This window comes from Paramisgurnus dabryanus, chromosome 17 (assembly GCF_030506205.2).
Source record: "Paramisgurnus dabryanus chromosome 17, PD_genome_1.1, whole genome shotgun sequence".
Lineage (NCBI taxonomy): Eukaryota > Metazoa > Chordata > Actinopteri > Cypriniformes > Cobitidae > Paramisgurnus > Paramisgurnus dabryanus.
Window position 1 is genome coordinate 17140599 of NC_133353.1, and position 67586 is coordinate 17208184.

General features: G+C 40.7%; 3 protein-coding genes, 1 long non-coding RNA gene and 1 pseudogene across 4 annotated transcripts; 3 read left to right on the plus strand and 2 right to left on the minus strand.

Annotated features, from left to right (window-relative positions):
* Window positions 1-15722: 15722 nt before the first annotated feature.
* On the minus strand, window positions 15723-19022 carry LOC141280959 (uncharacterized). Its single transcript, XM_073812451.1, has one exon. The coding sequence runs from the start codon at window positions 18723-18725 to the stop codon at window positions 15723-15725; it is 3003 nt and encodes a 1000-aa protein (XP_073668552.1). The 5' UTR covers window positions 18726-19022.
* A 3508-nt stretch (window positions 19023-22530) lies between these two features.
* On the plus strand, window positions 22531-22647 carry LOC135778416 (5S ribosomal RNA; annotated as a pseudogene).
* Window positions 22648-39262: 16615 nt separating this feature from the next.
* Window positions 39263-40849, plus strand: LOC135778391 (uncharacterized). Its single transcript, XR_010544570.2, has 3 exons — window positions 39263-39829; window positions 40371-40525; window positions 40728-40849. It is a non-coding gene; the product is annotated as an uncharacterized lncRNA (long non-coding RNA).
* Window positions 40850-42037: 1188 nt separating this feature from the next.
* Window positions 42038-47204, minus strand: LOC135778280 (uncharacterized). Its single transcript, XM_065288738.2, has 10 exons — window positions 46600-47204; window positions 45870-46038; window positions 45525-45765; window positions 45166-45439; window positions 44913-45090; window positions 44721-44797; window positions 44436-44616; window positions 44106-44354; window positions 43766-43953; window positions 42038-42274 (listed from the first exon to the last, which is right to left on the minus strand). Exons 1-10 carry the CDS (start codon window positions 46873-46875, stop codon window positions 42038-42040), a joined length of 2070 nt encoding a protein of 689 aa, XP_065144810.2. The 5' UTR covers window positions 46876-47204.
* Window positions 47205-55871: 8667 nt separating this feature from the next.
* Window positions 55872-58656, plus strand: LOC135778390 (uncharacterized). Its single transcript, XM_073812484.1, has 6 exons — window positions 55872-55985; window positions 56346-56408; window positions 56980-57071; window positions 57251-57361; window positions 57452-57719; window positions 57827-58656. Exons 1-6 carry the CDS (start codon window positions 55872-55874, stop codon window positions 57842-57844), a joined length of 666 nt encoding a protein of 221 aa, XP_073668585.1. The 3' UTR covers window positions 57845-58656.
* Window positions 58657-67586: the final 8930 nt, after the last annotated feature.

Genomic DNA, 67586 nt, shown 5'->3' on the forward strand with positions numbered 1-67586 from the left:
CTCATCATAAGAATGCTCCTGAAGGCATTTTAGGCCGAATTGGGCACTTTTGCATGAAAATTCACAATCCAACCTGAAATGTTGAAATGTCTTTGAAAAATGCTTTTCTGAGCTGGAATTCCATTAAACGACATTTCTCATCATAAGAATGCTCCTGAAGGCATTTCAGGCCGAATTGGGCACTTTTGCATGAAAAGTCACAATCCAACCTGAAATGTTGAAATCTCTTTGTAAAATGCTTTTCTGAGCTGGAAATGCCTTTAAACGACATTTCTCATCATAAGAATGCTCGTGAAGGCATTTTAGGCCGAATTGGGCACTTTTGCATGAAAAGTCACAATCCAACCTGAAATGTTGAAATCTCTTTGAAAAATGCTTTTCTGAGCTGGAAATGCCTTTAAACGACATTTCTCATCATACGAATGCTCCTGAAGGCATTTTAGGCCGAATTGGGCACTTTTGCATGAAAAGTCACAATCCAACCTGAAATGTTGAAATCTCTTGGAAAAATGCTTTTCTGAGCTGGAAGTGCCTTTAAACGACATTTCTCATCATAAGAATGCTCCTGAAGGCACTTTTGCATGAAAAGTCACAATCCAACCTGAAATGTTGAAATCTCTTTGGAAAATGCTTTTCTGAGCTGGAAATGCATTTAAACGACATTTCTCATCATAAGATTGCTCCTGAAGGCACTTTAGGCCGAATTGCGTACTTTTGCATGAAAAGTCACAATCCAACCTGAAATGTTGAAATCTCTTTGAAAAATGCTTTTCTGAGCTGGAAATGCCTTTAAACGACATTTCTCATCATAAGAATGCTCCTGAAGGCATTTTAGGCCGAATTGGGCACTTTTGCATGAAAAGTCGCAATCCAACCTGAAATGTTGAAATCTCTTTGAAAAATGCTTTTCTGAGCTGGAAATGCCTTTAAACGACATTTCTCATCATAAGAATGCTCCTGAAGGCATTTTAGGCCGAATTGGGCACTTTTGCATGAAAAGTCACAATCCAACCTGAAATGTTGAAATCTCTTTGAAAAATGCTTTTCTGAGCTGGAAATGCCTTTAAACGACATTTCTCATCATAAGAATGCTCCTGAAGGCACTTTAGGCCGAATTGGCCACTTTTGCATGAAAAGTCACAATCCAACCTGAAATGTTGAAATCTCTTTGGAAAATACTTTTCTGAGCTGGAAATGCCTTTAACGACATTTCTCATCATAAGAATGCTCCTGTAGGCATTTTAGGCCGAATTGGGCACTTTTGCATGAAAAGTCACAATCCAACCTGAAATGTTGAAATCTCTTCGTAAAATGCTTTTCTGAGCTGGAAATGCCTTTAAACGACATTTCTCATCATAAGAATGCTCCTAAAGGCATTTTAGGCCGAATTGGGCACTTTTGCATGAAAAGTCACAATCCAACCTGAAATGTTGAAATCTCTTCGTAAAATGCTTTTCTGAGCTGGAAATGCCTTTAAACGATATTTCTCATCATAAGAATGCTCCTAAAGGCATTTTAGGCCGAATTGGGCACATATGCATGAAAAGTCACAATCCAACCTGAAATGTTGAAATCTCTTTGGAAAAGGCTTTTCTGAGCTGGAAATGCCTTTAAACGACATTTCTCATCATAAGAATGCTCCTGAAGGCATTTTAGGCCGAATTGTGCACTTTTGCATGAAAAGTCACAATCCAACCTGAAATGTTGAAATCTCTTTGTAAAATGCTTTTCTGAGCTGGAAATGCCTTTAAACGACATTTCTGATCATAAGAATGCTCCTGAAGGCATTTTAGGCCGAATTGGACACTTTTGCATGAAAAGTCACAATTCAACCTGAAATGTTGAAATCTCTTTGGAAAAGGCTTTTCTGAGCTGGAAATGCCTTTAAACGACATTTCTCATCATAAGAATGCTCCTGAAGGCACTTTAGGCCGAATTGGGCACTTTTGCATGAAAAGTCGCAATCCAACCTGAAATGTTGAAATCTCTTTGAAAAATCCTTTTCTGAGCTGGAAATGCAAAAGTGCAAAAGGGCATTTTAGGCCGAATTGGGCACTTTTGCATGAAAAGTCACAAGCCAACCTGAAATGTTGAAATCTCTTTGTAAAATGCTTTTCTGAGCTGGAAATGCCTTTAAACGACATTTCTGATCATAAGAATGCTCCTGAAGGCATTTTAGGCCGAATTGGACACTTTTGCATGAAAAGTCACAATTCAACCTGAAATGTTGAAATCTCTTTGGAAAAGGCTTTTCTGAGCTGGAAATGCCTTTAAACGACATTTCTCATCATAAGAATGCTCCTGAAGGCACTTTAGGCCGAATTGGGCACTTTTGCATGAAAAGTCGCAATCCAACCTGAAATGTTGAAATCTCTTTGAAAAATGCTTTTCTGAGCTGGAAATGCCTTTTAAAGGACAAGTTCGGTATTTTAGTCTTAAAGCCCTGTTTTCAGATTGTTTATTGTGAAATAGAATTGTTTTGACTGAAATTTCGACATTTGCGGGTGCCCTGAGAATTTTCGCGTGTTTGTGTTTCAGCTCAGACCTCTACAATGGGTTTAATGGTGCACTGGAACAATCCTTCCTAAAATGCATTAAACTTTCGTTTACAAAGACGTGAAACTCACAGAGTGGTCAGGGGTGTTCACTGATATGCTCACACAAAAATCGCTGCAAAAGATGCTTTCCAACAGCTGTTTTAGCATTCGTTGTTAACTTGTGGACCTATTTTTCCAAACACCTCACACCCGTACATTCTTCCGCTTAGAGCTTGAATAATAGACACTCCAGCCCAGGTGGTGGCGCTAATCCGCCTTTGCCAATTGCAAGAAAAGAAACAAAGTTTTTTTCAAAACCATTCTATTTCACCATAAACAATCTGAAAACAGGGCTTTAAGTCTAAAATACCGAACTTGTCCTTTAAACGACATTTCTCATCATAAGAATGCTCCTGAAGGCATTTTAGGCCGAATTGGGCACTTTTGCATGAAAAGTCACAAGCCAACCTGAAATGTTGAAATCTCTTTGGAAAATGCTTTTCTGAGCTGGAAATGCCTTTAAACGACATTTCTCATCATAAGAATGCTCCTGAAGGCATTTTAGGCCGAATTGGGCACTTTTGCATGAAAAGTCACAATCCAACCTGAAATGTTGAAATCTCTTTGGAAAATGCTTTTCTGAGCTGGAAATGCCTTTAAACGACATTTCTCATCATAAGAATGCTCCTGAAGGCATTTTAGGCCGAATTGGGCACTTTTGCATGAAAAATCACAATCCAACCTGAAATGTTGAAATCTCTTTGAAAAATGCTTTTCTGAGCTGGAAATGCCTTTAAACGACATTTCTCATCATAAGAATGCTCCTGAAGGCATTTTAGGCCGAATTGGGCACTTTTGCAAGAAAAGTCACAATTCAACCTGAAATGTTGAAATCTCTTTGAAAAATGCTTTTCTGAGCTGGAAATGCCTTTAAACGACATTTCTCATCATAAGAATGCTCCTGAAGGCATTTTAGGCCGAATTGGGCACTTTTGCATGAAAAGTCACAAGCCAACCTGAAATGTTGAAATCTCATTCTAAAATGCTTTTCTGAGCTGGAAATGCCTTTAAACGACATGTTTCATCATAAGAATCCTCCTGAAGGCATTTTAGGCAGAATTGGGCACTTTTGCATGAAAAGTCACATTCCAACTTGAAAAGTTGAAATCTCATTCAAAAATGCTTTTCTGAGCTGGAAATGCCTTTAAACGACATGTTTCATCTTAAGAATGCTCCTGACTGCATTTTAGGCGGAATAGGGCACTTTCGCATGAAAAGTCACATTCCAACTTGAAATGTTGAAATCTCATTCTAAAATGCTTTTCTGAGCTGGAAATGCCTTTAAAACGACATTTCTCATCATAAGAATGCTCCTGACGGCATTTTAGGCCGAATTGGGCACTTTTGCATGAAAAGTCACATTCCAACTTGAAATGCTGAAATCTCTTTGAAAAATGTTTTCTGAGCTGGAAATGCCTTTAAACGACATTTCTCATCATAAGAATGCTCCTGCAGGCATTTTAGGCCGAATTGGGCACTTTTGCATGAAAAGTCACAATCCAACCTGAAATGTTGAAATCTCTTAAAAAATGCTTTTCTGAGCTGGAAATGCCTTTAAACGACATTTCTCATCATAAGAATGCTCCTGCAGGCATTTTAGGCCGAATTGGGCACTTTTGCATGAAAAGTCACATTCCAACTTGAAATGTTGAAATCTCATTCTAAAATGCTTTTCTGAGGTGGAAATGCCTTTAAAACGACATTTCTCATCATAAGAATGCTCCTGAAGGCATTTTAGGCCGAATTGGGCACTTTTGCATGAAAAGTCACATTCCAACTTGAAATGTTGAAATCTCTTTGAAAAATGTTTTCTGAGCTGGAAATGCCTTTAAACGACATTTCTCATCATAAGAATGCTCCTGCAGGCATTTTAGGCCGAATTGGGCACTTTTGCATGAAAAGTCACAATCCAACCTGAAATGTTGAAATCTCTAAAAAATGCTTTTCTGAGCTGGAAATGCCTTTAAACGACATTTCTCATCATAAGAATGCTCCTGCAGGCATTTTAGGCCGAATTGGGCACTTTTGCATGAAAAGTCACATTCCAACTTGAAATGTTGAAATCTCATTCTAAAATGCTTTTCTGAGCTGGAAATGCCTTTAAACGACATGTTTCATTATAAGAATGCTCCTGACTGCATTTTAGGCGGAATAGGGCACTTTTGCATGAAAAGTCACATTCCAACTTGAAATGTTGAAATCTCATTCTAAAATGCTTTTCTGAGCTGGAAATGCCTTTAAACGACATGTTTCATCATAAGAATGCTCCTGAAGGCATTTTAGGCGGAATAGGGCACTTTTGCATGAAATGTCACATTCCAACTTGAAAAGTTGAAATCTCTTTGAAATGTTGAAATCTCATTCTAAAATGCTTTTCTGAGCTGAAAATGCCTTTAAACGACATTTCTCATCATAAGAATGCTCCTGAAGGCATACAGTGATATGGTTTAACTCAGCTTAGTTCCAGACAGACTAACTATTGCGGCATAATTATATTATCCACAGTTTAGGATTTAGCAAATTGGGGGCCCAATGCGAGGGTATATATGGTAAATAAAGGTCACCTTCCGATCTTTAAGAGAAAATGAAACCTGACGACCCGTTTGACTAAGGCCTAAAGCCCCACTGTCGTCGTTAATGCAGGTTCAGTGGCAATCGGGTCTATATTGTTTACGATTTACAGGACCAGGAGAAAACGCCAAAAACATCGCAACCCTACCATACGTGCTAACCTGTTTGACTAAGGCCGGAAGCCCCACTGTCGTCGTTAATGCAGGTTCAGTGGCAAACGGGTCTGTATGGCATACTATTCACAAGACACACGAAAGCGCGAAAAACGCAACCCGACCATACATACCAACCCGTTTGACTAAGGCTGGAGGCCCCACTGTCGTTGTTAATGCAGGTTCAGTGGCAAACGGGTCTGTATGGCATACTATTCATAAGACTTACGATAGCGCCAAAATCGCAAACCCGACCATACGTGCCAACCCGTTTGACTAAGGCTGGAGGCCCCACTGTCGTCGTTAATGCAGGTTCAGTGGCAAACGGGTATGTATGGCATACTATTCACAAGACACACGAAAGCGCGAAAAACGCAACCCGACCATACATACCAACCCGTTTGACTAAGGCTGGAGGCCCCACTGTCGTCGTTAATGCAGGTTCAGTGGCAAACGGGTCTGTATGGCATACTATTCACAAGACACACGAAAGCACCAAAATCGCAACCCAACCATACGTGCCAAACCGTTTGACTAAGGCCGGAAGCCCCACTGTCGTCGTTAATGCTGGTTCAGTGGCAAACGGTGGCAAACTATTTAATGCAATTCATTTTAAGTGTTCATGCAGAAAAGGTTTTTATTTATTTATTTGGTTGGTCTGTGTTATGACCGTGAGTGCTTTGTTCCGTGAAAATAACTATTGCGAGTTAAGAACCTTTACTAGACAAATTATGCGAATGCTTTGTTGAAGAGAAAAGTTTTAAGTCTAGATTTAAAATGATCGACTGTGTCTGATTCTCGTACATCGGTTGGTAAATCATTCCAGAGCTTAGGGGCTAAGTAGGAAAAGGATCTTCCACTTTTAGACACTTTTGATAGTCTAGGGATAATCAATAGGCCAGAATTTTGCGACCGTAGTGTGCGTGATGGATTGTATTCTGATAGTAATTCTCTAAGATATGAGGGTGCTAAGCCATTTAAAGCTTTGTAGGTGATTAGTGATATTTTAAATTGGATGCGATATTTAACTGGTAGCCAGTGTAAAGATGCCAGAATTGGGCTTATGTGGTCATACTTCTTAGATCGAGTAAGTACCCTTGCAGAAGCATTTTGAACTAGCTGAAGCTTGTTGACCTGATTTGAATGGCATCCCCCGAGTAGTGAGTTACAATAGTCTATTCTAAAGGTCATAAAAGCATGTATAAGCTTCTCTGCGTCAGATGTAGACAGTATATGGCGCATTTTTGTGATATTTCTAAGATGGAAGAATGCTGTGCGGCAGACGTTGGCGATATGACTATCAAAGGATAAGTTGCTGTCGAACATCACACCTAAGTTCCTAACCGTGGAAGATGGCACCACAGTACAGCCATCTATGTGCAATTTGTAATCTGACATATTATGTTTGTAGCGATTTGGTTCAATAATAAGTACCTCTGTCTTATTGGAGTTGAGCTTAAGAAAGTTATGTGCCATCCAGTCACTAACATCGCTAATGCAGTCTTTTAGCTTAGAAAACGTGTGTGTTTCGCTGGGATGCGATGAGATGTAAAGCTGGGTATCATCCGCATAGCAGTAAAAACTTATGTTATGTTTCCTGATAATGTCTCCTAGAGGTAACATATATAACGAGAATAGGATAGGGCCTAGAACTGATCCCTGAGGTACGCCGTATTTAACGGGGGAGTGATGTGACTCTTCCTCATTTACATAAACAAAGTGATATCGATTGGTTAGATATGACCTAAACCAGGCTAGCGCCTGACCACTGATACCAACATAGTTTTCTAGTCTATTTAGTAAGATTCTGTGATCTATTGTGTCAAAGGCTGCACTAAGGTCTAGTAATATAAGAATTGAGATTTCACCACGATCGGATGTTAATAGGAGGTCATTTGTAACTCTAAGCAACGCTGTCTCTGTGCTATGGTGGGGCCTGAATCCTGATTGAAACTTTTCATATGTACTATTATTTGTCAAGAATGTGCGTAACTGGCTTGCCACTACCTTTTCTAATATTTTCGAAAGAAAAGGGAGATTTGAGATTGGTCTAAAGTTATTAAGTTCTCCTTGGTCAAGCTGTGGTTTTTTAATCAGCGGTTTAATAACTGCTAGTTTGAAAGCTGTTGGAACGTATCCTATTTTTAGCGATGAGTTAAAGATATTTAGAACCGGGGTTGACACTACAGGGAATACTTCTTTAAGTAGTTTTGTGGGAACGGGGTCTAATATACAGGACGATGATTTGGATGATGTGACTAGTTTAGAGAGCTCATCTATTGTAGTAGGTTTAAATGAATCAAGATGTTCGTATGGTAGTCTAGTGTTAAGTGAACTAATGGGTAGGGTGGTGGCTGCTTGGGTAGCTACGATGTTTTCCCTAATAGCCGAAATTTTGTTAGAAAAGAAGTTCATGAAGTCGTTACTATTGTGTTGAAGTTTACTATTGGTTTCTGTTTGTTCTTTGTTTCTAGTCAGTTTCGCAACTGTGCTCAAGAGGAAACGAGGGTTATTATGATTCTCATTTATAAGCTTGCTAAGATATGTAGATCTGGCGGTTTTAATAGCCTGTCTGTAGTGTTTAACACTCTGTTTCCATGCTGCGCGCCATACTTCTAACTTTGTGCTTCTATAATTTCTTGCCATTTTTCTAGCTGCCTTTTTAAGGGCTGCGGTGTGATGGTCATACCATGGAGCTGGCGGTTTTTCTTTGAATCTCTTTTTTCGAATGGGAGCAACGGCATCCAATGTGTTAGAACAGACATTGTTTAGGTTTTCTATTTCAATATCTAGATCGTCACAGTTATCTGCTACATGTTTCATTTGGGACAGGTCTGGAAGAGTGCTAATAAAGCTATCTTTAGTGGTGGAAATTATTGTTCTGGCTAGTCGGTAGCATGTTGTGGATTGAGTGATCCTATCTAGAAGTACAGTGTATGACACAAGGTAATGGTCAGAAACTGCATCACTCTGAGGTGATATTTCGACGTCATTAATATTGAGTCCGAGTGACAGAATTAAGTCTAATGTGTGCTTACGAGTATGGGTTGGCCCTGTCACGTTTTGTCTAATATTGAGAGAATTTAGAACATCTAAAAACGCACGTCCTTATGCGTCTTTTGGGTTATCCACATGGACATTAAAATCACCAACAATAAGAGCTTTATCTACAGTGACTACAAGCTCAGATAGGAAATCTGCTATTTCATTAAGGAAATCTGCATGGTGGCCCGGTGGTCTATAGATTGTCGCTAAAGCAAAAGAAAGCTGTTTGTGGTTACGATCAGTTATTTCCATATTTAACAACATTACTTCAAATGATTTAAATTTTAGCTCAGATTTTTGGTTTACTTTAAAAATTGTGTTGTATATTGTAGCTACACCACCCCCTCTCCCCTTTAATCGAGGTTCGTGTTTATAATAATAGTCTTGTGGGGTGGATTCATTTAAACTAATGTAGTCGTCTGCTTTAAGCCAGGTTTCTGTTAAACAGAGTACATCTAAGTTTTGGTCTGTAATTATTTCATTGACAATAGGTTCTTTATTGGTAAGCAATCTAATGTTTAGAAGGCCGAATTTTAACATTCGAGATTCATCTGTTAATGTATTGTTTTCTAATTTTATTTTAATCAGATTTGTACCAGATGTAACAAGCGGTGCCCTGTATTTATTTGTTCGGGGAACAGATACAGTTGAAATGTGCTGATATTTCGGTAAGATTGACTAGAAGTGCTGGGATATAAGTGGTCTTGACATATCACGGCAGCTAACAGACGGACGGTTAAGCCGATCCGTCTGTTTCCTGACCTGGGCCCTGGATAGTCAGACTATATCAGAATTAAGACTATTGATCAGATTTCTAGTGAGTATAGCACTTCCTTCCGATGACGGATGAAGGCCATCTCGGGTTAGGAGGAATGGTCTTCCCCAGAAATGCTTCCAATTGTCTATAAACCCTACATTATGCTGAGGGCACCACTTTGACATCCATCCATTGAGAGACACTAGTCTACTATGTGTTTCATCTCCCCGGTAGGCGGGGAGGGGACCAGAGCATATTACATTGTCTGACATTGTTTTTGCAATTTCACACATCTCCTTAATAGTATCTTTGGTGATTTCCGACTGGCGGAGACTGGTGTCATTCGTGCCGGCGTGAATAACAATCTTAGAAAACTTCCGCTTAGTATTAGCCAGCACTTTGGATCTAATGTCAGACGTTCTGGCTCCCGGTATACAGTCGACTATGGTGTTTGGTGCCTCAATGTTAGTGTTCCTGAGTATAGAATCTCCAATGACCAGGGCACTTTTAAAAGGTGTTTCAGCTGGTATACTCCTTAGGGGATCGAATCTGTTAGAAATTACCGTAACGTTATGGGTCTTAGAAGGACGCCTTATATGACTATGCCGCCTGACAGTCACCCAGTTAGACCGCCGACTTGACTCTGATGACGGAACCGAGCCATGTGTATTTTGATAAACACTATGCGCGCTCGATACAGTATTTGTAATATTTACATTAGCATCTGATGTCGGAACCGAGCCATTAGTCTTTTCGCTCGATAGATTATTTGCGACAGTAACATTAGCGGTTTTGCTATCCTCAACTAGCGTTCGGATGCGCAATTCTAGTTCAGCAACCTTCTCAGTTAACCTTAATACTTCAATACACTTAGTGCATGTAAACCCCTCTATGCTAACAGCAGAAGCTAAACTATACATGTGGCAAGTAGTACATGTTACAATAACAAGCGGAGTCTTACCGCTTTCATGCTGGGCGATGGCGTCTTCGTTTACCCGAACACGGTCCCCGGAGCTGCATCGCGTGGGGTGTTCGGTTGTGACACGCCTCGGTCGCCTGCGAACGTCTGGGGCCAGGGTGATGTTTGGCTTGCTGAATCTGCGAAGGCCGGGCAGCAGTTCCTCCACAGCTTCCCGAACGCTTTCATGTCGTTCACGGTCCGTGAAGCTGCATCGCGTGGAATGCTCGTTTGTTGCGCGCCTCGATCGCTTGTGGACGTCGGAAGGCAGGGTGAAGTGGGCGCTGTACCTCGCCTTGGATCTGCTAAAACCGGGAAACAACTCCTCCACAGCTTCCCGCTCAGGTGAGAACAGGTCAGAAAAGCATATATCAGATGAATCCGCCATTAGATCGGAAAATGCTAGCTTCAGCCTCCACCGTTTGTGGATGCTAGCGGGCTATATGCTAACACTGGGTGTTTATTAGTGATAAATAGTTTCACGTGGTAGTACTGCTCAATAATCGTCACGGTAAAGTATTCCTATGTAAAACTAATAAGTTATATTATATAAATAGGAATAAGATGGTAAAAAAAAGCTTTTAGATGATGAACTCGACGGAGCTACGATGCACGATCTGATTCCAACTTGAAATGTTGAATTCTCATTCTATAATGCTTTTCTGAGCTGGATATGCCCTTAAACGACGTTTCATCATAAGAATGCTCCTGGAAGTAACAACCAGTATGTTTGTGCCCTGCCTACTAGCAAGTCCTCTGTGGCGCAGTGGGTAAAGCCTTTGACTTCCATGTGGAAGACCTTAAGTCCGAATCCTGGTAGGGCCAGTGGGGTTGAGTGACTATGAAAGGGGTCATATCTGCCCTTCCATTCTTCTCCAGTACTTTTATGGTAGGCTTCTTGCATACAATTTCTCTTTTATCTTAACAAAGCAAGTTGCTTCATCCTTCCTTGAGATGTTAAGTTTTCTTTGCTGTTGTTTTGGTCTCCTAGAACTGTGGGGTCAGCTGCTTTGCTTTTTATGCAATATGTGTAACTTAATTCAATTGAAATCATCTACATTTTAAAAACTGTTTTGTCAGCATAGTCTGGATAAACATCCTCCTAACTGAACCAATGACCAGCCTGGTTTTATTGACCATAACCAAGATGCCAGATTCACACAAGGAGCTTTGACAACCTTGTTACTGAACAAAGTAACAACCAGCTACATCCTTTGTCCAATTCTCAGCTAGTGCAATGTTTCAGTAAGTCACAGATTTTAGAATGGCTGTTGAAGCTGTCTGTATGATAAACCAGATTTGGGCAGATTCTACAAGCATCAACTCAATGTTTGTGCTTTTTCCTTGCAGTAAGTCCTCTGTGGCGCAGTGGTTAACGCCATTGTCTTCCATGCGGAAGACCTTAGTTTTGAATCCAGGTAGGGCCAGTGGGGTTGAGTGAACATGAATGAAAGTGGCCATATCTGCCCTTCCATTCTTCTCCAGTACTTTCATGGTAGGCTTCTTGCATGCAATTTTTCTTTTATCTTAACAAAACAAGTAGCTTTATCCTTCCTTGAGATGTTAAAGCTTTCTTTGCTGTTGTTTTGGTCTCCTAGAACTGTGTGGTCAGCTGCTTTGCTTTTTATGCAATATGTGTGACTTAATTCAATTGAAATCATCTACATTTTAACAACTGTTTTGTTTTGTCAGCATAGTCTGGATTAACATCCTCCTAACTGAACCAATGACCAGCCTGGCTGTATTGACCATAACCAAGATGCCAGATTCACACAAGGAGCTTTAACAACCTTGTTACTGAACAAAGTAACAACCAGCTACATCCTTGGTCCAATTCTCAGCTAGTGCAATGTTTCAGTAAATCACAGATTTTAGAATGGCTGTTGGACTCTATGTTTGTGCCTTCCCTGGCAGCAAGTCCTCTGTGGCGCAGTGGGTAACGATTTTGTCTTCCATGCGAAAGACCTTATGTCCGAATCCTGGTTGGGCCAGTGGGGTTGAGTGACTATGAAAGTGGTCATATCTGCCCTTCCATTCTTCTCCAGTACTTTTATGGTAGGCTTCTTGCATGCAATTACTCTTTTATCTTAACAAAACAAGTAACTTCATCCTTCCTTGAGATGTTAAAGTTTTCTTTGCAGTTGTGAAAGACTGTCATTTCATTACAGCAAGTACTAAAACAAACACAGACTGTATCGGAGCTCCATCGAGTTCATCATCTAAAATGCTTTTTTTACCATCTTATTCCTATTTATATAATATAAATTATTAGTTTTACATAGGAATACTTTACCGTGACGATTATTGAGCAGTACTACCACGTGAAACTATTTATCACTAATAAACACCCAGTGTTAGCATATAGCCCGCTAGCATCTTTCCGATCTAATGGCGGATTCATCTGATATATGCTTTTCTGACCTGTCCTCACCTGAGCGGGAAGCTGTGGAGGAGTTGTTACCCGGTTTTAGCAGATCCAACGCGAGGTACAGCGCCCACTTCACCGTGTCTTTTGACGTCCACAAGCGAAAGAGGCGTGCAACAAACGAGCATTCCACGCGATGCAGCTTCACGGACCGTGAACGACTGAACGGAGACGCCATCGCCCAACATGAAAGCAATCGGGAAGCTGTGGAGGAACCGCTGCCTGGCCTTCGCAGATTCAGCATGCCCCACATCACCCTGGCCCCAGACGTTCGCAGGCGACCGAGGCGCGTCACAACCGAACACCCCACGCGATGCAGCTCCGGGGACCGCGTTCGGGTAAACGAAGACGCCATCGCCCAGCATGAAAGCGGTAAGACTCCGCTTGTTATTGTAACATGTACTACTTGCCACATGTATAGTTTAGCTTTTGCTGTTAGCATAGAGGGGTTTACATGCACTAAGTGTATTGAAGTATTAAGGTTAACTGAGAAGGTTGCTGAACTAGAATCGCGCATCCGAACGCTAGTTGAGGATAGCAAAACCGCTAATGTTACTGTTGCAAATAATCTATCGAGCGAAAAGACTAATGGCTCGGTTCCGACATCAGATGCTAAGTTAAATATTACAAATACTGTACCGAGCGCGCAAAGTGTTTATCAAAATACACATGGCTCGGTTCCAACATCAGAGTCAAGTCCGCGGTCTAACTGGGTGACTGTCAGGCGGCATAGTCATAAATGGCGTCCTTCTAAGACCCATAACGTTACGGTAGTTTCTAACAGATTCGATCCCCTAAGGAGTACACCAGCTGAAACACCTTTTAAAAGTGCCCTGGTCATTGGAGATTCTATACTCAGGAACACTAACATTGAGGCACCAAACACCATAGTCGACTGTATACCGGGAGCCAGAACGTCTGACATTAGATCCAAACTTAAAGTGCTGGCTAATGCTAAGCGGAAGTTTTCTAAGATTGTTATTCACGCCGGCACGAATGACACCAGACTCCGACAGTCGGAAATCACCAAAGATACTATTAAGGAGATGTGTGAAATTGCAAAAACAATGTCAGACAATGTAATATGCTCTGGCCCCCTCCCCGCCTACCGGGGAGATGAAACACATAGTAGATTAGTCTCTTTCAATGGCTGGATGTCAAAGTGGTGCCCTCAGCATAATGTAGGGTTTATAGACAACTGGAAGCATTTCTGGGGAAGACCATTCCTCCTAACCCGAGATGGCCTTCATCCGTCATCGGAAGGAAGTGCTATACTCACTAGAAATCTGATCAATAGTCTTAATTCTGATATAGTCTGACTATCCAGGGCCCAGGTCAGGAAACAGACGGATCGGCTTAACCGTCCGTCTGTTAGCTGCAGTGATATGTCAAGACCACTTATATCCCAGCACTTCGAGTCAATCTTACCGAAATATCAGCACATTTCAACTGTATCTGTTCCCCGAACAAATAAATACAGAGCACCGCTTGTTACATCTGGTACAAATCTGATTAATATAAAATTAGAAAACAATACATTAACAGATTCAATTCAATTCAATTTTATTTATATAGCGCTTTTCACAATTGTCAATTGTTGCAAAGCAGCTTTACATGAGTAGATGTAGAGGAGAACACTGAAAATCAATACATAGTAAAAGAAGTAGAATAAAGCGGCTATGGATAAACCGTGTAAGCGAGCGTATTAATAATGTCACGTATACAGTAAAGTGCTAAGTTAAGCCAAAGTTGGCTGACTCTCCCTGGGACTAAAAAACCCCCTTAGGAGAAAACCCGGTGGGAAAAACTCCTAGAAGGACAAAAAACCCTAGGGAGAGATTAATATTTATATATATATATAGACACGGTAGGGATAGGAAGCGGGTAAGCGGATTAAACTGGTTCAGCCGGTGGTCGTTGGTCGCGCATCGGCTGGGCATCACGTTGAAGGACAGATCAGTGGTGCGATGACCTTCACAGCAACAGGAACTGGGTCTGTTTGTCTCAATGTCCTCGGGGTCGAGGACGAGACAGGGAGACAAAAACAGAATTCTATTAGCGTAGGGGCCGTTCGCATGTAATGCAAGTGTCATACATTATAGTGGTTTAATTCAGCTCGGTTCCAGACAGGCTAACTATTGCGGCAAGAGTAAATTACCCATATGAGGTATGTGAGTGCTTTGTTCTAGACAAAATAACTACTGCGGGAAAAAGTACATTTATTGGACATTCTATGTGAATGCTTTGTTAAAGAAGAATGTCTTAAGTTTAGATTTAAATTGCTCGACTGTGTCTGATGCTTGAACATTTTTTGGTAAGTCATTCCAGAGCTTAGGGGCAAAGTAGGAAAAGGATCTACCACCTTTAGACACTTTTGATATTCTAGGGATAATTAAGTAACCAGAATTTTGTGATCGCAGTTTACGTGGTGGATTGTTTCTGATAGTAATTCTTTAATATACGAGGGCGCTCGGCCATTTAATGCTTTGTAGGTGATTATTAATATTTTAAATTTTATGCGATATTTAACTGGTAGCCAGTGTGAAGATGCCAGAATTGGACTAATGTGATCATACTTTTTAGATCGAGTAAGCACTCTTGCGGCGGCGTTTTGAACCAGCTGTAGCTTGTTTACCTGATTTTCATTGCATCCCCCGAGTAACGAGTTACAATAGTCTATTCTAGAGGTCATAAAAGCATGGATAAGCTTTTCTGCATCTGATGCAGACAGCATATGGCGTATTTTTGAGATATTTCTAAGATGGAAGAATGCTGTGCGGCAGACGTTGGAGATATGACTATCGAAAGATAGATTGCTGTCAAACATTACGCCTAAATTCTTAACCGTGGACAAACAGCTTTCTTTTGCCTTAGCGACAATCTATAGACCTCCGGGCCACCATGCAGATTTCCTTAAAGAAATAGCAGATTTCCTGTCTGAGCTTGTAGTCACTGTAGATAAAGCTCTTATCATTGGTGATTATAATATTCATGTGGATAACCAAAAAGATGCATTAGGACGTGCGTTTATGGATGTTCTAAATTCTCTCAATATTAGACAAAACGTGACAGGGCCAACACATACTCGTAAGCACACATTAGACTTAATTCTGTCACTCGGACTCAATATTAATGACGTCGAAATATCACCTCAGAGTGATGCAGTTTCTGACCATTACCTTGTGTCATACACTGTACTTCTAGATCATCATCATCATCATCGCCTGTCGTCTCGTCTGAGACATAGGCCACAAACAAAGTCTCTCCAGGCGTCTCGGTCCTTGGCCAGTCTTTCCAACTGTCCCCAATTGTGACCACTCTTTTTGGTGTCTGCCTCCAGCTCCCTTCTCCAGGTTATTCTGGGACGACCTCTTTTTCTCTTGCCTTGCGGATTCCAGGTAAGGGATTGTCTGGTGATGCTGGAGGCTGGCTTTCTGAGGGTGTGGCCAATCCATTTCCATCTGCGTTGACAGATTAATTCTTCAATGGGTTCCTGTTGAGTGCGTCGCCAGAGCTCTTCATTGGTGATGATATTGGGCCAGCGGATTCTGAGGATCTTTCGGAGACATGAATTGATAAATGTCTGTAGCTTTTTTAAGCCAGCTGCTGTTGTTCGCCATGTTTCTGCTCCATACATTAAGACAGGTTTCACAGTGGTGTTGAATAACCTGACTTTAGTCTTGAGGGTCAGGTTACTACAGGACCAGATCTTTTTCAATTGGTTGAAAGCAACTCTTGCCTTGCCAATTCTTGCTTTTATGTCAGCATCAGTCCCTCCTTGTATGTTGATGATGCTTCCGAGATAAGTGAAGCTTTCCACTTCCTCCAGAATCGCCCCCTCTAATGTTATAGGTGAAGTGCTTGATGTATTAACTTTTAGGACTTTGCTCTTTTCTCTATGTATGTTCAGGCCGATGCATGCAGAGTAATGTGCTACAGAGCTGGTTTTCTCTTGCATTTGTTGCTGTGTATGTGAGAGTAGGGCCAGATCATCTGCGAAATCCAGGTCATCAAGCTGTTTCCATAGTGTCCACTGGATGCCATTTCTCTTTTGCTCTGTAGACATTTTCATGATCCAGTCAATGGCCAACAAGAATAAGAAGGGTGAGAGCAAACAGCCCTGTCTGACACCAGTCTGTACTCCAAAGGCCTCAGTTGTTTGTTGGCCATGAACAATTCTGCAGGATAGTCCTTCATAGGAGGCCTTGATTATATCTGTTAATTTTTGTGGTACCCCGTAGTGTCTTAACAGTTTCCACAAAGTATCTCTGTCGACACTATCAAAGGCCTTCTCGTAATCTATGAAGTTGATGTATAGTGATGAGTTCCACTCAAGAGATTGTTCCACTATAATTCGCAGTGTTGCAATCTGATCGGTGCAAGATCTATCTTTTCTGAAGCCTGCTTGTTGGTCCCTAAGTTGGGTGTCTATTGCCTCCCTCATTCTGTTTAGCAGTACTCTGCTAAATACTTTGCTTGGTATTGACAGCAGAGTTATTCCCCTGTAATTGGAGCAGGAACTAAGATCACCTTTCTTTGGGAGCTTAATGAGATGCCCTTCTTTCCATTCTAGTGGGATCTGTTCTTCCTCCCATATTTTCTTAAATAATTTGTGTAGCATCTCAGTGCTAGTTGTAGTGTCTGCTTTCAAGGCTTCTGATGGTATTCTGTCTGGGCCAGCTGCCTTACCTTTCTTTAATTGTTTAATTGCTCTTTGTATCTCTTGTTTTGTAGGTGTGTTACAGTCTATTTCTAGATCTTGTTCCGCTGGTTCTATGTTAAAAGTGTGTTGTGGGGCAGGTCGATTAAGGAGTTCTTGGAAATGCTCTATCCATCTTTTTTCCTGACCCTCTTTATCCGGTATCGATTTTCCATCTTTAGTTTTGACTGGTCTCTCTGGTTTGATGAATTTTCCAGACAGCTTGTGGATTGTGCTGTATAGTTCTCTTGTGTTTCCATGGTAAGCTGCTTCTTCTGCTTCGCTAGCTAATCCTTCTAGGTAGTTATTTTTGTCTAATTTTATACTACGTTTAACTTCTTTATTTGCTTCTGTGTACTCTGCTACTGCCTTGGCCTTTTCAGTTCTAGTGCGGCTGTTGTTTAAAATTTCTTTCTTCTTTTTCCTATATTGGATTTTCTCCATGGTTTCAGCGGAAATCCATTCTTTGTGTGTTTGTTGCCAGGGGCCCAGCACTTCTTCGCATGTGGTTGTGAAGATCTCTTTGATGTCCTTCCAATTTTGGTCTATAGTTGCCTCTTCACCTAGATCTTGTAGTACCTGGAATTTGTTAGAGATGGTGATTTGGAATTCTTTTAGTTTGGACTCATTTTCCAAGAGGTTGGTGTTGAAACGTTGTCGCTTATTTCCCCCATTAGTCCAGTTCTTTTTCAGCTTAAGTTTTATTTTGGCAGTTAGAAGATGATGGTCTGATGCTACGTCTGCACCTCTTTTAACCCTAACATCTTGGAGAGATCTTCTAAATTTTTTGCATATACATATATGGTCAATTTGGTTGGCCGTTGACATATCTGGTGAGATCCATGTCGCTTTGTGGATATTTTTATGCATGAAGAGGCTTCCTCCAATGACCAGTCCCTCTAAGGCACATAGATCAGCCAACCTTTCACCATTTTCGTTCATTTCTCCCAAGCCTTGTGTTCCCATGCATTCTTCATAGCCTTTGTTTTTGCTGCCTATTTTAGCATTAAGGTCACCCATTAGTAAAATTATATTGCTCCTAGGACACTTTTGGACAATGGATCGCAGTCTGCAATAAAAAACTTCCTTGTCTTCTTCTTTACTGTCATTGGTAGGAGCATACACCTGTAGGATGTCGACCTTTACTTTCTGTTTCTTAGTCTTGAATCTTGCGGTAATTATGCGAGAGCCATGCGCTTCCCACCCTATGAGTGCATTCTGGGCTTTTCTGGAGAGCATTAGTGCTACTCCTTGGCTGTGTGGTGCATCTTCCTCCTCATGCCCTGAATATAATAGCAGCTCCCCTGTGTTGAGTTTTATCTGGCCTGAGCCTGTCCATCGAGACTCACTAATGCCTAAAATGTCCAGCTGGTACTTCTGCATTTCAGCAGCAACTTCGGAAGTTTTTCCAGTTTGGAACATGGTTCTTACGTTCCATGTTCCTATATTTGTGGTGGTCCTGGAGGAGAGGATGGTTGTCCGCCGGTTGGCTTCCAGTTGGTTTTGGCCACCCGACTTCATAAAGTCTCTTTTAGGAGACCCACCCTTTCCAAGATCCGAGGTTTCTTTTGATTTCTTTGTTTGTGATTTTGTAACGAGTTTGTTTTTTAAATGGCTGGGTTGTTGGCCCTGCGCATAACCATCTGGGGGTGTGCCCCTCTCAGCTTTCTGGACCGCTGCCAATTTTTTCGGGTTAGGTTCCCTAGCCTTTGTGGATCCATCCACTTCCTGCAAGGCAGCAGGTTCTGATTTTGGTCCGCCCCGGGTATTTGATTTCCCCGGTACCTACCAATATCTGGTGGGCATTTCCCCTATCCGCCACCTGGGGAGGCGCTCGATGGGAGATCAGAAACTTCAGTACTTCTAGATAGGATCACTGAATCCACAACATGCTACCGACTAGCCAGAACAATAATTTCCACCACTAAAGATAGCTTTATTAGCACTCTTCCAGACCTGTCCCAAATGAAACATGTAGCAGATAACTGTGACGATCTAGATATTGTAATAGAAAACCTAAACAATGTCTGTTCTAACACATTGGATGCCGTTGCTCCCATTCGAAAAAAGAGATTCGAAGAAAAACCGCCAGCTCCATGGTATGACCATCACACCGCAGCCCTTAAAAAGGCAGCTAGAAAAATGGAAAGAAAATATAGAAGCACAAAGTTAGAAGTATGGCGTGCAGCATGGAAAGAGAGTGTTAAACACTACAGACAGGCTATTAAAACCGCCAGATCTACATATCTTAGCAAGCTTATAAATGAGAATCATAATAGCCCTCGTTTCCTCTTTAGCACAGTTGCGAAACTGACTAGAAACAAAGAACAAACAGAAACCAATAGTAAACTTCAACACAATAGTAACGACTTCATGAACATCTTTTCTAACAAAATTTCGGCTATTAGGGAAACATCGTAGCTACCCAGGCAGCCACCACTCTACCCATTAGTTCAATTAACACTAGACTACCATACGAACATCTTGATTCATTTAAACCTACTACAATAGAAGAGCTCTCTAAACTAGTCACATCATCCAAATCATCGTCCTGTATATTAGACCCCGTTCCCACAAAACTACTTAAAGAGGTATTCCCTGTAGTGTCAACCCCGGTTCTAAATATCTTTAACTCATCGCTAGAAATAGGATACGTTCCAACAGCTTTCAAACTAGCAGTTATTAAACCGCTGATTAAAAAACCACAGCTTGATCAAGGAGAGCTTAATAACTTTAGACCAATCTGAAATCTCCCTTTTCTTTCAAAAATATTAGAAAAGGTAGTGGCAAGCCAGTTACGCACATTCTTGACAAATAATAGTACATATGAAAAGTTCCAATCAGGATTCAGGCCCCACCATAGCACAGAGACAGCGTTGCTTAGAGTTACAAATGACCTCCTATTAACATCCGATCGTGGTGAAATCTCAATTCTTATATTACTGGACCTTAGTGTAGCCTTTGACACAATAGATCACACAATCTTACTCAATAGACTAGAAAACTATATTGGTAGGCTAGGACAAGCTGTGAATAACTTTAGCAACACACAACAAACCACAAACAGCCTTTTAATGGTAAATTTTGTTTTCTTAATGCAGATTCATCCATTATTGTAAATATTGTGTAATTAGAGAGGCTATTAAATAAAGTGATGCTGGTATAAAGTGCATATTGATGCATCAAACGTATGGGTGGAGTGTTTTTGACACTGTGGTTTTGCTGGTTAATAAATAAAATAAATTAATTTATTAATAACTTGTCAAATGTATACTTGCATAGTTAAGAGATTAGTAATCATTTAAAGTGATGATGATGTTATTTCCCATCAGATTATTACAACTAATTACAACGATATTAACAACAAAAAGAAAACTACACTAAGCCAGAAATATTATTATAATTTATAATAAATTAAACAAAGTGCTTTGTAAGTCTTTTTTTATGTTGTGCTTTGTATATTAATTAATTAAACCAGTATGAGTTACATACACAGCACATTCACTTTGTATATTATTAACAGGCATAAACTTACATTAGTACACAGTGTGATGCATTTTAAAGCTTTAAAGTTACTAAAGGCAGCGTAAAACATGTTAACAAGGGACATACCAGCAGATGACCATACAAATCTTCCTATATTGGTGAATTTAATTTGTCAAAAAACATTGTTTATATAACTACATAACAATACTCCCTTCACATTTTGATGTGATATATAAATATTGTAAAAAAAATACGTTTCTTGACTATAAATTAAGAAAAATCACAGCTCTTTGCCTCTAACTAAATGTATTTCAATGGCTCACTATGGGCTTCTAGGAACTAACTGAAATCTCCGTGAATCACGTGACGGGCGAGCTTCTGGACTTCCGGTGGCACAACTCTGTTTTTCTATGGCTCTGCCTGGGGCTACATGAAAAAGGTAAATATTTAGTTTACATTTGTATTTATCTTTCAATATGACAAATATTCATTTAGAGTTAGTGTGACAACAAACAACTCTCAATAAAAATACTTTGGTGAAACTCACAGCTATGTGCGCCAGGAGATAGTGCTGGCTGAGTGTGCAGTGAGCTGGAAACAGAAGATGTGACTGGTATTGGAGGGACCACAGACAGTGATGACGTAGAGATGGTGACAGGAGATCTCACTGGTGATGTAGGGGACACAAATGATGACTTGGGTCTGGTTGCCGGAGGGGTTGAAGATGATGCTGCAGACACTGATGCTTGTGAAGCAGCAGAAGGTATCCGCTCTGTGTCAAAGGTGGGGACAGTGATGCCTTGAAACTCCTCAAGTTCATCATAAGCTTCCTCCACCTCTATAGCAACCTCAGTGGTCTCAGACTCTACAATGGCCAATCTGTAGTCCTGCAGAACTTTACCAGTTTGCTGGTAAAGATATTCTACTCCGATAAGTTCACCTTTAAAATATTAAAACAATGACAATTAGATAATATACCAGAATATTATATTATTACTCTTTATTATAACACTGTGTGCGTGCGTGCGCGTGCGTGCGTGTGTGTGCGTGTGTGTGTGTGTGTAATTGTCACCAAAAACAACAAACAGTTATTTACCAGTGTACTTTCTCGGCCCAACATAAGGGCTGATTTTCATGCCCATGACCTCCTCTGCAAGAATATTGGCAGCATGACGGAGAAGACGGTGGCTGCTGCTCATCAGTTGTTGCTGCCACAGCCCTCATTCCACCTTGCAAGTCCATCCAAAAGATATGCCTGAAAAAAGGTGTCACTTGCCAGCGTGCCTGTACATTAAAAAAAATCATATAAATACATAAATAACTGTTCTTGCTATTCTCATAATTATTTCAATATATAATTAAGTAAAATCTTATTAAAAAAATTCTGTGACTAAAATTACTTACCTGGGATGAATCTGTTGAGGTGCAGGTGAAAAGACTTAAGCGAAGTAGAACCTCTGGCACAGCGGTAAGTTGGCAGACGGTGCCCTCCCTTCATAAAAGTGCCCGTCTGCATGTAGAGCTGCACACCTTGAGGATCCTGGATATAGGCCACATGCTTTCGCTGGGACTTTATGATCTCACTCATCCGGGCTGAGTTTATTAGTGGGACTCCTAGAGTGTCACGATCAGCATCTCCTTCAAAGGCCTGAATGAGGCTCTCAATCATCGTCAGGGTCTCCTTGGTCTCACGAGTGGTTCTCCTGCAATGTAGGGCTAGCTCGCTACGGCTGATACGGCGCAGTACATCAGCTTCAGATGATGGTCTCCAGTCAGCTTCTAGCTCTGCACGCTTTGCCATCTTCAGGGCCGTCAGGTCGTCCTGGTCCCACATGATTAAAGCAGCAGCCATATCACCCTGTAGCCCAAGACAGCTTGCCCACTGAAGCTAAGCAGGGTTGAGCCTGGTTAGTACTTGGATGGGAGACCACCTGGGAAAACCAGGTTGCTGCTGGTAGAGGTGTTAGTGAGACCAGCAGGGGGTGCTCACCCTGTGGTCTGTGTGGGTCCTAATGCCCCAGTATAGTGATGGGGACACTATACTGTCAAAAAAAGCACCGTCCTTCGGATGAGACGTTAAACCGAGGTCCTGACTCTCTGTGGTCATTAAAAATCCCAGGATGTCCTTCGAAAAAGAGTAGGGGTGTGCCCCGGCATCCTGGCCAAACTTGCCCATTGGCCTACTAATCATCCCTCATACTAATTGGCTATATCACTCGGTCTCCTCTCCACTAATAAGCTGGTGTGTGGTGGGCGTTCTGGCGCAATATGGCTGCCGTCGCATCATCCAGGTGGATGCTGCACATTGGTGGTGGTTGAGGAGATTCCCCCATTCATATGTAAAGCGCTATATAAATGTAACTAATTATTATTAATAATTATTATATGAAAATACAGTGGCTGAGGTGACTCATAAATGTGGCATATAACGGGTGAGAGTCGGTGGTGCAACCCACAGAAAATCTCTGCATAAAGTGCCATATATCCAACCGGATTTTCATTTGCTCCCACTCTTCAAACATCCTCCTCAGAAGAGTGTTGCCACAGCAGTCTCGGTCGACATACAGTACCTCGGGAGGAGCTACCCCAGCCACTCTGTATCTCCTAATAAGGCCTTCAATCATTGGCCCAAGACCAAAACCCTCACTTGCTGTAAGCACAGACATGATCACCTGTCCATGCTCATTTCCAACATTGGTTGCCGAGGCAGCGGTGCCATAGCTGGGTCCTGCTAGTTTTCTGGCCACTTTTTTTGTAGAATCCATTTTTAAGATCCGACCATATTGTGATGTTAAAGCGGCCTTGATCTCATCCAGCCGTTGCAGGACATCCTGGGCATAGACCTGCATCAGCCACCGGTGCTTAGGGACAGAAGGCATTGTAGGAAGCGGTTCAAATGACACAGGCAGTATCAGGCTTGATGTGACAGCACTGGCAATCCCCTTGCAATCTGTAAGATATTGGACTGTTTTTTGCAACCAGACCTCAGCATGACGCTCCTGCAGCTTGCGCTGGATCTGGCTGCTGCTGTTTCCCAGACCTTGTTGACGCATGAAACTACCTGAAAGTCACATGCAAGTTTTGATGTTAGAATGTCATCCATCTGAACAGGGCCTTGGAAATCCACCTTTGGTCCACTTCAAGCAGGGTGTGTATCCAGCCAGCTGGAAGACCAACCCAGTCTCACCCCATTTCGTCAATATTTGACGACACTTGACCATTCGTCATATGTTGACGTGAAGGGTATACCTTTCGCGTCATTTTTTGACGAACTGGGGACTTCAATACTATTACGTCCGTTGCATTCTCTTTCCTATTTTATTACCATTTGCGCGTCGGTTTAGGGTTAGATTTACATAATGACATCCCTACCCAAACCTAACTCTAACCCCAACGCCAGGTGACAACTGTTTCTAACCCCAACGCCAGGTGACAACTGTTTAATTTCGCGTACACTGTTTAATTTTGCGTACACTGTTTAATTTTGCGTAATCTAACCCTAAACCGACGCGCAAATGGTAATAAAATAGGAAAGAGAATGCAACGGACATAATAGTATTGAAGTCCCCAGTTCGTCAAAAAATGACGCGAAAGGTATACCCTTCACGTCAACATATGACGAATGGTCAAGTGTCGTCAAATATTGACGAAATGGGGTGAGACTGTGTTAGGAAGACAGACTCGTTGTGCTGGAAAAAACATAAACACTAATTCACATTGTTGCACCAACAAGGCTTAAATTAAACCTAGAGTTTGAAAAACAGTTTAGAGCTAATCCAGGGTTTGTTGATCTTAGTTTAATTTTAATTTGACTTGTGTTGCACTACTTCAATTTAAACACAGATTAACAAATCTTAGATTAAAACCTTAACTACACCCTTCATCTGTGATTTATTTTGTCCGGCACGATGAATTTGCTGTAATTAAACAGCAACAATGTTGACGTTATTATTCAAAAGAAAATAAACAGTTTATGCAGGCAAAGGAAAAGTAATTTTTGTATTATAAATCACTACCTACATGAATCGGAAATCTAAAGGGTTGATTCAAAATAATAACATTTGACAATCTATTAAAACAGTCTATTGTATTGATTAACGGAGCAATGTGGCAGGAAACAAGCCAGCGCATTTGTCATGCCGCCGTGTCTGTTCATTCTCTGTGCTATTAATATACTTTTTGAGTGATCGACCTCTATCCTGTGTATTTAAAAAAAAGTCTATGTATGTACTGTATCCCGGACTTGATAATTCAAAGCCAATAAAATATCTTAATGTGCCGCTAAATTTACTCTGTTGAGACATTTTAAGAAACGCATCTTTGAATAGCACCACCACGCTCGCAGTGTCTGTTTCTGATCATTTATCCACACATTTAATTGTAAAAAAAAAATGTAAACCTACTATGCACATTTAAAGTTAATCCCTAACTGAGATTGAAAACAAAGTTTAAAGTACTGGAGCAACAGATAATCTAGGTTTAATGTAACATTTAAACCTGGATCAAAAAGACAATTTAAATGTAACCCTGTTTATTTTTAAACAAGATTTAATGTTTGGGCCTAATCTTAGTTGGTGCAACCCACCCATTGTTTTACTTTACTTTATTATGCCTGTAAAGGAAACTTGAATATTTTGTATGTTTTAAATAAGTATAAACGTACATGCCACATGTGCCTCCTCAAACATAGTTGCCTCTGCCAGCAGTGTGCTGTCATCTCTCTCTGTAGACACAGAGGGGTGGGTTAGGGTAGCTGAGGGCCCTGCGGCGGCTTCAATGGACACAGTCGGGTAGGTGAGGGTGGCTGTGGGCCCTGTGGCTCCCTCAATAGACACAGTTGGGTGGGTGAGGGTGGCAGAGGGGCGTGCACGTGCCTGGGCCAAAGCTACAAAACAAAACACAGGACAATTAAACATGACTCCTGAACAGCAACAAATACTAAAAACAAACCAACTATTTTACACATAAGTGTTTGCTTAGAAGGTGTGGTTTTGATGGGGGAAACCATCCTTTTTATGGTCTTGGTCAGGGTTCTTTGGTCAGGCAACTTCCCAACCAAGTTGGGAACTCTTCATAGATGCAACCAGGTAAGCAGCATACCCTAGTGCATTTTTTGCCACCCACCTGAATGTTTGCCCACGAAAGATACCAAACTGGATTTCAAAGAAACCCAGCAAGTGCTTTCTGTTAGCTGGATCTCCATGGTGCTGACTTTTCTTGGCCTTGTCCAGCACAGCCTCCGGGGACAGGGGTCTTGTGTAAAGCTTCTGACACACCGGGACGTTTTTCGTGCGCGTTTATCGTTGGCGTTTAACGTGACGTTTTTTTGCTTTCACACCCAGACGATTTTTACTGGCGCTGAGCCGAGTGAGGTGCAAATTCACCCCTGGGCGTTAGATGGCGCTTAATACAAAACAGATTTATGCCGGTACACAAGGGGGCGCAGCGAAACTTTATGCTTCTGTTCTGACACTCACTTGTCACACAGAAGAAGAAAGCCACACGCTAGTCAATAACAAGTCATATGCTTGCTTTTAACAAAACATGGATATTACTAGTAGCAGCTCGATTTCTAACAGCATCAACTATACAAAGACTACTTCAACTCACCATCAGGACTCACCATCAGCTACTTGACAGTATGATCATGTGAATCATGATATTCTCAGATAAAAGCAAACTGTGCATTCGTGTTATAGTCATTATAATTGCCATTTTGAAAACGGTGTGTTTATAATATATATATATATATATATATATATATATATATATATATATATATATATATATATATATATTTTCTTTGTACAAACAATATCTCCGTGAACTTAAATACATTGTTAAATCAAATCTATTTGATCAAATAATTCGATTCTATTATCAGCACTCTCCACATAAAATTAACTATTTTGATAGAACACGTTATATCAAAATTAAAGCTCTTTCACAAAATATAAGGTAATGGGTGATCCGATGTGTGTATTTTTAACTAATCTTTAGCCAAATCACAAAATACAATACATTTGGGAGGAAATGTGAGAAAATTGTTAACAAGAGAAAGTGCTTGTAAAAGAAGTAGGTATGTAGTTATTACAATAAGAGGTCAACAATACTGATGTACAAATATATGCATAGTGTCAAAATGGCACGTTATTTACAATTCGTTTTTTAATCAAACATTTATTTTTGTGAATGAACTGCAGTTTGCAATAACAATCAGAGACATGACAGTAAAATCAAATAAAACAGGAGTCAGAAATGTTGGTCCAGAAAAGTCACAATGACTTTAGTGCAACTGAACGGTAGTGCAAATCAACATTTAGAAATTAGACATTTTCAAATGAATTTCTTAAATGTATAATCACTTAAAATACATAAGTAAAATGGTATATAATAAACATTAATTTGTGTGAACAAGAACTGGCAGAGCTGTAGAGCAAAAAAGTGACAATGATAGAAGTCTAAGTGAACTGTAGTGCAAATAAACATATGTATGAAATGTACATGTTCAACTGTATTTCTTGAATGTATAAACATTAAAAAAAAACTAAATAAAATGATATATAATAAACATCTATAGGTGTGACCAAAAACTGGCAGAGCGCTCCTTCTGTGCTCCTCTTTGTTCTGTGCACTGCTTTCAATTTTTTCCCTTTAGCATCTTTTAATAAGAGGTACTTCTTCAGAGGTTTGTCTCGGACTGTTTTCTTTTGTTTAGATTGGACCTTGTCACGGCTGGTGCTGGATGATCCTGAAGACGTGCTTTCTGGGGCCTCCTCACTTTTGCTCACATCATTTTTAGCAGAAATATTGCTGTGAACACTGTAAAGATAAATGTAGTTTTCATCAGAATCAATCTTTCACACTGAGGGTCATGCCACGATATCCATGAGGTCAATATTTGATTACAAATGTAATTTAGATTCATGGTATTTCATCTGACTAAACAAACTAGGTTACCTATACACAGAACACAAATTAACCTCCTAAAACCCGACCTTTGGTTTGTCTTGCATTTTAGATTTCTTCCAGTTATTTTGGGGTTAGGAAGAAGCAATGAATATAATAACCAAATATTTTTCTTTGAACATGAAGCAGTGTAATTGTCCACGTTTGTGTACAACAGGTTCCAGTTACACACAAAGTATTATGGCGCAAACAACAAAACGTGATATCACACGGTGTACAGGGAACATGCATGGTATGAAGTTAATCACTGTTCAATGTCAGTGCATTACATATCGTAATGTAATGCACCAATAATCATTTTTATTACTTGCACAGTTATAATGTAAATTTGCACTACTGGTCCGTTCAATACACTACTGGACTGTCTATTTCATACTCCCTGTTCATTTGCACTGCTGGACTACTTGAATTGCATCGTTTACACCCCTGTACTATGTAATGAATATTAGAATAACTATTCACTGCACAATAACTTATGCCATTGCACTCTTAACTGACTAGTTACAATCCAAATTCATTCATGCACTACCTAAATATTAATTTCACTCCTGTTCTGTATAGTTTAATTTATTATGTACATATCCATTTGTAAATTTCTGTATATTATGTTCATAGTACCACCCACAGTAAATTGTTCCATCGTATTACATAATCCTGCACCTATGCAAATACTGATATCCTGCACTTTTTATACTGCTTTTGCACTTCTGGTTAGACCTAACGTTAAACTGCATTTTGTTGCCTTGTACTTGTGTAATGACAATAAAGTTGAATCTAATCTAATCATATAGCCCACACAGCTATGTATTGTTATGTTCTTATATATATCACGTTACCTTCGAAATTCAGTCGATGTTGTGAGGAACTCCGACACCTTCATAAACCTCCACAGCCTCGATGCTTCCTTGTGTGTTTACCTGTTCCACGTGCTCCGCAAGACCATTTTGTGCTTGAGCGCCACCAAGTCGTGTTTTACTGGAACTTCAGCAGCGCCAGGCACGTGAACAAAAGCGCCAATCTCATTGGTCGGCCAACTTTTAACGCGCCGCGTCAAACCAAAAAAACGTGTCCCACGCGTTTTTCTGAAAATGACGCATTTGCGCCTCGCGCTTTTCGCGTGGGTGTGCGCACTCACATTGGCGCTCGTTCTTGAGTCACGAGACGTTAAACGTCGACGATAAACCCGCACGAAAAACGTCCCGGTGTGTAAAGACCTTAAGGCTTTCCTTTGTTGGCTTCCTTCACCTTTGCTGCTTCCAGTGTGTCCGAAAGTTTCAGGCTGCCATCAGCCCGTCTCCTGAAGCGAGGCTCCATCTGAATTAAAAAATGAAGATATAAATATTACAGAGAAACAGAAAACACATTTGGTAATCCAGCTGTGTAAATTACATTACTATATGGGCAATTCCTTACAAATGCTAACCTTACCATGAACATTTTTTACCAAAGATTTTCACTGCATTTATAGCTTAGTTGTCAAAATTTGGTGGTTTTTATACCCGTGGAGGTCTCTTTCTTAAAGATTTTAAAGCATTTTAAGTATGTTTTTTCATAATCATATAAAAACCATTTCAGAATTGTCACATCCATAACAGTACATATTCCTCTTTAATGCACACATGGAAATTACATTTAAATGCAATGTTTTTGTTCTTAAAAAAGAGTCATCCCTTCTCCATTTGTTCTGTTTTTGGCTTCTGGTTTGTGCAAAATAATTCACTGAAATCCTACAAATGTTTTCTCTCAAAAACGTGTGTCTTTTTGTCACTTCCATAACATTCATAACAGTCCCTCATCTAAAATAGAAAACTAGTGCAGATTGATATTATTTTGATGACTGATAACAAACATATTGACTCTGACTGTTTATATTTCATGTTTTGACAAAAAAATCACATTAATAACGCAGAAATTGCACATATTTACTCATGATCACTTTACAGTGTTGATTTTATATTATTCTATGTATATAAATATATATGTATATTTTTCCAACAGATTTAAAATGTTGACTAACATATCAGCATTATATTCCAGAGTAAGCTCTAATAATGTTACAAGTAAAGCATTTAACCTTAAATCATGCATTTACAATTGATTTAGCTAAAACAACTAAGTTTAGCATCAAAATACACTTAAAGGTTCTAAAAATAGTAGCATGTAACTTACTGTGTACAAAGCTGTAGTAAAGCTGTAGTAACTTACAGTTATACTTTATTGCTCTGTGAATTGATAAAACATACAAATAAACTTACAGTATAACAGTTACAACAACAGAATAAATAACAATTGCTGTTAAATTAAAAGTTTGTATTAGTGACCTTAATTACAAAGCTAATGTTAGCCTGGCTAACGGTACAGGTGTTTCGTTTAAAACAATTAAAAATATTTGCTACTGTACTAAAAATAGAAGCATGTAACTTACTGTGTACGAAGTTGTAGTAAAGATGTAGTAAACTGTAACGTTATACTTTGTTTTGATTGCTCGGTAAATCTATAAAACATATAAGTTTAATTACAGTAACGTTATAACGATTGCAACAACACACACATATATACATAATATATAATAACAATTGACATTTAATTATTAGTTTGTATTAATTACCTAAATTACAAAGCTAGTCTGTGCTAGAGGTTTTTCGTTTAAAACAATTTAAAATATTTGCTGCTTTATTTTTGTTGATAAAAAGTGACTTACCTGAAGATGTTTCTCCGACCGTAATTCGCAAGCTCTGGGGGGCTCTTGACGTTGATTGGTCAATTATTGGTTGTTACTAGCAGACAGGTTCATGATAGCGATACGAGCGCTGACTGGTCATTGCATGCGAATCTTGGTTTCAGGCAGGAGCGCTGATTGGCCCTTGCTTGCAAATCTTGGTTTCAGCCAGGAGCGCTGATTGGCCATTGCTTGCAAATCTTGGTTTCAGCCGGGTACGCTGATTGGCCGTCGCTTGCAAATCTTGGTTTCAGCCGGGAACCCTGATTGGCCTTTGCTTGCAAATCTTGGTTTCAGCAGGGAAATTAATTGGCTGTCATAACCAAGAATAACCACGACTTACAGGTGGCAGGGAGCGCCACAGAGGACTTGCTGCCAGGCAAGGCACAAACATTGAGTTGATGCTTTTAGAATCTGCCCAAATTTGGTTTATCACACAGACAGCTTCAACAGCCATTCTAAAATCTGTGATTTACTGAAACATTGCAGTAGCTGAGAATTGGACCAAGGTTGTAGCTGGTTGTTACTTTGTTCAGTAACAAGGTTGTTAAAGCTCCTTGTGTGAATCCGGCATCTTGGTTATGGTTAATACAGGCAGGCTGGTCATTGGTTCAGTGAGGAGAGCATGCTTGCAGTTTGACACACCTGATGTGGACATCGTGTCTTGAAATACACGACACAACTTTGTTGTGAATTACACTGTTTAACAACATTTAAGTTCCCACAAGTAATGTAAACGGACTTATTTTTGCCTGGATTACACTACAAAACTCTGTTGTGAATTAAACGGTTTAATAACTTGTTTTATTTTGTCTAGATTGCGCGACCACAGCTTTAGTGTGAAATGCACCGTTTAACAACGTTTAAAGGGATAATTCACCTAAAAATGAAAAGTCTGTCATCATTTGCTCACTCTCATGTTGTCACAAACCTGCATAAATCTCTTTGTTCTGATGAACACGAAGGAAGATATTTTGAGGAATGTTTGTAACCAAACCGTTCATGAGCCCCATTCACTTCCACAGTATAGGGAAAAAGAATACTACAGACGTGAATGGGGCTCACGAACGGTTTGGTTATGAATGTTCCTCAAAATATCTTCCCTTCGTGTTCATCGCACAGCAACAAACCTAATCCTGGCAACAAACCTAACCTTATCCGACAAATTAAACTTAAGAGATAAAAGCGTGCAGCCCCCATTTGAATACACATTTCTGCAGTTTCAGCTTCAATTCAGCTTTATTTACACCCCTCCAAGTGAACACAAGCATCCGCTGATACGTCCCATGCAAACCAGCACCCTTTAATCAAAACAACTGTACCATAATGGTTTATTTAACAAATTTTGCATGCTTGCAGTTCGACACACCTGATGTGGACATTGTGTCTTGAAATACACGACACAACTTTGTTGTGAATTACACTGTTTAACAACATTTAGGTTCCCACAAGTAATGTAAACTGACTTATTTTTGCCTGGATTACACTACAAAACTCCCCAGACAGCACACATACATCTGGCCGACGTTGTCCAAAGTTCCATTGGCAAGATGTCGCTCAGGGAGCGTTTGCTCATTGGGAAGATGTCGTCTAGATGTCAGCATCTCGTCGCAAATGCCCTCGGGCCGATGTTTAAACGATGGAATTTCAGCGTTTTTCGCGGGCTTTACCGGGCATTTATTTATTAATTTAAACCCTTATTCATTGACACTTATCCAGAATAATGTGCTTCTGTGCACTAATAACTAAAAACAAGTACACCACTCTCAATACCCGTTGCAAATTTATTCATTTGACAAATATAACACATAAACAAATTGGATAAATCAGTAACAGAGTAACTTAGATGTGTCACACATAAAATATAAAATACACTGCTATACTACTACTGTTTAAACGTTTTAAAACACTTAACCAAAATATTTCTTACTGTTCAAAATGGTTTACCTTAAGGTAAAGAAAAAAATGTAATTACGTTTGTGGACAAAAATATAGTGCCAACATATAAATGTATTCCAATATAAAACTAAAATTGAATTGTTTTTTTTTTCAAATAACTTGGACAAAATTATAAAATAAAGTGATTACTAAATAAAGTGATTCAAGCCCATAATACATGGACATTATTTCAAATTTTAGGCAAAAGGTGGCTGCATTTGAAATGATAAAATATTACAATTTGGATTTCAGAAGTTTTAGCCTCAAGATAATTCACATATGTTGTACAAATGGGACATGGCCTGTGAAAACCCATTAAAGAATTTCTATGTTTTTCTGTTTTCTACATAAAATCATCCTACACAATACAGAAAACATTCTGTAAAAATATAATCTTGACATCTTCAATATCGACTGGTCATGCCAAAGACTGAAGTGAATGGTAATCAGTGAAATCAAACTTTAGATGTCATTAGATGTTAAGACAGTAGCCTGGATTTCAAATACAAGGTCACATATTTATGTATCTTAGAAATATATTGTAAATAATAATGTGCATGTACATAACAAAAAAACCTGTAATCATAAAACATTCTCGTCAGGTCTTCTGTCTTTGTTTCCTACACTCGTCTCTGCAAACAGCACCTTTAAACCTTAGAGGTTCCTCTTTGTTGCCTTTGTTTCCTGTCCCGAACATGTCAACACCGCCTTTTAAACATCTGGACACCACTTCTTCCTGTCCAAGGTTCCTTTTTGTTGCTTTAGGATCACCTAAATTGAAACATCCAAAAATTTTAATTAATCATACGATCACATTTTTATATTTAAATTTAGGTGCCTATGGCAAACATGAACAATCGTGTATATTGGATAGACAATCAAAAAGGTCCACAAGGCATACAGTACTTTATGTAAGCACATAAAACATCTGGGGCCCTATCTTGCACCCAGCGCAATTGACTTTGTCAGTGACGCATGTATCATTCGTATTTTGCGCCGGCGCACAGCGGGGTTTTTCCCTCCACAGATGCACGTCAGCAAACTAGGGAATGAACTTGCGCTCCCTGGGCGGTTCAGCGCAAAAAGGAGGCGTGTTGCGGCGCAAACCATCTCTTATGCTATTTTGCAGTTTCAAAAAACAATTGCGCTACTAACCAAAAAAACTAGTCTAAAGTCAGTGGCGCGTTGCGCGTGGTTCATTATGCTATTTTAAGGGCGCATGCTTGACCATAATGTATAACGTGCACAACACGCATACACTTTGCTTATCTAATCTACACAGATGCAACAGTTATTTTTGCAAATCATAAATTGTTACACTTAAAAATATTAATACACGAGATAAGGGGAATCATAGTGGTGAGCATTGTGGTGATAGTTTTTATTTATTCTCATGCAAATAACGATTAAAATATTTTCATAACTTTGTTGTGTGGCTGTATTACGTTTATTTTATGTAAATAATAGTTAAAATGTTTTCATAAGAAACCTTAATGTATATGAACTTGATTTGTAAGAGTACTTTGGGGTTGGACCTTGCTTGCGTTTCTTGGGTCCGATTTCAAAGCCCCCAAACCCTTTCAGCGGACGCAGCGATGTCCTCTGCTGGCGTCAAGTCCTGAGGCAGATCCACCTCCCGTTACACGGCGTGCCCGATTTATGCTGGCAAGCGTGGGATTCCCCCGTACAAGGACGTCGGTCTCCTCGGCTGTGAACCGCTCCTGGCGTGCGCCTGGTAAATCCGTCATAATAATACCAACCCGCCACGGAACTTGCGCCCTTGCGTTTAAAGGGAATGTTGGCTAGCGTTCTGATTGGTTTATTTGACGTTACGCCCAAACCACACCTATGAATAATGAACCTACTTCAAACCAACCCCTTATTGATTTGCGCCCGGCGCAAGAGTTATTTCTCACGCCGGGAAAATAGCAACAGCGCCCAAGATCCGCCCACAAACTCACTTGCGCGTTGCGCTTCGCACTTGCGTTTCAGATCGTTAAAATAGAGCCCCTGGTCTTATATGTTGCTGCATTCCTGAATGTGTCTGGCTGTGCATTATAAACAATATTAATTCTTCTTTGCATCGTCAGTTATACATTTATTATATAAATAGTGCTATAGGAGGAATAAATGCAAATGTCTTGAAAATTATGCATTTTATTGTTAGAGTTATCTTAAGGTAACAGTCACCCACTTGCTTTACCTCCAAACTGTGTAAGTGCTTGCATCGGTTTTCGTGTAATCGAGTAAAGTATAACCTCATTCACACAGTACTTTGTTCCCAGAAAATATCCGTAAAATTGGCAGACAGGCATGTGTGTGAACGCAAAAATCTCCCATAGATGTTCTGGGATTGTTCCAGTAAAGATGAGCTAGTAACATTACCGTAAGATACCTGGAAAGGTATGCTAGCTGCCTCCATACAGGCCTCACCGTTATCTGCCCTGGATGAGAACAAATCCCCGGATAACCTGGTTAATATGTACAATGACTCCCTGAACAGCCTGATTGATGGCTTAGCCCCTGTCAGGTCTAGGCTTGTACCAACAAACCGTAGGTGTCCCTGGTTTACCCCTGAGCTCAGGCATCTAAAGGCAAAGGGGTTTATAAAAAACTGGCCTTACAATCCATTCTTTGCTCTACACTGAACATACCCAGACCTATAGGGACGCCCTCAACACTGCCCGCTCAAATTACTACTCATCACTCATCAGCTCCTCCCTGTCCAGGCCAAAAACCTTATTTAGGACTGTAGACAAACTTCTCAAACCCCCTGTCATTGCCTGCTCTAAAACCCCTGAACAATGCCAGGCTTTCTTACAGTTCTTTGATGACAAAATCACCCAAATTTACAAACACCCATGTTAGCACACAAACTACTCCTCCACCCTTGGGCCCACAGCTCTCCCAATTTGCCGCTATTGACTCTACCACTATCACCGACATCATTGTTAAGTCCAACTCTTCAACCTGTCAGCTCGATCCTGTCCCCACCCCTTTACTTAAGGCCTGTGTCATATCCCTAGCTGAACCCATTACACTGAAGTAGTTATAACGGGCCACCATTCATCAAACTTTTATGACCCCCTCCCCCACCCCCTGACAGGTCGTGTTCTGACAGCTCGTGTTTGACAGGGGGAGGGACTATCAATCAACCGGTGTAAAAGCTGTCTACTTTAGACAGCGAGTGTGTAATCGTTTTATGACATGTCATTTAGCGGGTTTGTTTTTCCTGTGTGTGTTTTATGTCAAGCGTATGCTGTCATGTTTATTGACAGCTCGTGTTTGACAGATTCTGTTTTGACAGTTGCCGCCTGCGTCTCTCCCACCCATCCCCCCTCCTTTCTCGCCCGTGCGCGTCTCACCCCAGAGTGTCTCACAGCGGGTGTGTGTTGTAAACGAGTAAAGATTTCTAAAACTCAATGTTGGTAAAATAATTCACCATTACGGTGACAAAAAGTAAATGTTTATTTTAGATTTAGACAAATCATGAACAAGGCTATGATTAAAACTTTTGGTTGTAACATCACAAGTTATTTAATTAAATATTCCGTATACGGTATAGTTTAAGCAATGACCTAAGCCATTACTACAATCTTTAGACGATAGTCTAAACTAAATAAAATTTTTAACGGTTCATGAGTTCTGTGAATCTTTTCATGACCTTCTCTATAGTTTCACGCGTATTAAAGATCCGGCGGTGCCTTGACAAAGCGCCGGGTGAGCGTTCATATCTGCCATTTTAAAATAAACTTAATAAAGGTAATCCTGTCCACTATGGCAAAATAGGAGTTTATTTTAGATTTAGGGGATTCTTTAACCAAGTCTCTGATTAAGACATGTGTATACGTGCACCGATGGTGACAGAGAACTTATATCTGACGTTAATAAACTTTTAAATGTTTTTAAGACGTGTTCATCCCATTTTAGGGGTTTTATTTTTAATTAAATGATTCTTAAAAACATGTGTGAATATGTGTATATTATACAAAGAGTCTTATACAGAGTGTCTGCTCTGACAAAAATAAAGTATTATTTCAGTTTTTAGGTGAATTGACTGCGTGTATCTTATAAATAAAACTTGATATATACGTTTGTTTTGTCAAGAGACTTCTTTAAAGTAACGCAAGAATAAAATATTTTAGTTGTAACTGGTTAAACTTAAATCTGCTATTATCTATTTAACTATAAGCTATATTTTTCTGATCAGCCTCAAACAGAAGCTGCTCTGTGAGCGTCTGGGTGTTTGAGATAATTCACAGCAGGGGGCTGATTGTAAACTAGTGTCTTTTAAAACCGCTGTGGTAATGTGTAATATGGGCACTTTGTCAAAAATAAAGCATTTGCTTGTAACAAATTATTTAATGAAATATTCAGTATGGGTATAGCAATGAACTGTGCCAAAACCACCGGGGGCCGCCAATTACAATAGAGAACATACGCGGATGCGTGTTCATATCTACCGTTAAGAAACTTTTAAACGATTAAAGACATTTTCATATCATATTCTGGGGTTTTGTTTTAAATTAATGACATCTTAAAACCAACTGTAAATAATGTAATTCTGTCCGCTCTGACAAAAATAAGGGTTAATTTTAGATTTAGGGATTTCTTTAATCAAGTCTCTGATTAAAATATGTGAATGCGCGAACCACCGTTGCCAGAGAACGTACGCTGATGCGCTCTTATGGCGTTAAGAATCTTTTAAACGTTTCTAAGACATTTCAGCCCCTCTACTGGGTTGAATTCATTAATGTCATCTAATATCCAAATACATGTGTATTTATGATACACATGTCGAAATAAGCCATTGTCAAAATAAAAGGCTTCTTGAACATGGTATGCCAGTGTGTGTTTCTTGTCTTGCGAGTGCTCGTCATATTTATTGATGTGAAAAAAAGTTTGTTGTTTTGTGTGGACGGTTTCTGGACGGACAGTTTTTATGAGTCTCTCCTCACCATACGTTATCAACCAGCGGCCCTAGTGTGTCTGAACAGCGGTGGTGTTCAGCGGACCGTACTGTTTCTAAAACTCTGTGTTGGTAAAATAAGTGTAATTCAGCCCCATTGACAAAAACTAAAAGGTTTATTTTAGGGGAGACACTGCAGGATCTAAAAGTTTGTAACATTACAAATTTATTTAATGAAATATTCAGTACGTATATATTTAAGCAATGAATTGTACCAAAACCACCGGAGGTCGATCTTTAGACTAAAGTCTATTTATTTTAAACTAAATAAATGTTGAAACATTTTCATGAACAGTATTCTGTTCATGACATCAAAGATCGGTCTCCGACGGTTACAATAGAGAACATACGCGGATACGTGCACATATCTGTCGTTTTAAGAGAAACATTTTATCTCATTTCTGTTTTTTATTTAACGACACCTTAAACCCAACTGTGAATATGTGTTTATTACACAATAAATGTAATTCTATGCGCTCTGACTATATAAATGTTTATTTTAGGTGTATCATTATGACACCACCACAAGGTAATGATTAAAACACATTATTGCATAGAGCAATAAGCACATGCGCTCACATATCTATGGTTTTAAAAACAAACTTTTTAAAGTTTAAGACATTTTGACCCCATTTTCTGGTTTTGTATCCACTGTGGACCCCAACCTCTAAGTGTTTATTATACAACAAATGCAATTCTGTCCGCATTTCTAGTTTTAGAGCAGCACAGAGTCGTGATTGTGTCTGTGTGTGCATCCTGTCTGTTTATGTGTGTTCGTGTTTATGCGCCCGTGTCTTTGGGAGGTGTGTGTGTGTGTGTGTGTGTGTGTGTGTGTGTGTGTGTGTGTGTGTGTGTGTGTGTGTGTGTGTGTGTGTGTGTGTGTGTGTGTGTGTGTGTGTGTGCAATGGCTGTTATCACGTGGTGCGGACCAAACGACCAACGCTGCGGGGGTTGTGAAGCGAAGAATGAGGTCTGTATAGATGAGAAGTTTTCCTTCTGAACACAGAACCTTTACCAAAAACTTAACCCCGGATTAACACAACACAGAACAATTTGAACAACCGTGTCGGATTCGTACACACCAGAGGTCTGTTTTATGTTTTGCAGAAACTGTGGAAACTTTTGATGCTGCCAAGGTGTCCGAATTCACAAACAAACTATCAAACGCAACGCGGCGGAAACAGTGGACACGAGCCTTTTGTTGCTGAGAAGGCGATTGAACTCAGAAACAAACAAGCAAGCAAAGTTGTCTACGAAACTACGGATTCTTGAAAAAGATGGCACAAAGATCATTCAAACGACTTCGCAATGGCCAGATGGGGTATGTGTACGGGACCGACCTTTTTAAAGATATGCTTAAAAAGAACTACAAGCGCGAGATGTCCAATCTACTATGTACTGTGATGCCAATGTGTGCATGCCTCCAAACTATTGCGAAGCTAACGCCGGTCGTGTAACCAGACTCAAGGAAAAACAGATGGTGTGAAAAGTATAGATGGCTCTCTCAATAACATGGTACAGACGCTGGTCCAGGCCCAAGAGGAGCCCAGTGTGATTATTAGAAAGGCCCTAGAGATATTTTAGGTCGAGTTCTACATCATCAATATCATACTTATGTCGGCCTTTGTAATTGATGTATGCATTGCTATGCTTGTAAAGAAACGAGAAATTAATGTGTGTGAAATCATAGAAAATGCCGTAGATTTCATGTTTGAAAAGGGTCTTGGATCATGCATGCACTTTCTATGGTATCTAGATAATATCATAACGTTTAATGATGACTAAAAAAACCAAACCTGTGAGCCAATGGTATATTTTACGCAAGTTTTACAGTTGTTTTTTTAGTTTTCCAAAAGTTTCATTCTGTTTTATTTTTTACTCAACATTATGATTGGCAATCCATGTCCGTCAACAATTGTATACTTTAAAGTGCCAGTAAGATCCTAATTCTAAGCTTCCTATCACTGTTTAAAAGTCCCGGACAACTGGTTTAAATCCATGCAAGGTCAAAAAACATTGTCATTTTCTCAAAATATAATTTTAAAATTACCTCAACTCTCAGAGATCCCCAGACGATTCGCGCGAAGCCGTTCAAAAGATTCAGTTTCCCCAAACCCCACCTTTCGGTAGCCTACTCTGCTCTAATTGGTCAACTAACATAGTCGGTTTTTATTGGTTGTTACGCATGTTCTGCGTGTTGTAAACGAAACGCCCATAGCTCATCTTCGGATGTTTATAGCTTTTCGTAGAACATTATTACAGTAAAAAATACCATGGCATCTATTTTGCCATATCAATTTGAGCCTGAATCCGAAGAGGAAACCGATGAAGACGTTCAACCGGCAACTCCACCAAACGTACCACTTGAGCAGGACGTTTCTCTGTGGTAAGTTTAAACTTTGTATGTGGTAAACAACGTGATAATCTAGCAGTGCCGTTTCATTGAATTTGTTTATTATTGGTTACTTATTAAGGTGCACGTGTGGGAACTGTAACAGAATGCCCACTGAGTCTGAAAACCTGTGCTGTCAAGAAGTACGACAGGTAAAATAATAATATAACCTTATTTTATAAGTTTTCCTTTTATTTTATGTATAGTAATTGCAATGTGACGTCGTGACACCCATATCTAACATGTTATGTAGTATTATATATGAAGAGTTTGGTTCCAAAAGGTTAATATTTTTTAAATAAAGTTTTTCAAATCTTTGTTATTGAGTTTTATTTTGCTAGCCGTATTATTTTTTTTAGTTATGAAGGCTTAGATTAAAACAAACTAACTACAGTTTTATTCACATTAAGGTTATGTCTTTTTGTAACCAAACTCTTCATATGTATCTTTATTTAGATTTTTACCTACCTTTATCTCTCTGTAAATAGTTTCCATTTACAACACTTAAATTATTTCTATCTATGGCTATATAAATAAACATGCATTGCCATTAATGGAATATTAATTAAATTTTTCAGTGTGTTACCTTAAAAACCTAATATGTAGTAAGGTTACCAGTTAATGTACATTTTATGAATAATACTTTACTTTAAGTACAATTGTCATGATATTAATTTTTATTTTTATTATTAGGTTATAAGAAGAATCCAACAAATTCCAGTGCCTCCAACATGTATGATTGACCACCCAGGCTTTGAAGCCAACTGCCTTAATCCATATACCCTCCAGAATATTCATAATATATATAGAAGCGACTATGGTCCATTAAGGCGCCGAACAAGAGAGGAGTAAGTTTGCAATAAGAATTAGCAGAATTAATTAAATCTAAAATCTGAATATAACCACAACTTTAATTGGCTCTAAATGACACTCAATGACTCCAAACTTGTAATAAAATAAACTTTATATGTAAACAGATATATTTTTATGTACAAATAGAAATTTCGAATTCTTGCCATATACTAAGAATGTTTTATCTTTGTAATATAGGCAATTCCGTCATTTGGCATATCGGAGCTTTGTTAGCTGGTGCTGGGGCTTCTTAGGTCGACATGTCCGTGTGGTCATTCCTTCCTGTGTTGTATCCCGGATACGCCAGGAGTTTCCAGATCTGGCTGGTCACTACGTCGGCTTTCGGCCACCTCTCGACTGAACCGGGAGAAATGGCGGGCAATTGTTTCCTCCTTTGAGGGTCTCTCGAACTCGGCAGAAATTGGCATAGGAACAGGAATTGCCTGTAGCTCCTCAACAAAAGGTGCTGGGTTGACGATAACCTCCTCAAAGACGAGCCTCATTAGGTCATCCACATAATCTGGAAAACATTTGTAAAAAAGACTTTATTAGTTATTTCATATTTATTTGTAATAATGTTTACAATAAAATGTTTATTAACATACTGTTTGTAGCCTCTGTTTTTAATGGCCTTGCAATGGGTTCTCCCTTTTTAGACTTTGGAAACACCACTTTGTAGACTGGTTTCCCTGTTGCAGTTGTTGCTTGTTCTCGACCAGTGTTCTCATTATGGTGTAGAACTGCAAGATACAATCTGCGGGAAAAAAGTTAGCCCGTCAATCACAGGTTCACTATAAAATACATTTAAAATACTGTTTATATATATATTACCTGCACAACATTCCCATGTAAGGGAATACTACTGTCAGAATCCTGCCGGATCCTGTTGGTATTTTAGTCTAGTTTAGCATGGCAGGGTTCTGACAGTACATATGTTCTATGTGGGAAGTGTGTGGTTGTAGTATTGGTTTATTTCGACCACGCATTTCCCGGGTCTCGTCACTTTTTCCCCGATCCCTTACTCGTGATTATTTTCAGCTGTATGTAATTTACTTTCTCCCTATTTAAGAGTCCTTGTGTTTGTTGTCCAGTGCACGTTCGTCTTGTTTTATGCCTTGTCCCATGCTTGTTTTCTGCCCTGTTGGTTCCAGTAAGTTTATGTATATTTTAGTCTTGATCTGTTTTTGTGTTGGAAAAGTTCAATGTTAGTATTGTTAGTTTAGTGTCAGTTTCGTGTAGTACTGTTGCCCTTGTCTTGTTTTGCCCCCTCGTGGGTTTTGTTTTCCTGTTTTTCCCCTGTTTTTGTAATAAATTCCCTTTTTTGTACGTCCGCATCTGGGTTCGTGTTTTGTGTTCCCCGATTCCTGACAGAACGAACGTGCCAGAAAAGAACCCAGCGGACATGTACACCGGTACTCGCCTGGCGAGACGGGGAAAGGGTTGCCGCCCCGCATACGAGTCGGGTTACGAGTCTTATGACCCGCTCGTATGCGGACCCGTGGCCAACGTCAGGTGGAACCCGACCCGAACCGCCGAACCCCATCGACTCCCGCCCATCCGGGAGGGAAGGACCGTCGGGATGTGGGGGTTCGGCGACCCTGAACTCTCTCCTCTGGCTCCAGAGAGCCGCTCCCCGCCTCCGTCCCTTCGAGGGAAGCGTGAGAGGAGGATCTCCTGGGAGTCTTCGTCTGGGGGGTCCTCCTCCGACTTAAGAGCACCACCACATCCTCTATCTGCTCCGCGACCTCGAAGGAAGAACAGGAGGAAGGGGGATCCGACCCAGCCGCCAGAGCGTCTAGAGCGCCCAGAGCCGTCGACGCAGCCGCCAGAGCGTCTAGAGCGCCCAGAGCCGTCGACGCAGCCGCCAGAGCGTCTAGAGCGCCCAGAGCCGTCGACGCAGCCGCCAGAGCGTCTAGAGCGCCCAGAGCCGTCGACGCAGCCGCCAGAGCGTCTAGAGCGCCCAGAGCCGTCGACGCAGCCGCCAGAGCGTCTAGAGCGCCCAGAGCCGTCGACGCAGCCGCCAGAGCGTCCAGAGCGCCCAGAGCCGTCGACGCAGCCGCCAGAGCGTCCAGAGCGCCCAGAGCCGTCGACGCAGCCGCCAGAGCGTCCAGAGCGCCCAGAGCCGTCGACGCAGCCGCTACAGCGTCCAGAGCGCCCAGAGCCGTCGACGCAGCCGCTAGAGCGTCCAGAACGTCCAGAGGCTTCGACGCAGACGCCAGCGCAGCCCCAGCCATGTGCGCCGCCAGCGCAGTCCCAGCCTTGTGCGCAGCCAGCGCAACCCCAGCCTTGTGCGCAGCCAGCGCAACCCCAGCCTTGTGCGCAGCCAGCGCAACCCCAGCCTTGTGCGCAGCCAGCGCAACCCCAGCCGTGGGCGCAGCCAGCGCAACCCCAGCCGTGGGCGCAGCCAGCGCAACCCCAGCCGTGGGCGCAGCCAGCGCAACCCCAGCCGTGGGCGCAGTCAGCGCCACCCCAGCCAGACTTTGCCATTTTTGGCCATGGTCATCCCGGGACTCTCCCGAAGTCCACCCAGACTCTTTCCCCACCCTCCCACCCTGGACCACCCCCTATGAACTTTTGTGTTCCCCCACCCCCCCTCCCTTGTTTATTATTTTTATTGTCCCATCCCAATCCAGTCATTGTTATGTCTTGTTTGCCCCTAATGTTATTTGTTATGTTTTCATGGTTCATGTCATGTTTGCAGTCCGTCTTGTCCCGTGTTTAGTGTTCCCCCTTCGAAGGCGTCTAGTAGCCGCCTTTTGGAGGGGGGCGTACTGTCAGAATCCTGCCGGATCCTGTTGGTATTTTAGTCTAGTTTAGCATGGCAGGGTTCTGACAGTACATATGTTCTATGTGGGAAGTGTGTGGTTGTAGTATTGGTTTATTTCGACCACGCATTTCCCGGGTCTCGTCACTTTTTCCCCGATCCCTTACTCGTGATTATTTTCAGCTGTATGTAATTTACTTTCTCCCTATTTAAGAGTCCTTGTGTTTGTTGTCCAGTGCACGTTCGTCTTGTTTTATGCCTTGTCCCATGCTTGTTTTCTGCCCTGTTGGTTCCAGTAAGTTTATGTATATTTTAGTCTTGATCTGTTTTTGTGTTGGAAAAGTTCAATGTTAGTATTGTTAGTTTAGTGTCAGTTTCGTGTAGTACTGTTGCCCTTGTCTTGTTTTGCCCCCTCGTGGGTTTTGTTTTCCTGTTTTTCCCCTGTTTTTGTAATAAATTCCCTTTTTTGTACGTCCGCATCTGGGTTCGTGTTTTGTGTTCCCCGATTCCTGACAACTACATTTTTGGGTGTAAACCTCAAAATTAAGCTGTGGAAAGCCTCCAGCGATGATGTCTGAAAGTGGTGACTTAACTTTTCCACATCTTTAAGGACCCTCTTGTTGCAGAGAATCTTCTCTACTTTGTGGAGTGCCAGCGATGCTACATTGTCATTACAAATAAATAATGTAACTTACATGTATACGCTGAATTAACAAATGCATTCTATAAAAAAAATAAATCAAAGGTATAGTATGGCATAACAATACATTTCTTGTATTTGATTAAAATCAATGAAAAACATATTTAAATACCTGGATTAAACCATTTCTTTGGATTCTTGGACACACGGTCAGGATGGGCACACTTTGGGAAGATGGGGTTCTTGTGTACATGCACATTCTGAATGTGATTCAGAATTGATGTCCACTTAGCCAATTTCTCTGGTCCTGTTGTAGAAGTTATGGCACTCCAGTATACATGGTTCCTTATGCTACGAAGCCACTTCTTCAGAACTTCACACTCTTTGTTTTTGGAAAGTTGCTCAGGCTTCTTTGACAGACCTGATTAAATGACATAAATGATTACTGAAAAAGTTTGACTACTAACTAAACTTCGTTCTGTATTTAAAAAAAAACAATTACCTTTTTCAAAATGCCACAAATCGTAAAACTGTATTATGTTGCGTTCTCTCAAATATTTTTGTATCTGAGGGTGACGGTCAGTCACAATGTAGTCGACTGTTAAGCCACTGGACTCCAGATGATCAAGACATCTCTTTAGACCTTCTTTCTCCATATGGTAACTCCCGCCGACTTCATTGCTCTGGGTATACAAGACAGTAACATCCGTCATTATAGAGAGAAATTGTAAACTTGTGTAAAATGGAAAACAAGTTGTTACAGGTTTTTTCTTTAAAGCTGACCCACCTGAACAAGTTGTGTGTCCAAAATGGTGTTGCTCTCGGTGTGCATCAACGTGTAACTACCATATTTCGCTGAATGTCCTAAAATGAAACACAAGGTTAGATTTTACAATTAGATCAGACAACCAATAATCTGATTGTATCAGTTTTCAAGCCATGTCTTCATTTTCTTATAAAAATGTGAGAAATATGTTACCGGGTGAGTCTGCACGCATATCTCCGGCGAGGCCAATCTTTCCACTCTGTCTAAACTTCTGGAAAAGGTTTTGTTGTTCACTTTTCCATTTGTGGATTATGGCAGGCTCCAGGAAGCTCCTGCAATGTCTCCGGAAGGTTTCGTACGTAAAAATTTGTAATTGCATCCCCTTGCAAATCTATGAGAAAAGTTGACGTATTATATAAAGATCATTAATAAAAATTGTGCGGTACTAAAAACGCTTCATGTGTACCTTTTGTACTTGGATGAATGATCCTCCGGTAAAATAAGTGGCTGCAGACAACTGAAGGTTTCCGACCGGCATGCTACCAACAGTGGGCTGGCTCTCCCATTGCCTTTGGTAACTACACTTGGGGCAAAGCTGGTGGAATGCCACATATGTACCCATCCGGCGTAAACTCACGTCACACTTGTTTTTACAAATCGGGCATGTGGCAAACAGCTCACGCAGACAGGTTTCAAACACAATGAACTTGTTATCACCATAGATTGTCCTCTGCACAAACCTAAAGGCAAAAAAATAATAATTACTTTTTTTAAATGAAACAACATGTTTTAGTACCTAATTAATCTTATGTGTATATTACTTACGAAATTTCAGATTCCTCAGATATTGTAGAGTCACCAGGATTAAAGGTTGAGTCATGAGGTTCTCTCACTGACCCTTCTTCTTCTTCTTCCTCCTCCTCCTCTTCTTCCTCCAACTCCAGTCTAGGTCTTTTAAGTGGTCGAAATCCAGTAGGCTTTACAGGTGTAGATGAAAATGGTAGATCATAAAGAGCTGTAGTGGTTTCTGTGCCAACACTTTCTAAAGAAACTGTTGCTTGTGATCCTGGAAACAGAAGAACGTATATTTTCATACAAGCATACATACAAAACCTATTTTTATGCAATTTTTAAAGTTAAAACTCTAATACTAGAACAAAATTAACATACCTTTGCTCCTACTGTGTGTTTCTTTCAGTGTACCAGTAGATAGCTGTGTGCCAACAGATATCTGTGTCAGTTCTGTCTGTGTTCCTACTGACTTTGTGTTTGGAGGTTCAGTCTGACATTCCACCTCCACAAACAAAGTGTTTGGTAACTCAATCTGTTGTGATGTACTCTAAAAGAAAAGGACAATATAAAGTAAATGTTCAACCAAAATAGAAGAACATAAAAGTATCTCACCACATTGAAAAGATTTCTATCTTTTCAATGTGGTGAGATACTTTTATGTTCTTCTATTTTGTAAACACTATATATACCTTAAACATCCCAATGAGACATTACAGTCAAATGCCATCATATTTACACGTCTTTTATCATTAATCCAATTCATAAAAACGTCGACAGACAATATCATTTTTATACTCATGCAAGCACGCATATAACAAAACTGGGCTCACACGGTAAACAATGAAAAACTTCAACATGCATTAGCCTACGTGCTAGCGCGACATACTGTTAAGACAATACCGTTTACATACCATCATATTTACCCGTCTTTTATCAGTAATCTAATTCATAAAACAGACGACATACTATACAATTGTTATACTCATGTAAGCACGTATTTTACCAAACTGGTCTCACACGGTAAACAATGTAAAACTTCAACATGCGATAGCCTACGTGCTAGCGCGACATACTGTAAATAAACACATAACTTCATAATCATACTTACAGGTTGTGGTTCTGAGATGCTTGTTGGTCCAAATAAAGTTGGTAATGAACCCTCTTTCATGTTCAAACGTTTTAAAAATCCCGCTTTGAACTCACCGAGATTGGAAAAACAATCGTCTGCAAAATGACGGGAACACAACCAAAGGGGTTTGTTGTACTGCTGTGGTATCGTGTTAAAAATGAATTTTAACCACTGATTCTTCTGGTCTTCATTTTTTGGCAGTGAAAATAAAGCAAACTTGCCTTTACAGCTAAAAACACACTGTCTCCTCGACATGATGTTATCACACCAACTAGGAAGTGTCTGTGAGCCTGGGGGCAGGGTTTTCGTTTCTCCCGGGCAAGGCTGTAGGCGGAGATTAGTATCTCATGTGACGTGGATAAGTTCGTGTGACGTGGATAATATCAGGAAGAAGACTCACTCCCTATAACGACTCGTTTCAGCGATTCAGAGTCGACTCCCTACTTTAGAAGCCAATAACTTTATTAATCGTGCACTTTTTGGTTCAACTACTTTACATGTTGTTTAAATTGATGGATAGCTACATGACACACTGCAATAAAGGTAAGTTTCGATTTTGGATCTGTGTGGCTCTTTAACGAAAAGATGCTTGCAATCATTCAAATGACATGATGCATGACTGTATTGAAGCAGGATTCCTGTTAATAAAAATGCCCTAAAATTAACAAGGTTATTTACCTAAATTCAAGACCAACATTGTTCAGACCAGCTTAAACATGTTATGAGTGTTTTCATTGTTTGTTTGTTTTTTGTTTGTGTTTTTTTACTAAAAGGCCAAACAAGAGGAGAGACCAAAAGATAAAAACAACATTTACATTTTCTTTCTGAAAGAGATAATAACATGTTTTAAGACGGAGTGAAGAGAGGGTGGGAATGAAAAGAAACAGACCATGAGGGTGGATGTTCTCATTATTTAACCCAATCAGCACATCATACTTCCCTGGATCCAGCTGCAGTACAAATGCGTAGAATATCAACAAGAGTTCATTTCACTAATTAATTGATACCATAAAATATCCATTTAAAGAATTAATTTTTTAAAGCCTTTTTATTAAACTGGCACTGCCCTTCCAGAGGTTCGATGGCTGAAAGGAATCAACAACATGCCTTGCCCACATGTTTTTTAGAAAGTAATGTCAGACTTGATAATGCATTGCTAAGTTTTATTCACCCTTCTACCCCAACAGAGGATTGATTTACACACAGAGAGCAATTAATTAAACAACAACAAAAAAAGAAAAGCATGTGCAATATTTAGATGTATATGAATGGGTTGCATCATCTAACTTGCCTTACTTTCAACACTTTCCCCAAGTCATGGCATTTAACATCCCATGTAAATACTTTGTGTGGGTCGATTTACATGCAGAGTATGCCACCTTTTATCTGGCCCATATAACATACATACAAAATGCACCATTTGTCTAGAGAGGACAATCAATGGACAGCTCGGACAGGAGGAGCTGTTGCAGCACCCAGTTTAGGGAGAACATGTACAAAAGTTGGATAGTACATCTGTGTTTTACTTTTATCATTTGTGTTTATTTTTTACATCTTGATTATGTGCATAAACAAAGAACATATTTCATATGGCATGTAATTCATTGTTTCATGTATTTGTCCAATAATTAAAATGAGAAAAGTTGAGTCTTCATGTATGTGTGTTTTAAGGTACTACAGCTTTTTATGGCCTAAATTCAAATCAAAATTACCTTTTTGTCTTGGTCCAAGTTTGCCTTAGCAGACAGGGAAACATCCAGAAACAACATTTTGCATTAGGCAGGTCTTGTCATTTAGTTAAATAGCTTCACATATGTGTTAGGCCATTTTTATTTACATGAATCCTGTAAACAACAATATGCACTCCCAATCGCTTGTTCCAACGCGGAGCGAACCCATGAATAAGCATGAAAGCCCCGCCCATTGGGACAGTTTTTCACGGGGACCGAATTTCCCACAACACACCTGTTATCAGTTGCTTTACTTAATGCACCTGCAAGATTTTTGAAAAACGCCAATAAAACCTCAGAGGAAGTTGCTTTACTTGCTCAGAGAACACGGGCTACTTGGCTGGATTGGACGGTTTCTACCGAGAAAAATGGATCGATTATACCGCCAATGGGTAAGTCAGATTTACGAGCTTTCTTAAAATAGTAAAACGAGAATAAAAGTAGCATTGTGGTTCTTAGCTAATCAAAATGTATGCCGTACATGGTCAGGTTCGATTGTATTTTTAATATATCTGTATTACTGCATTGTTATAGTCAAGCGTTATGTGCTAGCTCCAACCCTAAACAAACATAGCTGAACTGAACCATCTAATCATACATAAGCCAAGAGAGGTCGTGTAGGCCTAAGTGACTATTTTTATTTTTGCTTGCTTCTTCTCACATGACTTCGACTTCATTTTCTCAAGATCTCGAAGTTGTATTTTTGGGATGTGATTAAAGCTTCCGTGTACTCGATGCAATGTGTTTTGTTTGTAAACCGTTAAAGCATGGATGAAATGGATTTGTCAATTGACAATTTGATATTGGTGGATTTCGGGACCATCTGTAAAGTAACTCTATAATATACACGTTTCTACTTTTAACAGCATTTAAATAAAATGACAGGTCAACCCACCCGTGTTTATGTGGTTGTCCGCTGCACAATTTTTAGATTTTTAACAGTTTATTTAAAAAAAAATCTTTTTCTATCTTCAATAGTATTTGTTACTTGAGATGGTCCCTTAATTCACAAACATCAATCCTTCAACTTTAAGTCAATAGGCTTTATGCCCAGCTGCACTACTTCCTGAACTTCAGCCAGCTCCTTGTTTCCGGTCTTCCATTATTGGCCAAACTGATTAATCCAGGTGTGTCTGGTTGTTGTTGTGACTACTGAGGTCAGGCACACCTAAATTAATCAGTTTGTCCAATAATGGCAGACAGGAAACAAGGAGCTGGCTGAAGTTCAGGAAGTAGGACAGCTGGGCATAAAGCCTATTAGCTACACGTGTGGTAATGGCGAAGACCCCAACTCATGCATCAGCAGTCCACTTCAAAATACACTAAATATTATGGATAGGAAGTTACATTATAACATTTGGATTATCATGTCGGGGAAAATGCGAAAACAACTTTTTACCTCGATTACCAGAAAATTCTGACCACAAGAAAACAAGCAAGCAAAATAGGTGAATGGCCTCTCTCGGCTTCCATATAATCAAGGTTCCCTTTCAGTCGGTCACTACGACGTCACGTCGTGACCGACGAATTGGGAACTCGCTTAGAGAGACCAATCTGCTTCGTATACTACTAAAACGCCAATGAACTTGGCATTGAGATATTTGCATAATGCTGGCGCCGCCCCGCCAGGTGCCTTTATAAGCAGCAGGTGCAAATAGGGAAATTAGCTTTTTCGCTTCGAAAGCCGGCTTATCTGCTACTGAGAAGCTACTCTCTGCTCTTCTGGGAACGGTTGCTGAAGTTGATTGACAAGCAGTACTAACACAGCGGACGCTCGCAGTATTCCACGGCTCTGCATCTTTTTTGTTTTGAGTTTAGTGTGTGCGTTGCCTTCCCTGTGCACATCATCAGCTGAGCACCTAAAGAGTGATTTCCCTAAAAGAGTGATACGTGAGAGCTCTGTGTCTTTTTAAAGGCAGCCACTCTCTCGTATATGCGGAGATCAGCGTCCTTTTCAGGATAGCTTTTCGCCCGTGCGATCTTGGATGCGAGAAGTATAGGGTTCCAGTGACGGTCACGAGCACTGTCTTCGTGCTCAGGCATCGAGCACTCCGGGGCTGCGTTCGTGGAGAGTTTCTGTTCTCTCTGTGAGAGCATAACCCTCTTGGATTGCGGAGACGACTGTCGTTTCTATGGGAACGCTGTCCGCGCCTTTGCAGTGCTGACGCCGCCATGGTGCGGCTGTCAAGCGCTCGCAGGGCGCCCTTCGCGTCACTACGCTGAGTAGGACGGAGGATGCGTCCTCCACCTACCGGCCTTCTCATCCTCAGCCGGTTGAGGCTCCGGTGGAGACTGCAGAGTCGTGTTCTACGATGTCTGCCGAATCCATTGGACCTCCTTCTGGTCCCGTCACTTCTACAGCATCAGAGGGGTGTCCATTTTTCCTCCGAGGCAGAGTCGTTCCGGAGATGGCGGCCGTGCCCGCTCGAGCGGCGGAGACGGTAGAGTTGGAAAGGTTAACCCCTCTCCGCCCGAACCGTCCCGCCCACATGATTGGTACTTCGGAGCTGCTCGGGCCTCTCGGTCCTCTCCTCCTGTGCCTTTCTTTCCCGACGGCACGAAGAGCTGACGTGATTTGCGGCCGTCCGGCCGTTCAGCTTTCACCCCTCACCTCCCTCACCAACGGAGCCGCTAAGGGCGGGGACCCCTTCAGTGGAGCGGGATGCGTTCCTGGAGGGACCACCCAACCCTTCCCTCCCGTGTTTGTAGACAGTCGTCCGGTTACGGGCGCTGTCCGTCAGGCATGCGGAGAGGCGGCTTCAGCCCTGCACGCAATAACGTTGCTACAGGTTCACCAAGGATTTACGAGGGAGGCCGCGACCTTCAGTCGTGCGATGTCCACCACAGTGGTTCAAGATCGCCACCTTTGGCTGTGTCTGGCTGACATGACGGACGCAGGCGAGAACAACTTCTTGAATGCTCCTGCCTCACAGACCGGCCTCTTCGGCGAGGCCGTGGAGTCGTACAGCTCTGCTGCGCAGACTGAGGCGATCTCCTAGGTCATGCCCCGGCGAAGGAAAGCTGCCCTTGGTCCACCACGCCGGCTCCTCAGTCTGCCTCTCACCGTCGGCGTCCTGCGGCGACCACCTCCGTTCCCCTCCTCGGACCCCATCTCGGCAGCGCAGGGGAACCGGTCGTCAGCAGCTCGCCCCGCCCGCTTAGCCGCTTCCCGTGAAATTCGGGAGTTTAAGTGGCCAGTGAAGGGCGACCCGGATTGGCAGAGGATTAGTTCACACCAGCTCCCCTACCTCTCCTCTATCGCCAGCGGGTGACCTGAGGAGTCCGAGCTCTCCGCTGAGGAGACCGGACCACCAGCACCCTCATCGGAGTCTGCGCTCTCCGTAGAGGAGACCAGATGACCGTTACCCTCAGCGGGCTCAGGTCAGTGTCACACACACATACTGTAGATGTTTATGCTGTCACAGCAGACGCACCGGCAGTCCCACCTGTCTCGCTTCGCTGCTCCACCGCGGGTACTTCGGTAGTGTCGTTATTTCTCCTCGTACGGTGCCTGGGTGCTTGGCTTCAGTTCCCAGCCCGTTTCGTTGGGTTTTACGCACGATCCGCCTCGGTTACGAATCCGGCACTCCCCAAAATTCGGGCTTTCGTTTCACTGTGGTGAAAGCGTCCGATGCACATGTACTGCGTGCAAAAGTCGATATCCTGTTGGCGAAGGATGTTCGAGCCGGTCCCTCTTACCGAGATGATGATGATAGGGTTTTTCCAGCCTTAATCTCATAGTACCCAAAATACGCGGTGGGTTACGATCGATTTGATTTACGCACCGGCTCTACGAAAGTGTTCTGCTTTATCTACGTCGACTTATAATAGCCCGTTCTTGGCAGACGTGCGCGAACACAGAGAGTTAATGCTTCGGCATCTCGCTCGTTTAAGTCTTCAGGTCGACTGGGAAAGAGCAACTTTGCCCCGTGCAGAGGATCCTTTTTCTCAGTATGGAAATAAGACTCGATCGACTAATTGGCGTGTTTTACAAGAGCGCGCAACCAGTCAGTTCTGACTTGCCTCGGTTTAATTCGAGGGAAGTACGCGGTCCCTCTGAAACAATTTCAGAAGCTCCTGGACATATGACGGCATGCTGCGGCTGTGACACCGCCCGAGCTGCTTCATATGAGACCGCTTCAGCGTTGGCTTACGATCGAGTCTCGAGGAGAGCGTGGCACACCGGCATACACCGTGTAAACATTACACCTGCGTGTCATTTTAATTTTTCCCCGTGGTAGACCCGGCATTTCCGATAGAAGATATGCCCCTGAGGGGTCTCCTGGCATTCTCTAGCATGCAATGCCCTCAGCACGGGATGATCAGCCACGTATGACGGGCTTGCAGTCTCAGGGGTGTGCACCCGATAACTTTGCGACTGTTGCATTATTTACCGTTAAGGCGGTTTTGCGCTCTCGTCACCTGTCGCATCTCGCTCGTCATCTCCTCCTTTGGAGTCAGAAGCATCTGAGGTCCCTTCGTGCCATTTTCTTCCCGGGTCGCTCAATACAGCGGCAGACGCGCTTCCCGAGCTGCGCCCCCGGCGAATGGCGACTCCACCCCCAGACGGTCCAGCTAATTTGGAGGAAGTTCGGTTGTGCGTAGATAGATCTGTTTGCGTCGCCGGACGATACCCACTGTCGCCTATTTTATTCACTAGCCGAGGGCAGCCTCGGCGTGGATGCGTTGGCACACAGCTGGCCGCGGGGGGTGCGTAAATACGCATTCCTTCCAGTGAGCTTTATTGCGCAGACACTGTGCAAAGTCAGGCAGGACGAGGAGAGCCTTTTATTAAGGATGGGGCACATTGGCACTCGCGCCCGACCTGTGCGATCTCCATGTATGGTCGTTGAGCGCGCGCAAGGTTTAGGTGATTTATCGCAAGCGGTATCTAACACCATCGACGCGGTTCGAGCACCATCCACAAGACGGGCTTACGCGCTTAATGAAACCTTTTTCGTCACCCGGTGCTCTTCGCAAACGCGAGGAGCCCAGAGAATGCCCATTAACATTGTGCTTTTATATCTTTAACATAGGTTAGATGGTAGGCTGTCCCTCCGCCATTAAAGTTGATATCGCCGCTATTTCTGCTTATCACTCACTTATCAACGGCAGATCAGTTGGCCAGCATGATTTAATTATTACATTTTAAGAGGCGCTCGCAGGCTAAACCCCTCGCGCCCTCCCTCTTTCCGCCTGAGACCTGTCCATGGTGCTGAAGCCTTCAGGTCTCCCTTTTGAGCCTTTGCAGTCTACGAGTCTGATGTTTTTATCAATGAAAACTCTGACCCTGATAGCATTGGCCTCCATGAAGAGAGTAGGGGATTTACATGCATTCTCTGTTGACGATTCGTGCTTTAGTTTGGTCCTGCTGTCTCACTGAGACCCAGACCAGGCTACGTGCCCAAAGTTCCCACCACTCCCTTCAGAGATAAGGTGGTGAGCTTGCAAGCGCTGCCCCCGGAGGACGCAGACCCAACCATGGCTTTGTTGTGCCCCGTACGCGCACTGCGACTCTACGTGGATCGCACGCAAAGCCTCAGGACCTCAGACCAGCTCTTTGTTTGTTATGGTGGCCAGCAGAAAGGGAAAGCTGTCACTAAGCAGAGGATGTTTCATTGGATAGTTGATTCTATCGCCCTGGCTTATAATCTTCAGGGTATTCCTTGCCCCTTTAATTTGAGAGCGCACTCCACACGGAGTGTCGCCTCATCTTGGGCTCTCGCTCGTGGTTCCTCGCTAACAGACATCTGCAGAGCTGCTGGTTGGGCGACACCTAATACGTTCATTAGATTCTACAGTGTTCGTATCGAGCCTGTATCCTCTCGTGTTCTTTCCTCACCAGGGAGGGCACGGAGAGCAGACTCGCAGGTCGGCTTGCAGCCTCCAACTGAGGCTCCTAATTGAGTTTCAGTATGGAAGGCCATCAGAGCAAAAATGCGTAATGGTTTGAATTGCTCTTCCTCCGATGCCTTGGCAGCCTTTGTTGCGGAGCATTGGCTGTCAGCCTCTCACTAGCTGTATTCTTACGAACCTACGTGTTTGGCTTGGGCTCCACATTGTGTCCCAATGGGTTCCTTTGTGAGTATTATTCCGTGGGGTTAATCCTACCAGCCCACGTTTCCCTTAGCAGAGCACTGCTTTGCTTACACAGCCACGGCTGTCATTTTTACCTCAACTACGGTTGACTTTCGCCCACCAATAGCCCTTAACGGGGCGGTGGCTTCCGCAGCGTCCCTATACCGCTCAGATAGGGCGCTTCCCAGTCGCTGGCACTACTGTGGGGTTAAAGGAACATCTAGTGCCCGGCCTTCTGCCTTAAAACCTAATTCTCCTTCTCCTTAAGTGGAACCGGAGGGCTTTACGCAGACACTGGAAGAGGTCAGCCCTAAGTGGCGTTTTGGTAGGGATTCCCAATTCGTCGGTCACGACGTGACGTCGTAGTGACCGACTGAAAGGGAACGTCTCGGTTACGGATTTAACCCTCGTTCCCTGAAGGAGGGAACGGAGACGTCACGTCCCGTCGCCACAGGGCTGCTCCCTGCTGTTTATCGACCGGTCACTTTCTCCCGGCTTTCTCAGCGAAAAGAAGCTAATTTCCCTATTTGCACCTGCTGCTTATAAAGGCACCTAGCGGGGCGGCGCCAGCATTATGCAAATATCTCAATGCCAAGTTCATTGGCGTTTTAGTAGTATACGAAGCAGATTGGTCTCTCTAAGCGAGTTCCCAATTCGTCGGTCACGACGTGACGTCTCCGTTCCCTCCTTCAGGGAACGAGGGTTACATCCGTAACCGAGACGTTTCATAGGCATACCAGAAACGTAAAGGGAGGTGTTTAAGGCAAGCTGTAGTTTGGACACCCATGTTTTAGGTCAGGGTTCCTCAAATCCAGTTTTGGAGTGCTGGTGTCCAATGCAGGTAAACTCCAACACTGATCAAAATTGAAGACCTTTTATTATGTTGCCTTACATTGTTTGGTCAGGTAAGGGGTAACTCAACAGGGCAAGATTTGATGAACCCTGCTTTATGTATTATTTGAAGGGGTGTTATAAATTTTTATATTCCATGTTTACCTGTTTTTGTTTCATGTGTAAACAAAGTACTTTATATAATAAATCCTGATTCTCATTTTTTTCATCTCTTAAAAGGAAGAACTACATCATCACATTTTGGAACGACTACTTGAAAGAGTCACACATGCTCTTCAGCAACCCCAACTTGATATTGACTACTTGGATTTTGTATGTAGGCAGGATGTTGTATTTCTTGATGCTGTGGCTCAGCATCTTCATGTGTCTCAGGATGTGACCGAACGACTAACTGATCTCTGCAATGCTATTCAAAATCACAGACATGCACATATGACACATCCCATAGTTCAGGTGGAAAGACAAACTACAAGTGGCTGTCCAAGGGTTGTAATACCTATGGAGCACATTGGTTATCTACTGGAGATTGGGCTTCCTGTTAAAACAATTTCTGAATTGCTAGGAGTTTCCCGAGCTACACTCTTTAGAAGGATGGCAGAAAACAACCTAACTGTAAGAGGACTGTATTCTACATGTACTGATGAGGAACTTGATCAGCTTGTTTCACAACTCAAGGAGAGGATGCCGCATGCAGGTTACAGAATGGTAAAAGGAGCACTGAAAGCACAAGGACATCGGGTGCAGTGGAACAGAGAAAAGCAGCAATGCACCGTGTAGATAGTCTTGGAATTCTATCAAGAATGACTCAGTTAGGATGTGTCATCAGGCGAACATACTCTGTTCCTTGCCCAAAGTATTTGGTACATATTGACACAAACCATACGCTGATCAGGTACCGTAATCTCAATATTTGACTTCAATTAAAAAAATTGCATGTTATATTTAGTGTATGTAATAGTGTGTGTGTATGTATGTGTGTATTATATATGCATATACACATGTGTATGTATAATTTTCAACATGATTGAAGTTTGTTTTTATATAACTTCAAAAACTGTTTAACAGCATGCCTTTTTCTTCAGGTACAATATTGTGACCTTTGGAGGAATTGATGGCTTTTCACGTAAGGTGAGAAACGCAATCAAATCACATTACTTTAAGACTGTGCACATCTAAAACATTTCGTAGCCCTTCTTTACACCAGAGGTTGTTCCTATAGTGTCATATACTGATGCAGCATCAAAAGGATGCTAGGACAAGGAACCAAATGTTCAAATGACATATGTGGCTTATACAGTACTTTAAAGATATTAGCTTCGTAGTCTTACTGGATAGAGTACACAGAAAAGCATCCCACTTTATCCAGTGGAGTGGTGGGTATTTTGTATTTGTAAGCCACAACAACCTTCTTTCAGGCTGATTATTTAAGGTTCAGAATGCTTATATTATGAGTTTAGCATCATGGTACCGTCAATGATTCTGCAAAATCAGTTTGTAGAATATAACTGTAAACGGTAATCTACAACCAAAGTTTTTGGTTATTATAAATTGAATGTTTTATTTAAAGACACCTTTTCTGGTTTATGCCTTTAAGCTACAGTTACTTAATTAACTAACTGGTAGAACATTTACTTTGTGTTCAGATACTGTAGTTGGTTTGAAAAAAACATAGATGCTTAAAGTCTTTGTTTTTTTAAAGATCATGTACCTGAGAGCTGCAGACAACAACCGATCTGACACAACCATGTCTTTCTTCAGTCAGGCTGTTGAGGAATTTGGATACCCACTGAAGTAAAATTAATTTGTATTCTTCACAAGATTCTACTTAAAATATTAAGATATACTATTAAATAAAAACATTTTTTTTTATATGTTATGATTTGACATAATACTATAGAAAATAACACATTTTATTAATTATAAAAATTGCAGTTTATATTTATGCAAATTTCTGTTGCATTATTATATAGAGTTCGAGCTGACCAGGGAGGAGAGAATGTTGGGGTAGCTTGTCTGATGTTTACTGTGCGTGGGCCAGAGAGTAACTGCTTTATAGCTGGCAAAAGTGTCCACAATCAGAGGTGATTGTTTTATTTATATGTTTTCTGACACTATACAGTTTGTCACTATTTGACTTGTAATGCAATTTTGTAATTTCTCTTTCTTTAAAGAATAGAGCGGCTCTGGCGTGATCTCTGGATGGGCGTCACCAGCTTGTTCTATCAAATTTTGCACACGCTAGAGGATGAAGACATGCTGGATCTGACCAGCACTCTTCACTTGTTTTGCTGCCATTATGTATTTCTGCCCAGACTGCAAGAAAACCTTGATGTGTTTCGTGAGGCATGGGACAATCATCCACTGAGAACTGAGCAAAACCTTACACCAAACCAGTTGTGGGAGGTGGGGCAGATGGAACATCCTATTGCCAATCCAGAGGTATTGTAGCAATTAAACTTCAAACATAATTTTTGTATTGTAATTTTAACAAAATTAACTTTCTTGTTCTATCTCTTTGAAAAAATAACCTCTTATGTTTTTGTTAGGAGATAAACATTCCTTAAATTGACTGGGAGGACAGTGGTTATATTGAAGACACACACACTGTGGTAACTGTCCCACAGTTTGACTGCCCTCTAACATCTGAACAAATGGAGCAGTTAAGGGAACATATTAATCCCTTACAGCCCTCTGACTCCAATGGCGTTGACATTTATCTTAACACAGTTCAGTATGTGCAAAATTTGCTTACGGAAAGGTAGATCATCTGCTTTTCAACCCTGCTGCTTTTTACCAGTAAATGTCTTTAAATCAGTAATCAAGAGTTGTTGAATGAGCATTTATTGTCATGACACGATACACGGGGAAGACGAGGAAAACCCAAACGCAGACTTAAATAAACAATACTTTAATAAACATGAACATACGGAACAAAAACACCCACGAGGGGGTAAAACATAACAATGACAGGTACAAGAACTACACTGACTAACATCAACACTGAAAACCCTAAACTACATAAACTTACACAAGATCAGGAACAGGAATAAACACTAGGAACTGGGAAGGAACAGAGAATAATACCAACGCACGGAGGACAGGACAGAAGGGAATTAAATAGGGAATTCTAAACAACAAACACCTGAAGCTAATCAAACATAAGGGAGCGGGAAACAATTCACGAACCCTGAGAGAAACGTGGACCGCGGAAGGGCCTGTCACACAACTCTCTCAGGGCAGACATGTACTGTCACAACCTAATCTCTCAAACTCGGATAAGACAAGAAATGGAGAGACCAGGTCGTGACATTTATTGAACAATCACAAAAGTAGTTATAGCAGGACGGCATTCGTCAAACTTTTATGACCCCCTCCCCCACCCGGTGACAGTTGCTGTCTGACAGGTCGTGTTTTATGACCCCTTGACAGATGGTGTTTTATGACCCCATGACAGATGGTGTTTTGACAGGTTGTGTTTTATGACCCTTAACAGATGGTTTTATGACAGTTTGTGTTTTATGACTCCTTAACAGATGGGGCTCTATTTTAACGATCTGAAACGCAAGTGCGAAGCGCAACGCGCAAGTGAGTTTGTGGGCGGATCTTGGGCGCTGTTGCTATTTTCCCGGCGTGAGAAATAACTCTTGCGCCGGGCGCAAATCAATAAGAGGTTGGTCTGAAGTAGGTTCATTATTCATAGGTGTGGTTTGGGCGTAACGTCAAATAAACCAATCAGAACGCTAGCCAACATTCCCTTTAAACGCAAGGGCGCAAGTTCCATGGCGGGTTGCTATTATTATGACGGATTTACCAGGCGCACGCCAGGAGCGGTTCACAGCCGAGGAGACCCACGTTCTTGTACGGGGGAATCCCACGCTTGCCAGCATAAATCGGGCACGCCGTGTAACGGGAGGTGGATCTGCCTCAGGACTTGACGCCAGCAGAGGACATCGCTGCGTCCACCCTCACCGCTGAAAGGGTTTGGGGGCTTTGAAATCGGACCCAAACGCAAGCAAGGTCCAACCCCAAAGTACACTTACAAATCAAGTTCATATACATTAAGGTTTCTTATGAAAACATTTTAACTATTATTTACATAAAATAAACGTAATACAGCCACACAACAAAGTTATGAAAATATTTTAATCGTTATTTGTATGAGAATAAATAAAAACTATCACCACAATGCTCACCACTATGATTCCCCTTATCTCGTGTATTAATATTTTTAAGTGTAACAATTTATGATTTGCAAAAATAACTGTTGCATCTGTGTAGATTAGATAAGCAAAGTGTATGCGCGTTGTGCACGCTATACATTATGGTCAAGCATGCGCCCTTAAATTAGCATAATGAACCACGCGCAACGCGCCACTGACTTTAGACTAGTTTTTTTTGGTTAGTAGCGCAATTGCTTTTTGAAACTGCAAAATAGCATAAGAGATGGTTTGCGCCGCAACACGCCTCCTTTTTGCGCTGAACCGCCCAGGGAGCGCAAGTTCATTCTCTAGTTTGCTGACGTGCATCTGTGGAGGGAAAAACCCCGCTGTGCGCCGGCGCAAAATACGAATGATACATGCGTCACTGACAAAGTCAATTGCGCTGGGTGCAAGATAGGGCCCATGGTGTTTTGACAGTTTGTGTTTTATGACTTCTTTGACAGCTCGTGTTTTATGACCCCTTTGACAGGGGGGCGGGGCCATCAATCAAAATCTGTACAAGTTGTCAACTTTAGACAGCGAGTGTTTTATCGTTTTATGACCGATCATTTAGTGGTTTGTTTTTTCCTGTGTATGTGTTTTATGTCAAGCGTATGCTGTTATGTTTAATGACGGCTCGTGTGTGACAGCTCGTGTTTCGACATTTGATGTCAGCTCTCACCCTTCCTCCCTCCTTTCTCACAAGACCTGCATTCTTTCACAGGGGTGCGTGTTGTAAAGCGATTAAAGATTTCTAAAACTCAATGTTGGTAAAACAATCCCCCATTACGGTGTCAAAAAAGTAAATGTTTATTTTAGATTTAGACAAATCATGAACAATGCTACGATTAAAACATTTGTTTGTAACATCACAAATTATTTAATGAAATATTCCGTATACGTGTATAGGTTAAGCAATGATCTGAGCCATAACCTTTGGAGCCGGCAATACTATAATCTTTAGACGAAAGTCTAAACTAAATACAATTTTAAACGATTCATGAGTTCCGTGAATCTTTTCACGACCTGCTCTATAGTTTCAAGCGTATTAAAGATCCGACGGTGCCTGACAAAGCGCCGGGTGAGTGTTCATATATGCCGTTTTAAATTAACCTTAATAAAATGTAATTCTGTCCACTATGGCAAAATATTGGGGTTTATTTTAGATTTAGGGGTTTCTTTAACCAAGGCTCTGATTAAGACATATGTATACGTGCACCGATTGTACCAGAGAACTTATAGCTGACGTTAATAAACTTTTTAAATGTTTTTAAGACGTCTTCACCTCATTTAGGGTTTTATTTTTAATTAAAGGCTTCTTAAAACATGTGTGATTATGTGTATACAAAGAGTCTTATATTGTCTGCTCTGACAAAAATAAAGTATTATTTTAGATTTAGGTCAATTGACTGCGTGTACCTTATAAATACAACTTGATAATACGTTTGTTTTGTCAAGAGACTTTTTTAAAGTCACGCAAGAATAAAATCTTTTAGTTGTAATTGGTTAACATTAAATGTACTATTATCTATTTAACTATAAGCTATATTTTTCTGATCAACCTCAAAGTTTTTGATGCTGAACTTATGACCGTGTGTGATAGATATTTCACAGCAGGGTCGGTTTGTAATCTAGGTAGAGTCTTTTAAAACTGTAGTGATAAAATGTAATATGGTAACTCTGTCAAAAAAGTAAAAGGTTTATTTTAGATCACAATCTATTTTATGGAAAACATTACTGTATCTAAAAGTTTTTAACAACACAATTTATTTAATGAAATACGCAGTACGTGTATAGCAATGAATTGTACCAAAACCACCGTAGGTCGACATTTCTTTAGACTAAATCCTATTTATTTTAAACTATATAAAAGCTGATTCGCTTCATGAGATCTGTGAAGCATTTCAAGCAGAGGGTTCTGTTCAAGCCATTAAAGATCGGGGCTCCGGTGTTTACAATAGAACATACACGGATGCGGGGACATATGGGCCATTAAGAAACTTTTAAACGATTAAAAACATATTCATATCATCTTCTGGGTTTTGTTTTAAATTAATGACATCTTAAAACCAACTGGGAATATGTGTTTATTACACAATAAAATGTAATTCTGGCCGCTCTGACAAAATGAGGGTTAATTTTAGATTTAGGGAATTCTTTAACCAAGTCTCTGATTAAAACACGGGAATGCGTGCACCAAAGTTGTCAGATAACGTAGGCTGATGCGCACATATATCTGGTGTTAAGAACCTTTTAAACGTTTTAAGACATTTCACACCCTCTTCTGAGTTGAATTCATTAATGTCATCTAACATACACGTGTGTACATGTGTATTTACGATAAATGTAACACGGTACGTATTGTCAAAATAAAAGGTTTCTTGAACATGTTATTCCAGTGTGTGGTTCTTGTCTTGCGAGTGTTCGACATATTTAGTGATGTGGAAAAAAGGCCCCATTGACAAAAAGTAATAGGTTTATTTTAGATTTCAGGCTTCATTACTCAGATACAGATTAAAGCATGTTATTTCTTATTCGTAATTTAAAGAAACTTAGGATGTGTGATGAAATGTCTTAAAACTTCTATGATGACTTAAACCCATCTGTTATCCATTTAGGGAGCAATAAAATGTTTGCAAATATTATTTATCAAAGTTGACAATGTTATAATCCAGGTTGTCACATATGTGACAACAATCATTTCTTTAAAGACAAAACATTTAACAAATTTGACAGGGCCCACAGAGACTTATTGTATGATTTTGTTAATCATGGTTGTGTGCGTCCATAAACACAACAACAGTTAGGACATGGTTCTACATAATATTAAAATCACGGGCTTACGTTAAATAGGTAAACCTTATTAAAGTTAGGTTTAAGATGAATCAGTGTCTATAGCTTTACGAATTACATCGTAAAACCCCCCAGCGGATATGGTGTGTGCGTGTGTGTGTGTGTGTGCGTGTGCAATGGCTGTTATCACGTGGTGCGGACCAAACGACCAACGCTGCGGGGGTTGTGAAGCGAAGAATGAGTTCTGTATAGATGAGAAGTTTTTCCTTCTGAACACAGAACCTTTAACAAAAACGTAACCCCGGATTAACACATCACAGAACAATTTGAACAACCGTGTCGGATTCGTACACACCAGAGGTCTGTTTTATGTTTTGCAGAAACTGTGGAAACTTTTGATGCTGCCAAGGTGTCCGAATTCGCAAACAAACTATCAAACGCAACGCGGCGGAAACAGTGGACACGAGTTTTTTGTTGCTGAGAAGTGTTTGAACTCAGAAACAAACAAGCAAGCAAAGTTGTCTACGAAGCTACGGATTCTTGAAAAAGATGGAACAAAGATCATTTGAACGACTACGCAATGGTCAGATGGGGTATGTGTACGGTACAGACCTTTTTAAAGATATGCTTAAAAAGAACTACAAGCGGGAGATGACCAATCTACTATGTACTGTGATATACAAAGATGCCAATGTGGGCATGCCTCCAAATTATTGCGAAGCTAACGCCGAGTGTGTAACCAGACTCAAGGAAAAAACAGATGTGGTGAAAAGTATAGATGAATCTCTCAGTAACATGGTGCAGACGGTGGTACAGGCCCAAGAGGAACCCAGTGTGATTATTAGAAAGGCCCTAGAGATATTTTATGAATGTGACGAGGTCGAGTTTTACGTTGTCAATATCATAATAATGATAGCATTTGTAATTGATGTATGCATTGATATCCTTGTAAAGAAACGAGAAATTAATGTGTGTGAAATCATAGAAAATGCCGTAGATTTCATGTTTGAAAAGGGTCTTGGATCATGCATGCACTTTCTATGGTATCTAGATAATATCATAACGTTTAATGATGACTAAAAAACCAAACCTGTGAGCCAATGGTATATTTTACGCAAGTTTTACAGTTGTTTTTTAGTTTTCCAAAAGTTTCATTCTGTTTTATTTTTTACTCAACATTATGATGGCAATCCATGTCCGTCAACAATTGTATACTTTAACAAAAACTACGTTCTAGTAGTTTCAATGTATGGTAACTGTTGTTTTTTCATCATTGATTTTGTATACTGCTTATGTTTTTGTATGTTTTGCTGTACAGGTTTCATAAAAACAAAATATACAAGGATTTTTGGTCTTAATGTCTGTGTTGTTACCATTAGAACATTTAGACATCTTGTTCAGACAACGTGTGACATTGCTCATTCTTCATATGTTTTTGCAACACCACACAGAGAAACGTGAAAGATTAATAGAAATTACATGTGGCTACATCACATGTCTTTCAGAGGCGTAAAATAAAGTCACCAATGTTAGTATGGGAAGCTAAAACAGCACATGCACGATATGATCCTAATTTTGTTACCTGACGTCTGTCACATAGTCAAAGATCATCTACTTCATGTCTCTACGAATCCTGACAGAGCTTTAGTTTCATATACACAACACATCAAATGTAAACCACGGTAAACTAAATACATTTGACAGTCAAGAGCTCTAATTTTCTGACAAGCCCAAAAAAGATGAGGAGGTCATCATCAAACATCGCTCACTTTTAAGGTAACGAAAGGTTTTTGTTTATTTTAGTATAACTCAACACTGAAATTTTAGTTAAGCACACAGAAATGCACAGATTTTACGTTTTAAGTATACATGTGTACATCACATTGCGATTTCAGTCTCAACTAGATCGATGATCTATCAATATTAGCTACAAATGTTGTTAGTATGCTTGCTCTGATTTCACAAAACATCCATATACATTCAAAACCTAGGGGTTCAACGCCTTAAAGTCATCAATTTTATTTCGTACACATCAACCACACCAAAATTTTTAGAATGTGCAAACTGTTTTACTTCGTTTTAAACATGTTTGTGCGGTTTCGGTCTAGATTTTATAGAAAACTTCAGAACATGACACCGTTTTAACATTTACAAAATGATGAAATATTTTACTTTTAAATGGCTCCCATGAGTATGTGTTGCTGTGACAAATACTTTTGATTGTTTGGAAATTATATGAATGCAGAGAAACAACGCAAAAGTTTTGAACTTTAACATAATTTTATATGGGTCCTGATTTTTAAAAACAGTAGCTGTAATGTTTCTTACACACAAAGGTTTGTTGGCGTATTTTAAACACAAGCTGTTTATCTTAATCTTTAAACAAATGTGTATGACAAAAGTTGTTCTGCCTGAAATGACACTAAGGATCGATGCCGAAATGTTAAATCTAAGTATTTGCAAAACAACCTTGACCACCAATAGATGTTTTCAATCTAATGGTACCGGTTTTAAATGTGACCAAACTATTTCAAACATTACCAAGTTGTAGTTGGTTGCGATTTAATTTACAAGGTTTTAACACACATTACTGTTTAGTCACGGTGTGTTTCATCGCATTGCTGCTGCATACAACAGACTCTCTAGTTTATGGTAAAAGGCTTACTAAATAAAAACCTAAGCACTCTGTATTATGTTGCCACTGATGATTTTACAAGTTTACAGTTTCAAACATTTTTGCTATCTTAGCTGTGAAAGATTTAGTAAATAAATCTAAAACATAAACAGTGTTGAAGCATTCCCTTAATCTTCTAGCAACGATTTTCAAGAGATTACCAACATGTATGATGTACTAACTGTCAAGGGGTCTGTGATATTATTTTCTGAAGTAATTAGCTATCTAATGGCTACTGCACAATAACTTAAGCGATAAAGAGGTTGCCAAATGTTACATAACCTATAGAAACGAAACAAGATCAATTACAAAGTCACTGGCATAAGGTTTACACTTAAACAAATCACGCAGATGTTTAAAGTGGTACATGTTTTTTTATTTCTCATCAAGTAAAAGAAATACATCATATGTTATCATTGTAGTGTAGAAATATCACAACGTTTTTCACAAGAATGTGATCATCCATCGGTTCAATAATTTCACAAACAGCAATTTGATCATTATTTGATATTGTAAACAACACAAACACACAGTAATAGTCTCTAAAGATACTACAGAATACCATTAGCTTTTTGTCATCAAGTTTGTAACAGATGTATCACGAAGCCTGTTTCATGATCTTGAAACCAAACAGTCTGTGGAATCGATACACGCAATGTGTATTGATTCATCAGGCATTGTCGGATCCTTCTTGGGGACACAGGTCCATTGGAACATCATCAGACATTACTTGAGCCGTACAAAGGGTGGTGTTGTTGTAGGGTGATGGTCCGCCATCAGATACTGTGGAGGACTTATTGAGTGCACAGGTCCAACTGTAGGTTCTCGCATCTTCATATTGCTCTGGGGTGGGTAGCGCAAATGTGTTGGTGTAGCAGTAGGAGTCCATAGTTTCTTGAAACTTGTTAAGCGAATGTGTTTGAATGAATCATACTGGTGCCGTTTTAATGACTGTAACGGATAGGCGGAGATAGGAATCCTGGAGTTAGGGACACCCCTCTCTGGGCGTAACAACTTCACTTTAAACATCTGCGTGATTTGTTTAAGTGTAAACCTTATGCCAGTGACTTTGTAATTGATCTTGTTTCGTTTCTATAGGTTATGTAACATTTGGCAACCTCTTTATCGCTTAAGTTATTGTGCAGTAGCCATTAGATAGCTAATTACTTCAGAAAATAATATCACAGACCCCTTGACAGTTAGTACATCATACATGTTGGTAATCTCTTGAAAATCGTTGCTAGAAGATTAAGGGAATGCTTCAACACTGTTTATGTTTTAGATTTATTTACTAAATCTTTCACAGCTAAGATAGCAAAAATGTTTGAAACTGTAAACTTGTAAAATCATCAGTGGCAACATAATACAGAGTGCTTAGGTTTTTATTTAGTAAGCCTTTTACCATAAACTAGAGAGTCTGTTGTATGCAGCAGCAATGCGATGAAACACACCGTGACTAAACAGTAATGTGTGTTAAAACCTTGTAAATTAAATCGCAACCAACTACAACTTGGTAATGTTTGAAATAGTTTGGTCACATTTAAAACCGGTACCATTAGATTGAAAACATCTATATGGTGGTCAAGGTTGTTTTGCAAATACTTAGATTTAACATTTCGGCATCGATCCTTAGTGTCATTTCAGGCAGAACAACTTTTGTCATACACATTTGTTTAAAGATTAAGATAAACAGCTTGTGTTTAAAATACGCCAACAAACCTTTGTGTGTAAGAAACATTACAGCTACTGTTTTTAAAAATCAGGACCCATATAAAATTATGTTAAAGTTCAAAACTTTTGCGTTGTTTCTCTGCATTCATATAATTTCCAAACAATCAAAAGTATTTGTCACAGCAACACATACTCATGGGAGCCATTTAAAAGTAAAATATTTCATCATTTTGTAAATGTTAAAACGGTGTCATGTTCTGAAGTTTTCTATAAAATCTAGACCGAAACCGCACAAACATGTTTAAAACGAAGTAAAACAGTTTGCACATTCTAAAAATTTTGGTGTGGTTGATGTGTACGAAATAAAATTGATGACTTTAAGGCGTTGAACCCCTAGGTTTTGAATGTATATGGATGTTTTGTGAAATCAGAGCAAGCATACTAACAACATTTGTAGCTAATATTGATAGATCATCGATCTAGTTGAGACTGAAATCGCAATGTGATGTACACATGTATACTTAAAACGTAAAATCTGTGCATTTCTGTGTGCTTAACTAAAATTTCAGTGTTGAGTTATACTAAAATAAACAAAAACCTTTCGGTACCTTAAAAGTGAGCGATGTTTGATGATGACCTCCTCATCTTTTTTGGGCTTGTCAGAAAATTAGAGCTCTTGACTGTCAAATGTATTTAGTTTACCGTGGTTTACATTTGATGTGTTGTGTATATGAAACTAAAGCTCTGTCAGGATTCGTAGAGACATGAAGTAGATGATCTTTGACTATGTGACAGACGTCAGGTAACAAAATTAGGATCATATCGTGCATGTGCTGTTTTAGCTTCCCATACTAACATTGGTGACTTTATTTTACGCCTCTGAAAGACATGTGATGTAGCCACATGTAATTTTTATTAATCTTTCACGTTTCTCTGTGTGGTGTTGCAAAAACATATGAAGAATGAGCA

Excerpts from the sequence above, each read along its gene's own strand:
- LOC135778390 (XM_073812484.1), top strand. The coding sequence starts at position 55,872 with ATGGCAGAAAACAACCTAACTGTAAGAGGACTGTATTCTACATGTACT. Across the intron at positions 56,409-56,979 it reads TTGATGGCTTTTCACGTAAG|ATCATGTACCTGAGAGCTGC; the intron begins GTGAGAAACGCA and ends GTTTTTTTAAAG. Across the intron at positions 57,362-57,451 it reads AAAAGTGTCCACAATCAGAG|AATAGAGCGGCTCTGGCGTG; the intron begins GTGATTGTTTTA and ends CTTTCTTTAAAG.
- LOC135778280 (XM_065288738.2), bottom strand. The coding sequence starts at position 46,875 with ATGTCGAGGAGACAGTGTGTTTTTAGCTGTAAAGGCAAGTTTGCTTTA. Across the intron at positions 44,798-44,912 it reads TATGCGTGCAGACTCACCCG|GACATTCAGCGAAATATGGT; the intron begins GTAACATATTTC and ends GTTTCATTTTAG. Across the intron at positions 44,355-44,435 it reads TTTGTGGCATTTTGAAAAAG|GTCTGTCAAAGAAGCCTGAG; the intron begins GTAATTGTTTTT and ends TCATTTAATCAG.
- LOC141280959 (XM_073812451.1), bottom strand. The coding sequence starts at position 18,725 with ATGAAGTCGGGTGGCCAAAACCAACTGGAAGCCAACCGGCGGACAACC.